The sequence below is a fragment of the Athene noctua genome, chromosome 1, assembly GCF_965140245.1.
Source record: "Athene noctua chromosome 1, bAthNoc1.hap1.1, whole genome shotgun sequence".
NCBI lineage: Eukaryota > Metazoa > Chordata > Aves > Strigiformes > Strigidae > Athene > Athene noctua.
Window position 1 is genome coordinate 122,421,898 of NC_134037.1, and position 60,948 is coordinate 122,482,845.

The 60,948-nt window shown below is 43.3% G+C and overlaps 1 protein-coding gene and 1 pseudogene across 1 annotated transcript; both read left to right on the forward strand.

Moving 5' to 3' along the window:
- The first annotated feature begins 5,106 nt into the window (after positions 1-5,106).
- Positions 5,107-21,580, forward strand: LOC141970434 (D-beta-hydroxybutyrate dehydrogenase, mitochondrial-like; annotated as a pseudogene).
- An 11,803-nt stretch (positions 21,581-33,383) lies between these two features.
- ANKEF1 (ankyrin repeat and EF-hand domain containing 1) lies at positions 33,384-45,593 on the forward strand. The gene is made up of 9 exons (XM_074927055.1): positions 33,384-33,729; positions 34,197-34,396; positions 35,821-35,970; positions 36,710-36,833; positions 37,751-38,573; positions 41,402-41,628; positions 42,865-43,046; positions 44,234-44,383; positions 45,412-45,593. Exons 1-9 carry the CDS (start codon positions 33,384-33,386, stop codon positions 45,535-45,537), a joined length of 2,328 nt encoding a protein of 775 aa, XP_074783156.1. The 3' UTR covers positions 45,538-45,593.
- Positions 45,594-60,948: the final 15,355 nt, after the last annotated feature.

Consider the following 60,948-nt stretch of genomic DNA (forward strand, 5'->3'; position numbering starts at 1 on the left):
CAGTGACAAATGATTGAAAATATTTCACTGGTAGAGATATTCCTGCCTTGCCCTTTAAAAGGAAGCCATCTCCCTTTTATGACACACTGAGAGATACACGTGGCATCCTAAATCTGTTTTGTCAACTGAGTTCAGGGTTTTTAAAAATATGCAATAAGATTTCAATACAGCTCATCACATTATACAGAACGAAACATCCTGCTTAGTCTTCAAAGACTTGATATTCCCCATGCACAGCCCACATGCAACTGCTCCTGTCTAATTACATGCAACGACAGCCTTCAGTTGGCTCCTTTCCTCTGATACCACAGCAGAGCTTTCAGTGGCTGAGTCCTGAACTAGGACGCACAGCTTGCCAGCTCTAAAAACTGCAAGCATTTCTGTTCAAAATGTCTCTGGCTGTCTAACTGCACCAAAAATACACCGTTTTAATTTTCTTCCTGGAAAGCCAGTTTTTCCAGTCGTGAAATGCTTGCGTGCAAGAAGCAGATCCCATTTCAGCTTTTTTGGGTAGTTGCAGTAAGTGGTGTCTAATGTTCTAATGCATGTTAGCATCAGAAGGCAGGAATGTATTTTGCTAAACTTCGATCCAGATGGGCTGGTCAAGGTGAGTTTCAGGTTTCTTTCTGTTAGATAAGCATAATTTTCACTGTACCAGTATCAAAAAGTCCTAGCTATGGTCAGCAGCATGCTATGGCATTCACTGTACAATAGCAAGAGGCAAGCTGAATGGTCTGGTGTCTGAGCCGACAAGACACAACGGGTGGCAAAGAGAAAAGTCATGTTCATGGTTCCTGTGGGTCAGAAATCCTGATCCTGCACCCTGGAAGACATGAAACTGGCTTCAAAAACGTAAGAACATTAAATAAAATAGGGCTCCGTGTTTATAATTTCCTAGGTTTGCTTGGTTATTAGGAGCTTTTATGAGGCACTCTGTCACATTCTCACCATTTTTCTGAAGCTTTGGCAAAGAGACACCTCACACCAAAAGTGACTCCTGGAAAACCAAGGATGGCTCTGCAGTTACCTGAAAAGACATCCGTTTCATCTTTCCTTCAGAAAATAAAAATAATAATGATTTCCACGTGATGCTGGAGACTTGCAGCTGTAAGACATCAAATATCATTACTCTTCCTACCCACTACTGAGAGTGGGTACCACTGAGCATGACAGATGGTAAATTTTGAGACAGTTCCAGTTTGCGATAAGACTGCTAAGAGGAGTAGAGGGGTGTGGGGCTGAGAGAACAGGAGCAAGAGAATGGGTAAAATAAACAGAGGTGAGTAGCATAAGAAGAGGCAAAAAGGAGATAGAGGGCAGAGAAAAGTTACATTGCCTCCTCCCCTCCCTTGTATCTTGATTTCTACCAGAGTTATGCTGGACGAAGATCTGTGATTAAATGTCCTGTAGCAAGCTCTGCTCCTCACAGCCACTGACCCTCTCCTCAGGAACCAGGTAAAAAGCAGATATTTCTCCCCTGAAGTCAAACTGGAAATCCTGAGTGCACCAGAGGAGGACAGCCCATCCCAGTTCTCCTTTATCATGGTCCTTTCTGGCCACTGCCTGAGAACAAACTGACAGTCCTTTAGAAATGCACTCTGTTTTGAGGGTAGGGACAATGTGGCAACACTTCCCTGCTCATCAAAAAGGTTACAGCATCATTTTTTCCATTTTGCTTTGAAGCAATAACTAATAGAGTTAGTAAGATCTGAGCAGTACTTTTTTCTAAGAGGAGCCTAATCTTAAATACCTTAAATTCATAGTTTGGCACTTCTGGAAATGACCTGATTTTCCAAGGTGTGGAAGAACTGCAGCCACTGTGGTCCTCAGGAATGCAGCATACCTGCTTATCTAATCACCTAAGAAGAGATTGTGATGCCTCTGAAAATCCTGTTCTTCAGTTTTGAACTGTAGCAACTTGTTTTTCACACTGAGAAACTTATTGGGTGACCTAGAGGAAAACCTTAAGCATAAGCTTCACAGGTTGCCATTCCCAGAAAGGCTCTCAGAAGGAGTGTAAGATTCCTAAGAATGTTCTAGGTGCAGACTTGTCCAGAACCTCATGGGTACCAACCTCTAAGCATCTTCCATTTCCTCATCTACTTCCTCAAAATCCAGACCTTCGCTTAAACTTGCTACAGGTAAACCACAACTGACTTGAATTACAGAAGAGGTAGAACACATTAAGACAGAGATAAAAATGTAGTGAGTTTTTAATCAAAATTAGTTCTAAAGATGAAAAGGGGATTTCAGAAACTACAAAAAACAGAGACATAAATTCAGTATAAATATTAACACATATACAAGTGCATGGGTGTGTGTATAGACACATGTATATTTTTGAGTTAGGAACAGAATAATATAAATCAGAAGAATGTCATTCCAACAAATAGAGAAATTCTACTGGAAATACTCTGTGCTGTAGACCTAAGTGGCCTCATTTACTGGACTAGGTGGTCATGAAGTTGTTTCTAACTGTGAGGGATACAGTTCTAATCCATAACTTTCAGACTAAATTATTCTGTTGCTCTGACAACATACTGCTCCTGTTCTCAGACGGGAGCATGTCACATTTGTGTGACACATTTTTAATATCTTCTGAAGTTTATTTGGAATAGAGACAGCATAAGATTCAGGGGTTAGTTGGGTCACCTTTTATTCTATGGGAGAATGGTTTTGTCACTGCCTATGATCTCTGTGCTGTTAATGGGACACGAAAGCTGAGAGAGTAGAGACTGGCAGACGTGGAGGAGAGGTGGGTAGGAGGCATGGAGGAGGTGAATCTGGAAACCCTCCCTATCTTTTTATGCCAGAGGGAACCAGACAGGGAAGCTGGCTGGAGGACAGGCTGTTATCAACTCTTACAATTTTGAGGGTTGCATAATATTTTTTAAATGCAAAGACAAAGCTTTGTGACTCATGTAGTTGCAGAAGATAGAGTGATCTTTTGAAGGCTAAAAAAGTGCAGCATCTCCCAGTGTGATGGAGCGTGCTCAAACAAATCTTACTGAGGACGAGAGTCTGGATATCCTCTTTTGGGTTTAACCATTCCACTTCCTACTGTGTCTCCCAGCAGCAAAGCATAACCTCCTTTTCCAAGACACCCGATACTTTAAATCCTATTATTCTATGACTACAGGAGACCTGAGTAGTGCAGAAGAGAGAACACTGACCAATTGAAAGCTAAAACAAATCTAGACAGATGGGCAGACGACAAAAGACATGGGTACCTGGGCCCATGGAAAAGAGATTTAAACAATAACTAATCCCTTTCTCCTTAGAATGTCATTCAGAACACTCTGCGGGTTCAAAGGGATCCCCATGCAAACACGAAACACAGCTGACTGCAGGGACCAGGGCCATTTCTGGAGATGCATGGACATCAGGGAGCCACCAGTTCTGAAGCCCCTCTGCCACAACCAGGTACAGGGCCTGTTTAAGACAAACTACTACATGTGAACAAGGCTGACCATGGAGCTACAGTGACGCAAATTTGGCAAATATTTAGGACAGTGCGTGTTAAGTCCTGCTGCTTCCTCTGTTGCTGTGTATATGTCAGTGAATGACTCCGGCCCCTTTGTATTTTTCACAAGCCAATTTTAAATCACAATTAATAAAGGCATCTGGTTCTTTCAACCATTTCATTTTACTCACAGGAGGCAGACATGACATACTATCCCTTCCAGCAGCTGCTTGGAGAGTTTCTCAGACGAAAGAAAGGGCAGAGAATACACTGCCTAATCAAATTTCTCCCGTAATCTTAGCTTGCAGGGATCTTTGTTCAGCAGTGTAAAACTGTCCTTTTAGCTTACAAGAAACAGACCTTTTTCTCCACCAAGGAGTGTTTATAGGCACCCTTGATATAACATAGCAGACACAGACTGGGGCCATAAGGAACCCACATCAATTTAATGCTGTAACATTACATACAACAACTATAATACAATAACACGGCTGTATTAGAAAGCACAGTTTCATGGATCTAGAAACAGTCATGATGCTTTCATTTCATACCCTGTGGGCAGTCTGTAGTGATGGGGGTGTGTGAAACCCAGGTGAGTGGAGAGTTTAAACTCTCCATGGTACCTTCAGCACTGGGTTTTGGCACAACCCAGCTCCCTTTTGACCGCCCAGCTCCAGCTGCTGGGCCACCGAATGATGCTTTACAGCCTGCGCTATCCTTTTCCAAACAAGCCACAAGAAGCACGGGGTGAAAGAGGACCCCCTCCCTGGTGGAGAGAGACCCGTACCAAGCCCCGGGCTTCACCAGGATGCTGGCACTCCTCCCCGCCGCTGCTCGGAGGGGCCGGGGACCAGCCAGAGCTAGGCCCCAGACCTCCACCAGCCTGCGGTGTTATCTGAAAGGCAGATGCATGCCTGGAGTGCAATAAACGAATTTTAACATGCTCAGGAGAGGTATTTATGCAGGCCTGGGTGCTCAGTGGACTTCTCCACAAATCAAGCACACCAATAGCAGGTTTTCACCCTCCTTTTATAGACAAAAATCAGACATTAGTGCTTTTCCAAACATGCCTGTCAGTTACTGATCAGTCAGTGATTAACATACAATTACAATACCTCTTACATAATGCTTCTACTACTACACATGCTCAGGGGAAGGGGCTTAACCTGGGCAGGGGTCTTTTTGACCTGGGGGGGGGATGCTTTCTAGTATTATAATGAAGGCAGTTCACTTTCAGGGCACTCAACAGTTAGTTTCATTGCCAAGATAAGGAATCCAACAGTCACTTTGCCAGGTTGTCAGATAACTCATCCTCAACACAATCCCTGATATTCAGTCCAGGGCGTTCTCCTTATTTCTAGGGCTTGGAGAGCAAAGCTTGTTTTTGATGAACTTCTTTTGCTCACCGTCTTGCTCGACCAAGCCTCAACTCCCCGTAACTGACCCCATAATTATCGCCATAGGTAGCTAGAGCTACTAGCACAATTTCTAGCCATGGCTACTAGCCCATGTGAGCTATACCCTACCCACGGGGCCAGGGCGGTGCCTGCGGCTGCCGCTGCCGGGGGCGGGGATGGCGGCTGGGCGCTGCCTGCCAGCCTGCCTGCCTGCGGCCCACGCGGCGCGGCGGCGGCGCGGGCAGCATGTGGGCCGCGGTCCCTCTCCTCCTCCTCCTGCTGCTGAGGCCGTGGCGGCGCGGGGCGGTGCTGCTGGAACCGGCCGGCCGGGCCATGCTCACCACCGGCTGCGACAGCGGCTTCGGGCAGCTGCTGGCGCTCCGCCTCCACCGCCTCGGCTTCACCGTGTTCGCCGGCTGCCTCTGCCCCGGCGGTGAGGGGGCGCGGCGGCTGCAGCGGGAGGCTGCGGCCGGCCCCGGCCCCGGCCCCGGCCCGGGCCCAGGCCCAGGCTCAGGCCCACGCCCAGGCTCAGGCCCAGGCCCAGGCCCAGGCCCCGGCCGCCTGCGCATCCTGCGGCTCGATGTCACCCGCGCCCGCGACGTGCTCGCCGCCAAGGAGCTGTGCTCAGTCACCTGCCCGACCGAGGTGAGCTGAGCTGAGGCGAGGTGAGGCGAGCGCGGCGTGGCGCGGCGGGGCGGCCCGTGGGACCGGCGGCAGCCGCGGGGGTGCGAGCCCGGCCAGAGCACCGGAGGCACCCGCTTGCCTCTCCCCGGCACCGACGGGCCTGGGCCGGCAGGATCGGCGGACACGGAGCCCCGAAAACGGTCCCGCGGTTCGGCGGGGAGCTGCACTTCGCATTTGCTAGTAGCCATGGCTAGTAGTTGTAGCTCTAGGTACGGCACCTATGGGGACAATTATGGGGTCAGTTACGGGGAGTTGAGGCTTGGTCGAGCAAGACGGTGAGCAAAAGAAGTTCATCAAAACCAAGCTTTGCTCTCCAAGCCCTAGAAATAAGGAGAACGCCCTGGACTGTAAAGGGAATATCAGGGATTGTGTTGAGGATGAGTTATCTGACAACCTGGCAAAGTGACTGTTGGATTCCTTATCTTGGCAATGAAACTAACTGTTGAGTGCCCTGAAAGTGAACTGCCTTCATTATAATACTAGAAAGCATCCCCCCTCAGGTCAAAAAGACCCCTGCCCAGGTTAAGCCCCTTCCCCTGAGTATGTGTAGTAGTCGAAGCATTATGTAAGAGGTATTGTAATTGTATGTTAATCACTGACTGATCAGTAACTGACAGGCATGTTTGGAAAAGCACTAATGTCTGATTTTTGTCTATAAAAGGAGGGTGAAAACCTGCTGTTGGTGTGCTTGATTTGTGGAGAAGTCCACTGAGCATCCAGGCCTGAATAAATACAATCTCTCTCCTGAGCGTGTTACAATAGGTTTATTGCACGCAGGGCATGAATCTGCTTTTTGGGTAACAACAGCTTGTGGCTAGGGAGCACTGTCTCTTATGGTGCCAGCTGCAATTTCTGCTGTCAGTGATAACAGTATTTTCTATTAAGAAGTGCATTGGCGCTTGGCTAAGCAGTACACAAACTGGGGCCTACCCAGAGATGTCAACGGGGGCAAGTGGGTGCTCCCGTCAGTGCTCCACTGGTAAGCGTCACCCTTCTGCCGGGAGAGGGGATCCCGCAGTGCAGGGGTCCCCAGGATCCCTCCTCAAGGTATCCAACAGGAGGACGCCGCAAGGAAGGTGGAGGAGAACAAGCATGCACACGTCGGAGGCGGTGGGAAGGTGATGAATTTCTGGGCATGATTTGTGAAAGGGAGAATAAAGAAAGGAAATGCAACAAGGGCAGCTGCTGCGCCGTACCAAACCAGCCGCTTCTTGGTACAACTGGAGATTTGTCAAGCTAGTCCCTGGAAGGGTTACTTAAAAGGAAACCTGTCAATTATCCATTCCCTTGGGTGTATAGATTTTTAGCTTGCAGACAACCTAAATCCTGGGTTATCCCCTCAGAACACTTGACATAGCGCAGGTAATGGGGCCACAGTTACCTCCTTTCCCACTTGGGCTGCATGGTGAGAGTCACCCAGTGCAACACTGGGGAATACACTTGACTCAGAGCAGGCTTACCTGGGCTCAGAAGTAAGATTCTGTCAGAATTACAGACAAACCATTCCTGCTCACTGAGGGAAAACAAGCGGAGAATAAAGCATGCAGAATGATAATGAAATGCAAGGCCTCCGCCTGCCTACATCATTAGCATGTTGGGAAGGGGATGAAAAGAGAATTGAAGTAAGAAAAAGCATAGATGCTGCTCATTAAGTACGTGTATTTATGGTTGATCTTGACCTTATCTGATTAAGAGGCAGAGCCTTCCCCTCTCAGCCTCTTTCCCAAGCTGCAGAGACAACGCAGATGACTCACAAAAGCCCTTATGGGCTAGCTAGGGACCAGGTCCCCTAAAACTCTGGGTTACAGATAATAGATGCTGTAATTCTGGCATCTTATGCAATGGTTGTGTTCATGCTGTCGTGTAGACTCTGGAGTCCACAGTTCAGCACTAACTTCCTGTCTGTCCTTGCTGCTCATCAGCGTGTGGACCCACGACTTCAGATCAAGGCAAATCATGCTTGAGACATCGGGGCTTGCTGGAGGGGCCAAGGAAAGCCACTCGAGCACAGCTGGTGTTGAAATGCAGCGCACACACAACGTCTGCGCAGTGGTTTTCCTGGGATGTCAGTTGGGCCTTTACACCTGTAACGTGGGGCTGGGCACACGCACAGGCAGAGCACACGTTTTATGAAAGCCTTTATCTATTATTGGTCAGCTCTTCTGCTGCAGCGTTTTGAGGGTACTCAGCAAAGACAGAGAAGAAAAAGGAATTTTATAGATCCAAGTAACACATACACCATTTGGGGAAACTCCCAGTTATTAAGTAATCTTCCTCCTAAGTTTATTAAATAAAAAGGAACAAAGGAGTTATTTTAATGTCTGATGTTAGTGAAGTAAGTGCCACAAGTCTTCTTCATAATTTATGAAATACAGGGGAGTAAGTATTTTTATCTCAAATGTAAAGAAACTGTGAGGATACTCTACTTATGTAGAGTCTTTAAGCAAAAGACTTCAGTAGGAGTATTCCTTCTTGGCACCTCTGAAAACAGATGTGTTGTTTTCTTTGGTATTTTAACTTATAAAAACGGTTTCAATTTAATTGAATTCAACTGAAGGTTAGCTCTCATATTAATAAGGAGAACAAAGAGCAGGTGGTGAGACCAGAAGGCTGTTTTTAAATAAGCATTGGACAGATAAAAACATCAGCTTTTGGTTTTTGCACAAACAATTCAAACTGATGTAGTAATCCAGTGGATTGTGCTGAAAGGTCATAGTAGAACATAGATTATTTTACTTCAAAGCTGTGAAAACATCCACCTTTAAAATAGTTACTGGCAGTGTTCAGTATGTAATTTTTAGTTTCTAAGTGCTGTTGGACAGCTCTGTCTCTGTCTCTTCCTCCCTCAGAACTGGGTGATTCTACTCAGCAACTCCCTCTAGAAACTGAGAAGAGGCATCTACCTCTGGGGATCTTTAGGCGTTTGTTGGCGTTTGTTCCCACTCTGGGCTTTATGCCATTTTTACTACCATCACTTTCACTCAGGTACCAAAGATTTTAAATATGTCACAGCAGCATGCTGGACATAGAAATTCAGCTCACTAAACTGCTCCTGTATAATTCCAAAAACGGTCAAAAAGAAATCACTTCAGCAATCTCCAGGTTTAATGGTAGGTATCCAAAGGCTATGCATTCCAAACTAAAACCTCAGAAGATGTACCAAAACAATGAGAGAGCAGCTAAACAACGATTGCTTTTTGCATGCTGTGTTTAAATAGTTCAGAATAAATCCTGGTAAATATTAAATATTTATTCTTTATGATTATAGTATCATCCTTTCCATGGACTGTACATCTTGGACAAATACGACTTTTTTGAATGTCAGACATTGGCAGGTATGTTGTCTTCCAGGTCATCTTAATCTGACTGATAAACCAAAATTTTGTCTTTATCTTAAATCTTTCATTGTATTAGATGAAAATACATGTTTTCTTATGTTTATTATGTCTATATACACTATTTTCATCCTCTCAAACTTGCAGAATGCTTGTTTCTGCTTGTATTTCCATAAAACCTATTGATCCCAGCCAGGATCACATACTTTTGTTCTAGATTTGATATACAGACAAAGTAAGAGAGTCTCTCTCCTGAAGAGTGCACCATCTACAACAGAGGACTCTCCAGACAAGAAGCTGGCAATGAACAGTGGCTCAGGGAGTTCAAGTGCCTCCTGAATCTTGTTCTTCGGCAGATTTAAGTTGCTTCAGACCTGGGCTCAAGTTGAAGAGGCTGCAGTTCTACACTGTAAAGCCTGTATATTTTGCCTGGAGTCCCAAAGAAAAACCTAACCACCTAGTTGTGGGCTCCACTGGACTCAAGAGTCACACTCTGCTGCTGACTCAGTTCACTGCATGGGAAGGCCTGAGAAGTTCCTGGTTCTGGAGAGAATGAGTCCAAGAAGCCTCACTCAGCAGTTGCTGGTGGCAAGAGAAGTCATGGAGGAATACTGTACTCTGGCATTTTCCTGGGCCCGGGATAGCAGACTTATAAAAGACTAAAAGATAACAGACTTTCTGCTTTAAGTAGACTATTCAGTACAGAATGTACAAAAAATATATGAAAACTCAGGAATAAACCACAGTACTCCCTACACCTTCTAATTATGCTGTAACCATGAGATAACTAACCCAAGCTCCACCTTCTCTCTCTGTTATGCAAGAGTAGAAATCCAAACTACTGGTAACAGACCTAGCTGGACATTCTGCCACTTCATAGTTTGTTTCCTTGTAAACATTTGTTCTATTCTAGACTGAAATTATGTCAGTCTGAAAAGGATGGCAAATCAATTTCCGTGGTACCTAGCTCATTCTCCAGAGTTAACTAACTGTCCCTCCATATAAATCTGCTGGCTCTGATGCCTTCCTTTTTCTTTATCTGTTTTTATGGCTTGTGCACCTATTAAGATGTCTTTCTGAAATATTTAGAGTCCTTTCTTGCTTAGAAAGAAGATACTTATTACACTTGCACATTAAAGCCAATATGAAGTAGACCAGGACTTTGACTTGCTACTCTCTTAGGCTCTACAGCAAACCTCTGTATTTTTCTGTTTTTCTTCTGTTTAAACCAGGAATTTCTCTTCCTTTCCTTGCCTGTTGTGCGTGGGTGACATGTAGCTAGCTGGGAAGGAGGGATATTAATTTTAGTCTTACCGCCTAATCCAAGGTTATCAAGTACTCTCCTCCACATAATTAAGGTTTTCTCTTCATGGAATCCACCCAGTAGGCCCATGATACCATATTTTAGCCCAGACTTCCTATATAGATAGACTCATCCTTGCAATGAAGACAACCACAGTGTAATATTTCAAGCAAAAGATGTTGACTCATGAATGTACATGTGTAAAACTCAGGAGTCTCAGCTGCTCTGCTACCACAGACACTCTGCATTGCCACAGACGCATTGGTTTGGTCCCCCTCTTCACTTTTTGGTAGGAATATGGCAAATCACACTCTCCTTCCTTTGGCTAGTTTCCTTTAGTATTGGATTGGAATCTTTCACGAAAGAGCCTGTCAGGTTTAGATGAGAAACTCCAAAGATCAATGATACCAAGAATACATGTTTGAGTTTAGAAAATCTGGCCAAATTCAGGTATCTGTGTGTAGGCACCTACATAGAAATGGCCCGATTTTCAAAAGGTTTTGACGCACACAGCTTGATTGACTTGAATAGGAAGAGGACTTTTAAGAGTTTCTGGAAAAACGTCAGGCATCTTTTGGACTTAAGTAATGACTTTGGATATGTGCCTTTTGGTCAACATGTCTTGAAGTAGAAATTATCTGGGAGGTTATGTGAGTGTTCTTCTCCTGAAAGCCTCACTAATCTTAAGTTAGGTTTCCTAAAGTGATTCTTTAGATCCCTCGCTGTATCTTTTAATTTTTGTCCTCAGCATCCATTTTCCCAGTACAGAGATCAGCAAAAATCTCTTTGATGGCCAGTTATGCTTTCCAGATTATTTATTTCCTGCCTGCTATAGCATAGTCTAACACCTTTCTTCCTAAACTGTGCTGGGACCAAGTTCCGTTTTGGCAGTCTGAGTAATTTTTCCCTCCCAGATCGTACACCAGCTGCTTTTTCCTAATGTGTCTGTGCATTGGACACTGAGGAAATGCAATGTCTTTCTCCTTCAGCTGTTCAATTCTTACTTGTGCCTTGTCCTTCTTAAGAGTAAATTTCTTAGGTTACCTGAGCTGCATTTGTGTAAGTAAATACACAGTGTATTTTGTGTGCACATATATAGCATTAATTTTTACCACAAAGGTATCAGGAAAGGAAAACCAAAGCCGATTCAGATACCCTGAAGTAGGTAGCTGGGCAGGTTGTTTCTCAGGAGGTAGGAAATTTTCTGAAAAAATGGCATAAGGAAATGTCACAATAACAAATAATGAAGTGTTTGTTATTTGGGTAGAATTTTGCTAATTGATTCAACTAAGCAAAGCGGCAGGAAAAATTGTGGAAAGTATCAGAACATTTCCTGTTCAGAAATACCAAAATGTTCTAAGAAACAGTATGTTTCACTTGAGGGCAAACAAAATCTTTTGACCTGACACTAAGCAAAATCTTTTTTTACGTTTTACTTAATCTTCTCTTCAGAAAAGTCCATTTCAGTTTAACTCAAGCCAATTTTTCTTCTCTTGACTTTGGATTTGGCCACTGCACAGAAAGAAGGAGCCATTATTCTGTGAACTCTGCCTGTTTATACACATAGGCTGTCCTCACCACTAATCACCTGGAGTCTTCGAGGCCCATGAGGCAAATGGCTGGAGAGAAAACTTAAGCCTTGCAAGCTAAATTCTGTGTTTCACAGTTTAGAGGAAGAAAATTAATTGTCTGAAGTTTAATGGCTGTATTGCTGAAGCCCTAATGAATTCAGGTGTGTGTGAAGCAAGTGTTCTTGCTGTGCTGTGCAGCATGCAGTGGCAGAAGCAAAATGATGTTGTGTTTTTTTTAATTAGAAAAGGTAAAGCTGTGAAGTTCAGGGAACTGCTTTTATAATGATGCCAGGCTTTAGTCTGTGTTGTGTTAGAGCTAGGTTATGTAAAAACAAATCTGAGTACAGAGACCTCCAGCCTTAAGCAGAAACAGATGGGGTATGCAGCTACTCAGTCCATCTGTAGGTCAGATCATGTACAAGTACAAAAATATTGGTAATTAGCTTTTACAGAGGACTCCAGACCATTGATCCGGAAGCATTTTATAAGGAGGTCAGTCCCACAGGGTTAGTTCCATTTTAAAAAGGAAAAATAAAGCCACAAAATTATGGAAAGGCCCTGAACCAACAGGGCAGAAGGAAGAAAGAAGTCTAGGATGACTGATTCCAGCGGCCAATTTTTTGGTCCATTTCCGCTCCTCTTGTCCACTAACATTTGGGGCAGTGGAAAAAAGGTGAGTACACAGGAAACTGCTGCATTACTAGGACAGCAGTCAGTCTGCATCTAAAGTTAGAAGAGAGGTCCAGTGTCAAAGATTGCTGTGTGATAGACTGCTGAATAAGGATTTATTCTCTTTGGAGCACAGATTTAAGTTCTGTGTGGTAAATTCCTGGATTTGAGTGTTTTGTTCTGCAGATGAGACATTCACTGAAAGAACTTTGTTTCTGTTTAAACACCAATTTAATTAGTAATGCAAGTAGTGTGTATATGTTAGGAAAGCTTACAGAGTTCTGCTTTGCAAATGAATTTTAAAAATTGTCTGTTTCGGCTTTAACTATTGTGAATGAAATCCTGTATTAATAGTTCTTGGCAAGGCTCTGGAAGGACCAAGACACCATGAAATCATCGCAGTAGCTTTGTCAGAGAAGATCAGAAAGAAGAGAGTTTAGCCCAAGGGTTTCTACAGCACCTTCACCAGGGTAACCAAAGGCTCCCCAAGAGTTTCTTTGCCACCATGGGTACAGCAGGCTACAGCTGGGTTGGCATCACACACACATGCCCCAGACCCTGTGTCCAGAAGAAGGAAAAGAGTCATTGTTACCCACTCTGCCTCACCAGAAACCCAGGCCTGGAGATCCTGCAGAGGGCATGACAAAACAATCGTTTGCCTCAGACATGTACAAGAACTCTTAAAAAAAGTGCATAATAAAAGTTCAGGCTACTCTATGTACTTCTTAGTTACACCACTGGTCACCCTAGAAATACCCTCAGTCAGGATTTGAGGACAGAAATGAGAATGTTTTCAAACACACCATATCACTCACTGCTTTTCCGTACATCTACAGATACGTGCTCTGAATGCAAGAACAAGTGAGCATGGCTTAATTAGCGTTCAGTCAGCATGTCAGCTCCAAACTGCAAGCGCTCTACTCTTCAGTGGAAAGGCATTTCCAACAACTGAGGTTACTAGCGCTGCACAGTGCTCACACCAAGTGTTCTGTGGCTTTGGGCTAAAGGGCTTCCACTTTCTGGCAGAGGGTTGTGTCAGAACAAGCTTTGCTGTTGATAAATTTGTGCTTGTAAACACTGGAATATTCCTGCATTTCAGGGGGCTGGGCTTTTTAGCAGCCAAACCTGTTGTTATTTGGGGAATAGAGTTGTTCAAGAGTACAAAATCTAAAAAAATACTGTAGCCAGGGATCTTACTTGGCTACTTTACCCAATGCTACACCCCATGTACCTGATTCTGGCTGATTTCAGGAGGAATTGAAGCTCAAAATCCTGTCAAAGGAGTCAAGACTTAGGTTCCTAAATTAGTCAGGAACTTTGAAAATATTAGCCTTTAGACTGCTTAATATAATTTTCACAGAGCTGCTCATAGCACACAGTGGGATTAAAGGAGTAAAATGGTACACCACACTGGCAGTAAGATGTAGTCTCCCAGATCATGTTATTCATAAATAACTTAAGACGACTATAAAGTGAGTGATTAAATAGCACTGAAACTTAGATAGCCCAGATAATAGCCACAATTCCATTTCTTCATTAAACAAAACATGCCTGCACTTACAAGTAGAAAGGACAAAAAGATAACACAATTGAAAAGTTGTTTCCAAGGGTTCAAATCAATGGTGGTGTTTTGTTGCCTAATGGTGGTGGTTTTGCAGTGAAAAATGCTTGTTGAGACATTTCTCTTCCACAGGTTTCTGGGGGCTTGTCAACAATGCAGGAATATCAACATTTGGCGAGACTGGGTGGCTGTCTATGGAGAAACATGAAAAAAATGCAGATGTGAATCTCCTTGGGAGCATCAGGACAACACTGGCATTTCTTCCACTTCTAAGGAAATACAAGGGTAATGCTAATCCACCATTATTTAGAGTTGTAGAATAATTAGCTTACCATAAACAGTGTAAAGCAGCATCTATAAAAGAAGCTTTAATTGTCTCTCATTGAACTGAAATGACAGCCACCTCCTGTGTGGCCTGAAAGAGCAACTTGATCCTGAAAAGAGGGTGAAGTTGTAAGGGGAAAAAATACTCTTAAAGATTCTGTCTTTACAATACATAGAAAAGGTCTTTACAAATAATGAATTATTGCATTGTTTGACTCAAAAAAAAGAGAGAAAAAATGCTTACAATAGATCATTAAGCCCAGGCAAGACTTTGTGAGCACTGACAATCAGAAAACACAAAGATCCAATAAACTCTTGCTTAACTTTATTATTTAGGCTTTACTGTTTTACTGTTTGGCAATTAGGAGAGGAAGGATGACCCTACAGAGGTGAACTGGAGACATCCACCTTCCAGTTCCAGGCGTAGCAAGATCCTCTCTATGACCTTGGGCAGGAAACTTCCAAGTATGTGAAACAGTCTGCATGGACCTCCGTATGCGTGGGCTTTATCCTTTCTCCTGAGAAGAAATGGTTCAAGTAGCCCTCTGCAGCATTGCAGCATGTCTCAGTGGCTTTGCAGTTTGCTCCCTTTTTGTATCTCAGAAACAAAGATACCCTTTTCCTTTCTCTTCCTTTTGCTTAGCTTGTCTATTGAAGTTGTAAGCTCTTTAAGGTGAGGATTTGTTCTGTGTGTATACAGTGTCAAGCACAGTAAGGGCTAGGTTTCATCTGGAAGCCCCAGATGTCACTGTTACACAAAATGTTGGTAAGATAAAAGCATCTGCTTTTTGGATACCCTGCTTCCTTCTGCCTAGTTGCTTTTGGTTTATGATATTCTGATGCAAGAAAAAAGAAACCTTTAAATACTGCAAGCTGGATGTGTTTTTGTAAAAGAATGTGCTATTGCATATACCCAGTGGGTGTGTTATGTGGCCATTACAAAGGGAGACATTCTTTTTTTCCTGTGATGTTCTACTTACTGCTAAAACTCTGATACTGATCCACCAGAAGCATTTGTTTGACTTCCTGAATTGCACAGCGTTATTTTGAAGCGAAACAGACTAATTGTGTGTATGATATTAAGCACATGGATAAACTTTTAGAAGGTTTGGGTCTGGATGCGTGCACATACATAGTACCTTCACTCAAAGGAATGCTCTGCATCTCACTCCTGGCTGTCAGTGCTGCCTTTATTAAATGCCTGAATTCCTATTTTCAAGTTCCATCTATGTAGGAGAGGAAGCCACAGCACTTCTGAGAAGAATCCTAGGTTTCCTGTCTCCTTCCTTGCAGGAACGGCCAGGATAGCTAGAGCTCATGTTTTGGGGGGCAGCAAGTGACCTCTCCAAATGAAAAGCTTGAATTATGGATGTTAGCGCATTCTCCTGAGAAAGCTGGGCTTCAGTTATGTTAGGCAAAGAGAGAAGTTAAATGATGTGTCCCAAATCCTGGGGGTGTGCCCCATATCACCCACTGGCTAAAGGAGGCAGAGCTCATCTTACCATCACTTACCCAGTAGCTGTGTTCTGAAGGAAGGGGCTTACTGCCATTTTAGGATGAACAGCTGTTCCAAGAAAAACTTGAAGATTATTAATACTTAGAAAGGGAGGTATTTCCCTCCAGCCTCGAATTTAAGCATCCTACTCTGAGAGGAACAACATTTCCCCATAACTTTTCTAGGTGGCTAGGCCAGCCGATGTAGCATCTTGATCAGCAAGCTGGTAGTTGTTCTCCTGTTATTGTATATAAGATTTATTCCAGACACTGTGTAGGAAGGCAGGGGGGCCTAATTCAGAATGACAGATTTCACTGTATTTCCATGATACCCTTTTGATATCCTACAAGTCTATACCACTTGGTCCGATCTGGGCCCCAGACGTTACCTGCGTCTGTGGCAGCAATAGGGGTACAACTATGTTCTCTGTATTGGTAGCAACGAGACCGTCTTCTCTTTTGCCTCTGGTATTTATATATCCACATGCACACATTTCTTACTATGTGATAGAAATTTACAAGTAAACAATGGAAATGAACCACAGCCCAGTGCCTCAAATCAGAAATCTCTGCTATTTAAGGCATGCCTGCACTTGGCAAGAGTTACAAAGGGGAAAAAAGCAGCAAAGATCACGGAAATTACAAGCAAGGTGGTGTAAGGCTGCACACATTTTGTCAAGTCACCTTTCTCTGGTGAAGCTTGTCACAGAACAGTCTGATTTTGACTTTACCTGCACAGCTGTAAGCCAGGTCTTAGTGCAGAGACATCATTAGTGCAGTAAAAATGGTATTAGTAGTCATACAGCCAGTGCAGGGAAAATAATCTGCTCTTGTCTTCTGTAGTCCTTCTGCTATTACTAGCATTGTCTTCTATTACTGTTTTTCAGTCTAAAGTTTTTAGGGGACTACTTTCGTTTCCATCTCTTTCATCCTGCCTCAGACTCAAAAGGAATAAGCAGCACGTTGGGAACGTGTTACGCTTTGTCTAGTCCAGCATCTGTTGCCAGATGAAAGAAAGATTTTTGTGTGAAGTTCTCTGCTTAACAGAGCCGAGTGCACTTCTGTGCCTGGACTGCACTTACACAGCCCAGCTTTGGCATACTGTGTATTAAAACAGCATCATGCTAAATACCACGTTATTAGTAGTTCATAAGATTCAGGTCAATCAATTCTATGTTAAAGACTGAGATTGAAGTTACATTATTTGCACTCTTTTCTCTGCAGGATGTATTGTTTTCATGTGCAGCATTATTGCCTATTTTTCTCGGGAAATGACATTTATTCTATGACAAAGGCAGCTATTGAAAAATTTTGTGATGCTCTAAGACTGGAAATGAAGAAGTTTGGTGTCTGGGTAAGTGATGTAACAAGTAGCTGTTGTGTGAAACTCCCTGCTATTTCTAACATTGATTTCTTTATGAGAAAGAGAGATGTTTCACTCCAGAAACTTCCTACAGAGCTGAAATGCATCTTTGAGTGGGGAAAGAAGCAAGCAACTTGCACAAAGAATACCAGACAACAGTGTGGGGGCGGAAATTTTGGCTAAGGGAACAAGAACAAGAGCATGCAAAATAGTATCTAATCTTGTGCAAAGTCAGCTCTACGCATCCAAATGACAAAGGTGAAGATCAGAGCTGAATCCATGGGTGCGACTTCCCATTGGAAAGAGGTGGTTTCTTTGTGGCTGATCAGTCATCTGGAAATCACCCAGAACAGCTGACCTGGGTGATATTTGCATTTCTGAGAAGCTGTGGGATAGCATGTCTTCTCTTTGTGCCAACACTGCAACTTCCACCCTTTCTCCACATCCTCTGCAGTGGAGAAACTTTCTGAGACAGGCCTGCCTGACCAGTGCCACACTCTGTGAAGAGCTCGTAACGGTACCAAGTAACCAAAACTTTCTCTGGGGTGGCTGTGGGAGAAAAGAGCCCAGATGTTGAGTTTGTGCAGCGAGAAGGAAGGCTTGTCACCTACCTGAGGGGTTCTTTCTTCTCTCACAATATCAGCTCTTAAAAGCTCCTTCCTTTTTTTTGGGAACAGCTACACTGCAAGAGACAGTATCATGCAGAGTAATCATGTTTTTATTCCCTTAACCTAAGAGGCTTTAAGAATGCTTTTAGTGCCCTGTCTAAGCAACACTGATAGTCAAACCTGAAGCTTACATTTTTAAGGAGCTTCGCTAGGCTTTTTCCTTGGAGTCACTCCACTGCTTAAACACTCTTCTCAAACACTGAAAGTCTTCCTTAGAGGATTTACATTGGTGTACTCTTTACATACACAGATTTACAGCATTGTTCATAAGTTTTGTGTTGGAAGAAATTACAGCTGCATATCTATTAACTACCCCTCTCAGATAAATATAAAATGCTATAAAATGCAAGTGATTTTACACATCCTGATCCCACACAGCATGATGAGGATTTCAGCCAATTAGCTGAGGATAATCTCAAATGCATGGAGGAGCTTAGTTTAACAGGTTAGCTACTTTGGTCGGTTTGGGATTTTTAAAGATCCCCTACCCCAAGAATAGCCCCAGCACACAGTACGGTAAGCCAGGCTGACAAACATTTCTGGAATATCTACGAGAGGTATTTTTCTGTTTCTCACTGTATGCAAGACACTGGCTGGCATGTGCCTGAGAACCTACCCTGCAGAGAGCCTGAAGAATACACAGTCCCTCTTCTCTGTGCTCCCCTCCCCTGCTCTGTCATTCCCTCGGTCCTTTCAGGAGAAAGTTGCCCAGAGATGGCAAGGAACAGATGGAGCTATGGCTCTGTCCCACTGAACTCTGGCCAGGCAAGCTGGCTGCATACAGGAAACAAAGTATGTGTCTTCCATTAGAAAGACTATGGAAAATCAAGGAAGGGAGGAAAAAAAAAATGCTCTCTCCTACCCAAGTCCAAAAAACTGCAAAACATGAAGTTTTCAAAGCCCCTTTGTTTAAAAGAAATGTGGGAAGCTTACTATTGGCATTAGTTTGGCTAATAGTGAACACTTTTGAAAACAGTGCTGTTTTACTGATCAAGGATGCCAATTAAACTCAGATACCAGAGTGAAAAGAGTAATCTCACTGTTATTAATTAAAGGATATAACCAAGTAATACAGAAGATAAGCAATAATAAAAATACAGAGTAGTACACTTAATTATTACTACATACCATTAATTATAGAAAATAAGAACAAGCAAGGCAATGCACCTAATCATTACTACACGATGGGGAGAATAAGTGATTAACAAAGATCCATCACAACTTCCATATGCTACCAACACCCAGACCCACAGTCGCTGGGAGCCCTGGTTGCAGTGAGGATCTGGAGAGCCTTTCCCAACAAGTGATAAGTCCTACGTGACGCGTAGGTGAGTCATCCAAAGTCACTGTGAGCGGGTCCAGCCTTATGTACCAAAAATCAGCAAGTCAAAATGACTTGCACATTTTTTTTGAGTGGAAACAGCAGGTTTCATCCTCCTGTTGGATTCCACCCAAAGCCTGGCCAGGACTTGTGGGGAAAACCAAGGTAGTTTCTAACAAGGCCAAACACTTGGGTTCTCGGCCTTGAACGAGGCTAAATGGAACCAAGGGAATCTCTTTGTCTACTTGCTTCTGTTCCCACAAAGTTTCCAGCAAGACCAGACACCTGGTTTCTCAGCCTTGAACAAGGCCATACAAGGAAAGTTGGATACATTCTCAGGACATTTCATCTTCACTACTGACTATGTTTTGTCTAAGCTACATCTTTCAGTAATGAGCATACATATTTTGTTAATGATCAGGTACGAATAATAAACGCTAATGGTAATACATATTTTACTAATTAGCAGATACTAATAATGGATGTTTGGTTGTGAGGTTCATCTGAGGTCAGCTTTATTTCAGGGCCTATTATTCAGGCCCTAGCACTACAAGCACCCAAGGGGAGGGCTCCTGAAGATGCCCAGTGACAAACCTACCTGAGGCAGCATAAGATGCCTGCAGTGATGCATGCTGCCTCTCTGCTGGAGCTCACCCACATCCCTTCCAGCTCCCTACATACAGCACCTGCATCTCAACCCCTCTGATGTGCAGTGCGCCAATGGCTGCCAGCCGAGCGCAGGCACGTGCCTGCACCGGCACACAGGTGGAAGCCACTGGTAGATGGGATGGGTGGCAGATTGGAGACATTAAAGCTTTATATTACCACAGATTTTCCAGAGAACGCCTGCCAGATCCCCAAGTCTCTTACAGAACTCAGCACTGTTTTGCCTCCCTTGTGTTCTAGTCTTTAGAATTCAGGTCAGTTAAATGCCACGGAGTTTTTAATGTTGCATATCTACAAATAGTTTTAACAAGGCTGCTGATAACTGAGGAGAAGCGTGCATACTGTGAGTACTGAGCCTGCTCTGAAATCCCCCAGAAGCCTCAGAACAGCAACACATGCAAAGAAAACAGGCAGAGCAGCAAAGGATTTCTGTGCTTTCAGTTTAAATCTGCATGCCTCGAAATCTATGGAAATTTGCTAATGACTCAGTGAGAGCTAGGCCAGGACTTTTGGTCCCCCTCTGTACTTGGCTAACAATACTTGTTTTCCTTTTAATTAAACCTACTTGGGGAAAACAGCATTTCTTTCCCAAGGACCTTATAATTTTCTTTGACGTCCTCCTTTTCTCCCAAATTGGGGCAAAAAATTACCAATTGTAAGATTTGCCACTGAGTGAAAAATCCAAAGTATTCCACTTTGGAGACATCAAAGTCATACTGAAGCACTTTGTCTCAGTACTGTCAAAACATTTATATCATTAAGCATTCTATAAAAATCAAAGATGCACTATTGCATTCTGTGAAGATATGCTGAGTAGTCAAAATGAATATTATCATCAGAGCGAAATGAGGAAGTCAGAATAAAGCACCTCTGCAATCTTAAACATTTCATGGGAATGTATTTTATTTCAGTCAAGTTTTCAAGGTTAAAATTTCAACAAAGCAGTATTTTCTGGAAGAAATCTGTTTGCAGAAAGCTTTTGATCTGTTTTACTGACTATAGTATTTAATTGAATTCAGAATGACTGATTGTATTTTGATAAGTTTTACGTCTTGCTTTTAGGTCTGTATTATTCAGCCAGGAAATTATGCACGCTCTACAAAAATTCAGCCACCAGTCAGTGCGGAAGAGATTTGGAATGAACTCAGAGACGAGGATAAAGGCAGATTACAATCAGGAGTATGTTGAAGAGCAGGCAAACTTTTTCAACAGCATACTCGGCGAAGGAAGCACTAATGGCAGTGAGGTTGTAGATGCTATGGTAGATGCCTTAATGTATCCTGCACCCAAGGCACATTACATGGTAGCGAAGCTGTTTGTGTGTGCTTTATTCCCAACTGTTGTGATGGATTCTGTTTTGTTTTATGCTCTGAGCAAAGTAAAACTTGTGCAGCAAAGTTGGTACTGTTTAGTGACTCAAGCCAGGTGTTTTTTTAAGCTGTGAAAGCCAGGGCTCAATCTAATGCCCCCAGAAATACCAAATTACCGTGTTAGAGACATGATGGAGACAAAACAGCATATCCCACAGGGCAACTGCACACCTGAAATAATTACAGCAGAGATGAAAATACCTTATTTGTAGGAACCTGAGTAGTAATTTATTAGGGATGATGGGAAGAGGCTAATGGAAAAGTTAGGAATGAGCAATAGACCTTGAAATACTTTGAATGGAGTTAAGTGGCTATAGAAAGTTAGGAAGAGTTGAATAACAAAATTTTAATATGGAAGCAGTGTCTTGTCTGACTACAGTTCAGCACTTTTTCAGGTGTTGATAAATTGTAACAACACCAGTATGTCCTGGACTTTGGAAAGTAAGTAGCAAATGAGTATTCAATCCTAAATAAACTCTATCTTTTATCTAATGTCTGGATTAATCGATGTGTTAACCTATAGTTGAAGCTCTAAACACCAAGGTGACAGATACCAGTGTGCAGTAGCAACCTGTAGCTTAGAACATATGCAGCCTGGAGCTCTGTTTTTGTTACTATTACCGGGAACAAGGTCCAATGAAAAAAGTATCTATTAACATCAACAGGAAAACTTCAGTAACATATAGTAACACCTTCTAGTGGAAGGTGTCCCTACTCCTGGCAAGGGGCTTGAAACTAGATGATCTTTAAGATCCCTTCCAACCCAAACCATACTGTGATTCTACAAGATTAATTGAACACAGTGTCTTCATTAGCAGTCTCCTACTAACCGTTGTGGAAAGGATTGCTGGTTTACATATACACAGTTTTAAATTTGGCTGGTTGTGGCATGGCACAAAATCCAAGAACTCTGGGACCAAAAGATCCCAGAATACCTGGGATCAACTGTGGTGACACTGGTAGATACAGGACAGCAGCATGGAGCATCAGCCTCCCCCATGCCAGGTCTCCCATATCAAACCGAAGACTGGTATAAATTGACCTAGTTAACTTCTTGGTCTTGAACCAGAAATTGCATCGTATACCTGGGAAGTCTTTCCTAATGCATTTAATCAGAAAGGATTACTTTCTCTTTTGGTGTGTAATTGGGCAGCCTGAATCAGAAACATATGTGAGATGAGCAAACAGACTGACTATTCCAGGTCCTCTCCCAATACACTCAGCAAGGGAACAGCCATCTTAATGCACCTTTTTTAGATTGTGGAACATCTTCTCTTCCCAAAAGCTGGACCTGTCCCTGGAGCTGGCACTGGTAAGAGGACAAGCCAGGGCTCCCATCTGTTCCCCTGCCCATCAACAGCAAGATTATCGGATTATTATCATCCACTCTCCTGATTTAACCATAACTGAGGAAGGCCAAGCAAGGGAATAGGAACAAGGCTTATTCCAACTGAACAAATTGATTTCTTGTATAGGAATTTCACCTGCTTGACCTCAGGGATTTCAGCAGCCTTACATTGCTTTGGAAGAATTGCATTCATATTCTTAGCCATTCTTTGCGCAGATTACACTTCCTTACAGTAAGTAGGGACTGAGCAGCTTTGAAACCCAGATGTTTCTCCATCAGGCCCAGGATATACACTTTTCTCTCTGCCTCAGAGACAATGCTGCTTTCCATTGCATGGTCTCCCTTCTGTTTGCATTTCTAAAAGCTACAGCAGTTAAGTTGTTGCCGAGAGCCAGGACCACCAGAAGAGCTGCCTCCCAGATACTGACAACATGAAATACTTTCAACTGAAAATTCCTCCTTTACTGGCTGTGTGTGTGGTGAAGCATGTGATCAATATTTCAGTTGCCTCATGTAACATCAGATGAGCAATGCTCCAGAACATTTATTCCTTGTCCTTGAAAACTAAGAACTTGCAGTGTGTAGTATCTCATATGGGATGCAGCGGCAGGCCGGATGAGAACAGATGGGACAGATGAAGGCAGTTTGTATTTTCAATTGCTGTCTAACATGTCAGCATGGAAGCTAACTGAAAAATAGCTACAAAATTATTATGTTTCATCTTCCTCCTCAGCTTTTTAATATTGTGATCTGCATATAAAGAATTAATCAAGAGAGTGTCAGAGCTTCAGTTATTAACAGGCCCGATGCACTCCCACTGAAAGTCATCTGGAATCCTCCCACTGAGTTATATGGGCTCCAAGGCACAGCATTTGACAAGTAAACCTTAAAAAAAATAATAGCAGGAATGATTTCAAAGTCCCTGGGTTTAATAGGAAAGAGGCCTTCATAAGAAATGATGATGAAGGAGGTGCAGTGCTCCCTCCTCCATAGGTTTTATAGGGTACAGAAGTTGTGGGATTGGTAAGAGAACCTTTTAGTGAACAAACATTGCTAACCAAGTCAGTGACGAACTCCAGGGACCCCCAGAGCTGTTGGCTCTTCAGCCAAACTCCTGCCCACCTATGTGTCACTAGACAGCTCCCCCAACTCTAGGGATCCCAGCCCTCATCCTGGCTCACGTGGTACTGGGGGAGCAGATCCTGGGAAGTGCGCAGCTGCTGGGCTGCCCCACCATCCCTTTTGTTACTTTGCCACATCGTTGTGTGAGAAGTGCCTCCCTCTTACCCAGCAACCCTGAAATCACCTCTACCTCCAGCCAAATTAAAGTGCAGAAACAGAGAAGCAGCCTGTACTTACAACATTTAGAATAAGCAACAGTTACAGTGTCTTAGGCGACAAATACATAAAAGAGAAAAAAACCCAAAACTCTATTGACACTACTCTTAAATCTAAAATACTCCTCTCCCAATACCTGGCTAACCTGCTGCAGACACGTTCCTGGGATTGCTTGACAGCATTCACCTCAGATTGCATTTGGCAGAGAACTTCTTGGCAGAAGTCATTAGCTTTTGTTACTACTCGTCAATTATAAGCCCTGCTGACAGTTTAGGAAAAATTTCATTTTCCCTTGAAAACAGCCACCACAAAAGAGACGCCTCCCAAGTCTATTCTCCAGGGACACAGTGTCAGGGATCTAATAAAGTACGTAAGCAGACATGATACCACCGTGGGTTATGGAGCACTCTACTAGCTGTGTAAACACATGGATTTTTCAGAGGTTTGGCCAGGAGGTAAATTCCAGCCATTGGGCTTTCTTACTAAGCACTTATATCAGTTATTTCATGGATTTTCTCTTCTGTGCAAGGGCTTATTCCTAAGAGTGCATGTTAATTGGCAGAATGAGTGAGCATTGGCTTTTTTGACGTAAGCAATTACAGAAAGAGTATAAAAAGAACAAAAAAGTTAAGCGAAATCAATTTAGTAAGTTGTGCATTGATCTGAGTGATATTAACAGCTTCATACAGTGTCATCAAAAAAGAAAGCAGAGCCCAGGAAATACACGTGTAACACAAGGACTAGCAGGGTATCACCTACCAACACAGTTTTGAGGTGGTTGCGCTGCCGTGGGAAACAGATCATCTCCAGAAGTTCATTGTTCCTTACAGGAGACTACTCCCCTAACTTGAGAGGGCACAGCTTGAGAAATGGCCCCATGACAGCTCCCCAGACCGGGTCACAGGCTGTTTTGGCAGGTAAAAGAGCTGTACCTCTGCACTCACAGTCAGTGACGCTGTGAGCATCGCCACCAGTTACACACATCCCCCACTTAACTCCCACTGCAGCGTTACGGATGGGCTGAGCAGAGGGTTTTAGAAACTTAGCAGTATTACCACCCTGATCTCATGCTTCTGCAGTGTAACTCACAGCTAGCTGCAACAATCCGGACAACCCGCAGAATAAGCCAAATATTTAATTTTGTGTCATCCTCCCAAACTGGCAAATCTGAACAGGGAGATTTTGGGTGTAATGCACTGTGCAGCAGATTTTTAGCATCAGAATCTGGAGAGATAAGTAACAGCAGTAATTACTTGGGCAGTGAAAGGCTTAAGTGAAAAACCATGCAATCCCCAAGCACACCTTCCACCTGATGTCAGCACAAGAGTCCTTACAGTGCACAGCCTCCTTCCAGAGGTTGGCTGTGGGATGTTTGTAGCATCCTCGTGCTTTTACAATGACAGATAAAACCCAGCACAATACAAAGACGGCAAGTGATAGTGAGTATGACAGCTATTGTTCCATACAGGGACTGCAGTGCTGTCAGTCTGGCACCTTCTGCTAACACCAAGCAAAACTTCACAGCCTGTATATTTCAAACACTTTGAAGCAGCTCTTTGGAGGTGAAATATTTTCAAGTGTAATTAGACCATTTTGGAACTATAAAGTGAGCATATTGGTAATGGGGGCTTTACCCATCATGACGAAGCACATATGTTGTAGGAGCAATTAAGGTTAATGTTTAAGAGTCTGTAAAACAAGGGGGAAACATATATGCACCTCAGTAATATATGTTCTTCAGAATAATTCTGGTTAGGAAATAATTTACTAGTGACTACCTCATTATCAGATGCTGACACAGTAGGCAAAACCTATATGCTGTGGGCTCCACAAACCTCTGGATAGCATTGCCCTCAGATGAAGACTCAGGTGGTGCACAGACACCAAGGTCTGTACCAAACCATGCGAGAAACAGTGTCTCTGTGCTGTGACGTGTTTCCCAGGTTCAGCTCTGGAAGCTCTAATCTCCAGCTACAAGGCTCCACAGTATGTTCAAAGCTCTGGGCAGTTTACACCTTTCTTTCCTTAATGCAGTCAGTTACATTTTTAACACCCCCATCCCACTTGTATTCCTGCATTCGCTTGGCACTGCTCCAGAACTGAGCTGTCAGCCAAAAAGAGCCCAACAGCTTGAGGCTGCAGACGAGCTGCTTCTCTGGCAAGCTTTATTTGTCTCTAAAGGCAGGGAATACTGTGAGTTTCTTTAATGGGATTTTGATCCTGTTTATTTTGGAGATGTTACAGTACCCTAATACCAGAGCAGCAGTCAAGCAAGGCAGAGATGCTCTGCATTTGAAGCCACGTCACTCTGAACTATCCAGTATCATGTTCAGCTGCTGAAAAAATGATGTTTTGCTTCTTGAATCATGAGTCCTCGTTATCACTCTCAAAGAGCTCACGGAAAGATGATCACAGTGAGAAAATAAATCAAGCATAAAAAGGTAAATATCCCCCCCAAACACACATGCACTTATGCACACATTCACACATGGGGTGAAATACCAAGTACCCACACTTGTCATGTTCCAGAGTTTCCAGAATTTCCATAGTCAAGTCACACAGATGTTTCAGACTGGAACTTCAGTTATGTTTGTGCTGGACTAAATTTCAAGATACATGTGCTTTCTTTTCTAACGTGCATTTAGCGTGTGCTACACTACAAAATGTAAAAGGGAGAATTTACCTGGGCCTTAGATCAAGACACATGTATTTCCTTGTATGTGTCAACAGCAAAAGCAAAAAATCTTAAATATTACACAAAACAGGCAGGGAAATGTCTTCTGCTGTGCCATGTCTGCAGCATCTATTTAGTGGGACCAGGGAGAAGGAGAAGGGAACGCACAATATATTTTCTAAAGAGGAAAGCAATCAACCAAAGCAGAACAGTGCAAAACTAATAATCCAGCCAAGTCACATTTCAAAGTGCTAGCATGAAATAGCTACTGTACAAATGACACTCCTTGCAGGGAAAATAATGAAACGCTCTATGCTAAAATGGTGCTACCTGTTGCCGTGTCTCACCACACAGCCCTGTGCCTTGCATCACCTGCCTTTCCATGCTGTTGGATGTGAATCCAGCTGCGCATCACCACTTCCCCGGCAAAACATATTTCATGTTGAAAAATGATTTTGCCCTTGAGCTTCCTAATGCAAGAGGTGCTTTGCAAATAATTCAACAGCCAGCCTTGGCTAGGTACAAGGGAAACAGTCTCACTGCAGCAGCCAACCATCATCCCATACCCGATTACCAAGCCCAACAGGAGAACTGGTGGCCACTTGGTTTGTGGCACTCGGAGGCTGAAATTAGACTCTAAGCATTCGGAAAAGCAGCATGGAGAGCTTGGGAAGTCACTGTCTAAGTGGTGTTTGCCTTCTAGAATGACATGCTTCAACTCAAGTTTTGAATGTTTTCCCCCATCTGTTGGCACTGATGTGGGTTGTGGGTTTTTGGTGTTTTTTTTTCTGTTGATAAATAGATTCCTCCTTCCAGTCAGGTCTATGAGCAGTTGTGTTTCAAGTCTAAGGTGCCTTATTTATATTATAGTGCCACACAAACCCTCTGGGGATGGCTATGAAGTTGGGTTATACACAGATCTTGCAATTCCATTTTTGTGGCCAGTTTTTCTAGTAAAATAGAGGCGAAACGACCATACTGCGCTGCTTTCCGTGGGGAGGAAAGGAGGGCTGTCAAGAAAGTAAGTCAGCAGCAAGGAAAAGTCCAACTCCTTCCCCGCGGCACCACAGAAGGACGCGGAGCCCCTCTTCCCCGACCCGCGGGGCGCTGAGGGCAGCCGCCGCCCCACGGTTCCCGCCCCCGCCGCCGTTGCCAAGGGAGCGGCCGGGCGGCCATGGCGGGCGCGGCGCGGGCCGGCGGGGCGATGCGGCGCTGAGGAGGGGCCCGGGGCTCCTCAGGTGAGTGCCCGGTGAGGCGGCGGGCTGGCCGGGGAGCGGGGGGAGCCGGCGGGGCTGGATCCGGCCTCTCGGCAGACCGGGGCGGGGAAGGAGGGGGTGCAGGGCACCGCGTGGGGCGCAGGCCCGCCTCAGGGCGGGGGGTGCTGCTGCGCTGCAGGTCTTTAAAGGCTCCTCTGCCAGAGGAGGGCGGACTGGGAGGTACCTCAGCCTAGGTCCGTGTGGGTCAACGCCAGCTCTTCAACATATTCCCCTTCCCAGCAGTTTCTCTCCCGGTAAAGCCAGTCTCATTCTGGCCACCCATTCCTCTGAGTCACCACCCATGAAAAATCAACTCACGCCGGATTTATCCCTTACCCAGCTTCTCCAGGGCCCCTCAGCACTCGAGGCTCCGCAGGGACGGTTGCTCCCCCAGTTCCTTGCTCCTGGGCGCAGCGGCACCTTGCCACCACCTCCCCAGCTGCCCAGGGTTTTTGGGGAGACCCAGCTCTGCTCCTGGCCGGGGAGCACCCTCCCCTCAGCCGCTGCCAGCCATCAGCTGGCCCTCAGAGCTGCCCGCTGCTGCTGGTGGCTGCTCGCGCTCCGTTACCTTCCAGCTGGGATGAACACTGAAGGGGCTGGAAGTTACAAGGCAAAAGGAAGACAAAAGAGCACATGTCTTTTGATTGAAGCTGGCCATAACCTCAGGACCAGCTTTGCAGCGCTCAGGATTGGGCCCAGGTTCCCGGAGGGTTGAGGTCTCAACTCAGAATCACAGAATCATCTAGGTTGGAAAGGACCTTGAAGCTCATCTATTTCAACCATTAACCTCACACTGACCGTTCTCAACTCACCAGATCCCTCAGCGCTGGGTCAACCCGACTCTTAAACCCCTCCAGGGATGGGGACTCCACCCCTGCCCTGGGCAGCCCATTCCAACGCCCAACAACCCCTTCTGGGAAGAAATGATCCTAATATCCAGTCTAACCCTGCCCTAGTGCAGCTTGAGGCCATTCCCTCTTGTCCTGTCACTTATTACTTGGTTCAAGAGACATCCCCAGCTCTCTGCACCCTCCTTTCAGGTAGCTGTAGAGGGCGATGAGGTCTCCCCTCAGCCTCCTCTTCTCCAGACTAAACCCCCCCAGTTTCCTCAGCTGCTCCACATACGACATGTGATTGAAACCTGCTCAGTCAGGTTCAAAAAGCACCAGGGAAGCGACCATCACTCAGCACTAAACTGTGCCTCCGCTCAAGGCAAAGCATTTCTTCAGAGTTAACACCAAGAAGGGCTCGAAGAGACGACCTAGCTTTATAGGCTATTCATTGTGCTGGAATTCAGTTTTAGGAGGATATTGCTGTACCACTCCTATTAAACATTAGTCACAGCCAAAATCCAGCGCAATTATTTGTATAAAGCGGTAAATATAGTGTGGCACTGTCACTATATTGGTTTCTTTTATACCAGCATATAGGGCTTATGCTTATCTCTATGGCCAGCATGCAAATGGATTAAATTTAGAAAGTGCTAAGCTATTTTCTCGCACTAAAGATAAAACACATGAAAATTTTGTTTACTGGTTTGTGAATAGTGATAATGAAAGGAATGTTTTCAGCTTGAAATGTTGAAAACTTTAAAAAAGGAGTCACAAGTGCTTCCAGCAGCAGGCAGGCACCAGGCTTCAACTGAGAGTCAGTGAGTGAAGGAAGGCACTGGCCACCATTCCTTCCCCCTCTATCAGTGTACCTCAATCAGACCTTGGAAAGCTTTGTGAGAAAACAAGAATCTGATTAAAACTATTTTCTTAATACCAGGTGTACTGGGAAAAGGATTAATTTGAATTTGAAATGGGTTCATGCCCTCAACCAAAACAACAATACAAGCTGGCAGAATGAAGGTAGCGATTCTGTTGATGTTTGTCAACAGATAAAATTGTTGCTAAGCAGATCTTACAAGCTTGGAATTCATGATTATAGCTTCATGAAGTCCTCCCTAGAGCACGGCTAAAGCCACACTACCAATCCCTCACTTTCCATTAAAAAATCTGTTACAAGTTAAGTGATAAAAGCTCTGTAAAATACATGTGATTGGTAGTATTTACTTAATGAAAATTTACAGGATGCTGTAGTTATATTTCCATTACAGAAGCCTGTTTCACTTGCTTATAACCTGACGTGACTCTGGGTAGAGTTTTCTATCCCACCTGTCTTACTTTGGTTCTGTTACTGTAGAAACTTCTAATAAAACTTGATCCAGCCACTTTCAGGAAATACTGCAAAGAAAATTATCACATTTAAAATGTTGTTTTAACGTAAATTGTTGGTTCTTAATGCTTTGAAGCAAAGACTTTAAGCTTGGTAGGATCTCACTGGTGGTTGAATTGTGATAACAACATACTCCACCACTGTGATTAAAATAATTTCACATATGTTTTGTTACAATGTGTGAAGCATTAAAAGAATACCATGATAAGCACCGCAAAAGCACCAGGAAAAACTGGTCAGGATGAACTGGGGCTAAAATTGGAATGGAGTGTAATAAATTACCCTGTGAGCAAAAAGGAAAGTGTGCAATAAAATGTAAGGTGTGTTGTCAATCTCACGTCCTGAATGGGGCAAAGCTTCTGGGAAGCGAGGAATACCTAATCATGTATTTACTTCTCTTTAGTTTCGGACTTGTTTTGCGAGTGTGTCATCTTACCCACTGGAAAACACAACAGTCTGGGACATGCTTATTCTGGATGCTTGTACTTCAGAGAGAGTGTTTGCTACCTGCTAAAGATCCCATCACTTTGGCAAGTTTTTCTCCTCTGAAGTTTAATATCACAGCTTCAGTATTCCTAGGATTGTGGACTTCTATATGAACTTTAAGAGGTAGCACTAGCACTGTTCTGAATCTCAAAGATAATCCACAAAATAAATGAAAATCCATATGCATTGAATATTATACCCATTTGTGCCTTCATCAAGTGTTACTACCAGATTTTTTACCAACTGCAATGCTGCTGTGGAGAGTGTCGTTTCTCCAGTATTTGCAGCTTCAGGGGGGGAAAGAAGGGAAGAAAAGGCAAGTTTTGATCCTAAATGAGTTCCTGAAAAAATGCCGTGCAAGATCCAGGTGCAAATAATGAATAACTGTGAAGAAAGGATCCAGTTTTTGGAAGTAAACTCACGTTCCTTCCTGCTGCAGAATGGTGGGAAACAGAACAAGAGTATGAGAGAACATTTTGCTTGTCAGCTCCATCTAAGTATCTTTAAAAACATTTCTTTTGTGGTATTTCTGTGGTGTAAGTACTGTAAGAGCCTTCCCTGCTGTACTTTCTTGCTGCTCCTCGCCACAGCCCCCACAGAGTTTACATCACTTCTTTCCCTGCACTCAGAAGCCTGGCAAAACTTGTGTTGAGGATTTGCTCAGAAATTACTTCCTAAAGTTTCAGGCTCTAAAAGCTAGACTCCACAGGGGGCTTTAGTTTTCACTTCTATCAGGGCATTATCCAGAAGTAGCCTTAATTCTCAACTCTAAACTTTAGGACTAGAGTGCTGCTATAGTTGTAACCCCTGTTAGTAGAAGAAAAATCTCTGCCTTTATTCCCTTTCACGGGACAATATGTCACAAGAAACACAACACTGTAGGCATAAGAATAAAGAAGTCACAGGTGACAGGTTTAAGTTATTGCTACTTAATGATTTAATCATGCAATGTAGGAATATACTTTGTATATGATCAGAATGAGGGTTGTGTAAGACCTACACAGAAAAGAATTTAGCATTTAAGCAATGCCATATATAAATGGAGAAAGCCCCCAAACTGGGAGCAGCTGACCTATTCTGACCAGATTTCATTCCAAAGAGAAAGTCTTTGCATTTTAGTGCCCACTTAAATGCTTCTGCAAGTGAACAGCTTCTAATAATAATGCTGTTCAAATAAAACACAGAGTAGACCTGGTCAAAACTGTTAAAATGACAGTTTTCCTAGCAAACTATGAACATCTTACAATATTTTTGTGACACTCCACAGACTAGAAAGGGCAACTTTTAAGTGGCTCCAGGTGTTGTATGGCCCTTCCCTACCTTTTCCTTGCTCCTCTCCTGAAGCACCTCTGCTATTTTAATTCTTATTACAGGGGAGGAGCAGTCAGCTGCAGTCAGATGGTGTAATGAGGTGGTTTTACACACAGTGCCTGACTCGGGGCTGCAGGTATCTTTAGGCAGCATGGCCAGATGCAGAGGGAGAGAGTGCCAAGTAGCTTGTTTAGTGGAGGAAACCAGTTCTCAGAAATCTGTCACAGTAAGCTTGACCCCCTCTCTATTGTTCCAAAAAGAAGCTGGCCACAGAACTTCAAAAGAAATGAAAGATGGTAGTTACAGAAACGACAATTAGCATGTTGTGCTTGTGGTACAAAAATTACTACTCTCTCTCCATTCCCAACATGATTAGCCTTAATTCATTTTTTTACTGCTTTTCCTGCAGTAGTCTCTCGAGCTTCCTTTCCAGAATGGGAGGTGTTGCCTCAAAAAGTCTGTTGAGATTGTGCATTCTTCTGTATCTCTCTTAAAACTCACCTTTTCTTGGACATCCACAAAGCACCCAGCAGTAGTCAGGCAGATTGCTGAGTGGTCCCCTTTACAGGCTATGTTGCTAATTAAAAAAACCCCAAACAAACAAACAACTGCAAAACCCAAGTATTCCCTAAGAGGACGCTGTTCCTCCACATTCTTATTTTGTTGCATATCCTGTAAGCATACTATAGTTTTTGGAGGGCAGGCTACCCAAGGCTTGCCGAAGCTGACAGGAAGCTTCTCATCCACTTAAGCAAGCTTCAGAAATGGTCGTTATAATGTCTGACCCTTGCTTGGACCTCCATCCATAAGTGCTGAGACTAGCTAAAAGAGGGTTACAAAGCCTAACCAAAAAAAAAAAATTCAGAACTGCACCAAATGCAAAACTGGTTTTCTGCATGGCACTTTTCTCGGGAAGCACATGTTGCATCACCTGGAGGAACCTTTTTCAGGCCAGTGCCCTGCTGTCTGCATCTTTTTGCCCTCAAGGGTTTTGCTGCAGAGAAATGCAGTTTACTGTTTTACATGCCTAGGCCAGCAGGAAGTTCATGCATCAACTACCAAAAAAAAGAAGGTGCTCATGTACTGATGAGGTGATGCTAGTATCAATTTTATGTTTCAGCAAGTGCAGAGGACACTGTGACTTGTGATTTTTTTTTTCCCCTTTGAAGTACTAAAATGACAGATGACCAGCCTCCCCTTAGGCTTCCAAGTAATTGTAGATTATAACAGTTCCTTGAATGGAAGGCAGTTACCTTGCAGTTTCTTAATTTTCACCTTGAATGAGACTTCTTCGGAACAGTTTGAAGACTAGAAAGAACAATTTTGAAAGGTGCTCCGTGTTTATGGAGTCCCTATATATGCTGTATATACCAAATGAGATAAATTCATTCAAAGCTTAGTGCTCTGTCAAGTTAAAGTGGATATTTTCATGCCTTGAACATAGTTTGATTCCTGTTCTTACTATTATGTAATTATAATCTCATCTCTGAACGTACACGTTTTCTTCTCTCCCCATGCAGAAACTACTTCCTTGAAAGAAACCATTTTTTTTTATGCCAGGATGTTACCGGTAGATAACAGACTTCTAAACTTACAGATCTACAAACTTCTTCAGTGCGTTCACCAGAAAGACAAGAAACAAATAGAAAAGCTGGTCCAGAAAGGATTCCCAAATCTCATTAATTTCACAGAGCCTGTGGAAGGATATAGTGCCCTTCATCTGGCCTGTCTTAAAAATGACACGGACATGTGCAGCTTCTTGCTGGAGCAAGGAGCTCATCCAGATGTCAAGGACAAAATGGGACGCACTCCAGCCATGAAGGCAGCTGAACTAGGCCATGAGTTGGTTCTGGATTTATTAGCAAAAGCTAAAGCCGACATGACTGCTGTGGATAAGGAAGGGAAAAGTAAGTAGAAGGGAACCTTATCAGACCAGAAATACCATAAAATGGCCCCTTACCGTGTTACACACTTGCTACATACGTTGTGTCCAATCTATAGAGAGGAACTGTGTTTGAGGGTAATCCTTACAGCTCAACAGAAGCTACTGGCCGTAAGAGCTTTGAGGAAAATGAAAATAATTCTCCCTGAACAGTCTAGGCCTTTAAATCACAGGTCTCTCCAGTACATAGCTGAAAGATAATTGTCAACTGAGAACCATGTTCCTCCCATGACCTGTCACATGTTAAATGCTAGTGTACTCCCTAAATTCAAAGGCCCTAAACTACAAGTCTTTTTTGCACATATATACCCTAAGAGAAGTGAGTGGGTTTCTACTGAAGGAGTTCATCCTTTCAGCTGTGAAGTTTACAGCCTAAGTCACCTTTCTAATAATTCAGTATTGCACCATAATCCCTGCTGTTTTTCTTTACAGGTGTTTTGTTTTACTGCATTTTACCTACAAGACGGCACTACAACTGTATGCAAATTGCCTTGGATTATGGTGCAGATGTTAACAACTGTACTACTGATGAGAAGCCGGTATTTCTACAAGCCTGTGAGCAAGCTCATGATATTAAAGAAATATGCATGAGTTTCTTGGAAAGAGGCGCAAATCCCAATGCAAGAAACCCAGTATGAATATTTCTGTAACTAAGAACATATATACAGGAGTATAGAATAGTTACCAGATGACTAGAATATATGACCTTAAATCCTGACATTAACATAATAAATCAATGACAAGTGACTCTGTGGCCATGCCTGTTCCCTTCTTCTATACCGCCCTTTTTTTCAGGAGCAGGGATTTAAGTCTTCTGCTTGAACCACATGTCCTGATGTTGATTTTTACAGATTAGAGTACAAACATTTTACAAAACCAAAATGTAACTGGGCCAGCTCTTAGGTGTTGCAGTTCACTGTACTTCAGTGAAGCAATGCTGATTTGTACTTTGCTTGGATGTGCCCTAAGGTTTTCAGGGTTGAAATAATGTACACTAAAACATTAGTCCAGCATAAAAAAATCTGATGGGGAATCAAGGCAGGGATGAAACATAAGAAACTCTTTTCTCTCTTTTGTATGTCTTAGTCATTTATTTGTTTACTTCCTTAATTTAACAAAGACCTGAAGGACTGAAATTCTCAGTTGTTGATCAAGTTGAGGAACTCAAGCTTTAACTTAAAGCTACCCATGGCTCTTTTTTGTTCCTAGTTTTGCAGTATCCTTCCTAGCTTGTAGCTATAGCAGAATTGATGTTTGGACATCCTTATCCTATCCTCTCACGCGCTCAGCGCACCTACAATATGAGAAACCTGCAATTTTTTTGGTAATATGATGGGCACATAATGGGGATGCTTTGCTAGGCCCAGAGAAAGCCAGATGTCAGGGAAGAAAATAAGATTCAGTGGGGCAACATTCACAGCTGTTTCCTTTGCCCCTCTGTAGAGTGGCAAGTCAGACAGTCTAAGTGTTTCTGTGGGGCAATATCTTAATAGCAGGCAATCCCTGATGCAAGATGAGCTCTATTTTGGGAAGGTCACCAGATCTACCAAAGACAGCTGTTATAAATAAGTACTGCTAATCACAAAAATATATTATTAACTAGAAAAAGACACAGCACTAATGTTTGGAATGTGAACTTTTCTTCTCAGACAGAACAGCAGTGAAATTCCCCAGCTATCCCGCCTTCCCGGTAGCACTTCTCCAGCTATAGTTCCTTATGCTCTTTCAATTTTGTAAACGTGCATGAGAGCATGCACACAGAATAAAGAATTCCTTAAATAAGGGATTGATTTTCATGGGGACGATTCAAGGGACTCAAGTTACTAATTCACATGCATCGCTGGGATTTGACTACACATATTTTAGCAGTAATATGACTAGATTCTTGAAGTTTACCTACAAGTATCTTTGAAACTATTAGCCTTATCTCCTTTTTTTGGTAATACCTAAAAGGAGGCCTTCAGCTTGATGCCACCTTGCACCAATCAGATCATATTGTTCCACCATGAATCATCATACGAAACAAATTCTGAATTGTTTTCTTGCTACCTCGCAGGCTACGGGTCGCACAGCCTTAATGGAAGCTGCAAGAGAAGGTGTTCTCGAGCTGGTGCGTTGTCTACTTGAGAGCGGAGTTGATGTAAACCTATTTGACCTTGAAAGACACAGTGCTGCACATTTTGCAGCCAAAGGAGGCTTTTTTGAGGTATTACCATCTGTAGCATTAAAGCGTTGCTGCAAAGCCAAACCTGGGGTGTTTTTTTGGTTGGGTTTTTTTGAGGTTGGGTGTTTTTGTTTGGGGTTTGGAGTTTTGCTGAGTCCAGAATCTCAGCTGATCAAAGCATAACAATCAGCAATCAAAAGCAGCTTCTTTTTAAATATCAAAGGGAGTTCAGCAGTGATGGAATCTCATAATTGCAGAGTTTTTTGCCAAGGTACCTCTGAGTGCATGTGCTAGTGTAGTGTAGCTGTCTGGTGTGAACAGCTCCATTGGAGAGCTTGTTTCTCTCAACATATAGCATGTCACATAGCTCTGTAACGTGGATAAAACATTACCCTTACAAGAAGGGCAGATGCAAACAGCTGCAGGTAGGCACTTTTTTCTTTATCCCCCATATCACTTTCAAAGTATGTTAAATTATGCAGTTTTGATTGTGCATGCAATGTCAGAGTTACTTTAAGGCAGTGGCCTGCAGTAAGCTGGCAGCAGCTAAGACTGTCCTTGATGTCTACAACTGAACAAGGTTTCTATTTCCTCAGTTAAATGAGCACAGTACTATGGAAAACTTGAACGTTACATGCACATTGATCAGCTGGGCGTGGGAGAGGAGTTCATTGTATAAACTGGGAACATATGATAATGCATTTATTTGTAAATCAATCTCACACTTCCCCATCTTAAGAAACAAACATGATTTTTGATGGTGCTGTCTTTGTTTTCCTAGATTCTGAGGATTATTTCAGCTTATAATGGAGACTTGGGCCTGATTGCTATGAACGGTAACACACCACTTCATTACGCTGCAGAGGGAGGATTTGCAAATTGCTGCAAGTTTATAGGACAAAGAGGTACATTAAAAATAAGTTACTTTGCAATTATCATTTATATTCTATTTCTGTGCTAAAGTAAAGGTTTCATTTGGTCATCGATGAAGGATTTGAAAGTAAAGATTTCATTTGGGCATCTATGAAGGATTTGTCTCCCAGGTATCATGTGGCAAATGTAGTTCTCATTAAGAAGTGCCTAACAGGCTTATTTCTACTCTCATAACTGGGAAAAAAACATTTCTCAAAGAAAGCAGCAGAAACATCATCGATTTGTATAACTTAGAATCAGCCTGTATGAAGTGCTTCCAGTTTTAGTTGGTTTTAGATCTATTGCATTGAAACTTCCAATAGAAAAATAATTTTTGGTTTGCTGATCATTTAAAAAAAATATCTCTCTATAGTCATGGGGAAAGCTTCGTGCCCATGGGTATCAAAACATACTCCAAAGCAGCTGTGATCATTTTCTAACTTAATCAGATGATCACAGCACTTGGATCCAAGAGAACCATACAAAATCCTGTATTCTGTTTTTGAGAATCAAACATTTTAGTGATCCATCGCCAAATTGCAACATTAGGGGACAGAACAGTGAGTAATATTTTAATCTTAGTTTGTTTCTTCCTAACTTCACTCACCCATTTAAGCAGAAATGTAACGTTTGCACTGAACATCTGCCTTTCTATACGTATTCACGAATGGACAGATAAATAGAGCATAGGTTGCCCAACGAATCTCCCTTTGGGAAATAAATACAGACATGTGGATAACCTTCCAGTCTGGGATCAATGATGTGGTTCTATCTACTACCACTATTTATAGTTAAGACAGAATAAAATTGTAGATCTGTGGCAATTAGTTGCATGCATATTACAAGTCTCTTATATTATGTAATTAGGAATTCCACTGAATTATCAGTGAAATGATGTCTGTGTTTTCAGGCTGTGATCCTACATGGAGAAACTTGTTAACGAAGACCCCAAGAGCTGTTGCCAAGGAACGTGGTTTTAGAGCAGCTGTAGCAGAGCTGCGTAAAATTGAAAATACCTTTATAAAACAATCCAGGCCTGGGGTGAAGGAGGACAACCCCCGCTGGGCACTGAGGCTGTACGACTGGTCCTTGGAGCACCAGGCTGCCCTCCGCAAGGCGTTTGAGGCTGTTGACCAAGGAGATGGGACGGTAGTTAAAGAAGATTTTGTATCAGTTATTCAGAAGCAGTGTGCCTTTGTGGATGTTGAACAAATACAGACTATTGCTGAAATTCATGAAGGATCTCACACTGGGGGAATCAACATGGAAGAATTTTTTGAAGGCTCTAAATACTTGCAGAAAAGCTGCCTTATAACATCCTTTGGACCCAAAGGGAAGAAGAGGAAGAAAGCGAAAAAACAAAGAGGCAAAAGAGGCATCGCCATCCCAGTGCCGATTTGTATTATTCCGAAGGATGCATGTCCGCGCAGGGAGGACGGCTTCCCTCTCTACATGATTGAGGCTGTTCAGAACATTGCTGGGAGCTGCCATTTTGACCGAGAGCACCCATCTGCCCATCCTGTGCACGACGACCGTGCCTGGTATCTAGATGAGCCAAGGAAAACGTACATGAATATTAACTACCTTGTCAGAGCAGCAGACATTCTGTCTCTACAGAAAGCATTTGAGGAGGGTGTGCCAGTAGACATAAAAGATAAATATTACAAAACACCTTTGATGAGTGCATGTGCGAGTGGGAACATAGATGTTGTGCAGTATCTTCTGGAAAAGGGGTAAGATAATTTCAGAGATTTAATTTTTTTTTTTTTTTAATTGATATTTTGGAAGGGCTTTCAAAAGCATAAATTTCCAGTAAACATTTGGGTGCAACAGACTATGCTTTGGTTTTTATTTACACAATGTTTAGTATTAAAGTTCCATAAGATCCTGAGTTACAGAGGGTTAGTTTATTATTTTTCACATTTTAGTAAGGGAGAAACAGGAACACCCAAGAAGCAAGCTCCTCAGGTCTGAAATTTTTGGTGTCTGGGCTGTTGACAGTGGGGTCAGTTGCAGAGTACCTACAAACCCAATCTGTTGGAACTGCAGTTAGTTCACACCCATGTCTCAAACAGTGCATCTTCAAAATCAATTCTCAAAACCAGATAAATGATTTTGGGGAAATCCGGCTCAAGTGTCTTGCCTGAAATCATCAAGATAATCCTGGACTTCCCTGTTCCACATGCCAAGGCATTTGCATGCAAATGTTTTAAGGGGATAAGCGTTATAATCACTTTCCTCTGCAGCCTCAGCAGGCTGAGGCAGCAGGATTTACACCAGAAGTGCATGCTGCTCTTTACTCTGTTCCTTACTTTAGAAGTGCTTCAGCAATTTTGTACCCTACAGACACACTTGTGAAAAAATCTCAATGACAGTTAAAAAATGAAAGCAATTTAAGAAGGATTCAGTCCTACTTGTGTAACAGCATAATCGCTTCTTTTTTGTTGTCAGACTGCTGTAGTCCTACAGTCATTCACATAAACGCTTAAATGAACATTTTTCAAAGATACACATTAGCTTTGTTCTCTACATATAGTTAGAACTCACTTTAACATTAATTTTTAAGGATAAGTGGCTGTAGTCGTTGCTCCAGTTCCTGCAAAGACTTAACAGCACATGGGTCTTTACACATGCTGGTAATTACACTGACATTCCTGGAGCATATAGAAAATTGTGTAAATGTGTATATTCAGATCTTCCAAAGAAAAGGATGCAAGAGGTAGCAAATTAATCTCCACTGCTTTTGTCAAGCCTCACTGGACAGCACTGGAGTCACATCTCATCATGTTTAACACTTAGGCATAGAAATGGAATAACTTAGTTTACAAAAATAGTACAAATTTTTAAATTTTAAAATTGACAAAAATCAGAAAACTGAGAGGAATGTTATTGGTACAGTGTTTAGCTTTGTATCTTGCAGCAGCATGAACTTTCAGATACTTTCAGTTTGACACAGGAGTTCAAATACTTTTTGCTATATAACCTTTTCAGAACAGTATCACAAATCCATATCAAATAGAAAACAAAACATTTATCCAGAGCTATAGAAAATGCTGAGGTTTAAACATAAATTGGTGGTATCTACTTTCTGTCTTGTTCCAGAAAGACTCCGAAGTAAATTAAATTTGGGCTAAAGGCAAATTCAATTCAGGAGAAAAGGCTGAAGAATTTTTCAGTCAGTGCTGTGTTGTCCCTGTTCCCTTTGACCAGTCTGTTTCTGATAGAATGAAGTTAGCAAAAAGGATTCAGGGGCAGACAGAGTATCAGTACAGGCATGGAGGTTGGGTTGAAAGAAAGTGGAATAACTGCAGATGCTTATTTTAACAAGAAACATAAAGGAAATGAAAACTGCATACAAGTAGACCAAAACACCTAAACAACTGAAAGATAACAAAGGTAAAACTGGTAGGTCGGGGAATTTACTGTCATAAGATCTCACTAAAGGTAGAATCCTGAAAAAGATTAAAAATTTAAACAAGAAAGGAAGAACAGATGGATCTGTTCTTTTGATCTAGAATTAAATATTAATCATCTGACCTGAAGAGCAAAAAGCTATCCCTGGAAGCAGCTTCCTTCGTAATTTTTCTTCGTTCTCCCTCCCTCCATGTCTGCTGGGAAGACATCAGCTCTTTGTCCCTAGAATAAATGGGACAGTAGTTCAGTTCAGGACTTCTAGGCTTTCTTAAATATCATGCAAAGTAATTCACTCTGCTTGAATACTGGGGAATCCCCTCATGAAGTTTTGACCCCTTCTGAACCTGCACGCGGCACACCTGGGAGATGGCAGATCTGGTCATGGACTGCTCTTGCTTCAGAGGTATGAGGGAATCATATTTCTTCCCTTTTAACACAATGAAGTGGTTCTCATGGCTCTTGTTCCCCAAGCCTTGCTTTTGCGTGACCCCAGCCCAAAAGCTCCCAAGGCAGCCATTTGCTAAAGGGCTGATAATGCTTTTCCCCTCAGCTTCATCCGAAGGCAACATATTGCAAATATCTCCCCAAACGAGCCCTCACATCCTCCAGAACATGCCAGTTTTAACCTAGGAGCAGAAACAGATCTAGTCCATCAACAGAGCGGCTGAAAAAGTTTTAAATCCTCAGATTTTCTGAGAGAGACCTTCTCTAATTCATCTGTAAATTGAACAGCATGCAATTTTGCCCCATGTTTTAGAGCACCTGTTCTTGGTCCAGATGTGTTCTTTTTTCAATTGCTTAATCTGCTTTTTGCCATTCTCAGTGTAGCTGGAACACAACTGCTAGCAGCATTTTACAGGACTAAGCTGTTTGAATGCCTCTTTTTCTCTGTACCTGTGAAAGCCTCCACATAGCAGACACTGTGTTGGCTTGGAGGGGAATATAATCACCAGCCAGACACGCTCTTACAATTACTATTCCATGACAAGCAATAGATCAGATACTAAAATGGTTTCAGAGTAGCAGTAGCAATATGAAATTATTTATTTACATTGAATACGCCATGGCAGCGGGCAGTTAACAGTGATTGTACTTGGAGCTGTGGATGTTACTGTCATCTGCTGCAACTTCCCTTATTCTTTCGCAGGGCTGATGTAAACGCAACAGACAATTTCATGTGGACTCCTCTCCATCATGCTTGCTATAATGGACACCTAGACATCGCTGAACTGATAGTGAAGGCTGGAGCAGCTGTGGATGCACCTGCAATAGGCAACTCAACCCCGCTGATGAGAGCCATCGAGATCTGCAGATTGGATATAGTCTATTTTTTAATCAGTGCGGGTGCTGACATCCAAAGGACAAACAGCAATGGTAAATACCATTGTCCCCCCAGAAGGCCTGTTTTTCTTATTTGTATACATATTTTATTGAAAAACCCAAGTTCTTGGAACACTTTGAAAAGTGTTCTGAATTTATGATTGCTGTCAGGATCAGGATGAAGGTAACAGGTTCAATTAGTTTTCTACAGTGTGAAATCAGTATTGCAAGTAGGTAGCTTTCCTGGGTTTTAAGCATCTAGAAAATAAAGTAACATGATTAATTACGTGATTAAGGAGACTGTTGCTCCTCACAAGATATATACAGTTATAAGTTGCTTTAATGGAAAAATTCTATCTAGTTGTTAATAATATTTGACAGAAAATTAGATTTTAGTTGTGGCCAGTGTGTATCCTGCCACCCATTTAAATCACTTATTTTTTTATGCACAGACAGCACTGGTGAAAAAGATCTCTCACTGCTCAACATGTAAATATTACTCAGGAAAAAAAAATAGTGAAAATACTGAAGTGTCACCTCCTCACAGCAGATCCCTCATTCAGTATTATTTCCTCTATTTTTGGAGTAACTTAAACAGTTAACATCACATTTTCAGCCCTTGCTCTCATGTAGGAAGCAACACTGCTACAAAATGAGACTTTCCTTGCCAAAATGCCTAGTAGGTGAAACTGCTTGTAGAAGGGATGTGTATTCTCCCTTTCTGTTACCATGTGAAGTTCCAATTCACACAGCAGTTTAGTCTCACAACTGCTTTACAGCCACAGGGTCTCATCTCATAAGAATCAGGAGAGTTTTTTCTTTATTAAGCACTGAAGGTGTTCAGCCCATTTAAAGCACAGGCCTTTCCCTTCACTCCTTCCAACCACAGAGCAAGTACTGGAAGAGGTAGAGACCTACAATACCTTGGTTCTACATTCCTAACCTTGTCCTGTTCTAGCTATCTCCTAGGGCTAAATGCTCCCAGCTCTCAAAAATCAAAATTACAACCTACAGGACCAGTATATTAAGCTGCAAATGTCAGGACATTAAGAGCAAAGCAATCCCTCCCAAGAAGTCCTGCAATATTTGGTTTCAAGGTCATTTCTGCAAGCAGTGGTGATGACTGCCAGTCCTCACACCAATGTCAGACATGCTGCTGGCACACCAAATGGTTAATAAAAGAGACCTAATTAAGTTCAGTCCACTGTAGTGTCATTATCCTGTTGCAGTAACAAGTGCCAAGGTTCATTTTTAATGGCTTATATAGGTGTTTATTTATTTTAAATACAGGAAAGAATGCTCTTGATATTGCTAAGGTATTTGCAGATTCTAGAATAATTGATCTGCTCCAAAGTAAACTGAAAAATTTGCCAGAAGTACCAGAAAAAAAAGAAGCAAAGAAAGAAAAAGTGGTGAAGCCAAAGTCACCTTCTTCACAGAAGCCTGTTGAGGTACAAGCTGTGAAAAAAGAGGTATGAGAGATGGTAACAGGGTTTTATTTGCTAATAGTTTAGTAGAGTGCTTCTTTCTTACATTTATTTGCAATCCATGTCTCTCTAAAGCTATAAATCAGGCAGTTTTGTGAAAGTTAGTATTTTCAGAAGGCAGTACTAGTACTTACTCATTGATTGAAATTTTGACTTGGTAATTATATGAACTTTGTATCTTCCCCAATCCCACTTAAGAATTATGTCGTAGATCACTGACAGGGCACAGAAAAATATTTCCTCTTCTTCTCCCCCTCCTCCTGAAGTTTATGATCATCCAGCTCTGATGTGGTAAATACTGAACATTAGTAACCATAATTTCTTTTAAGAGAGCACCTGTTTCTTCACAGGAGGAGACCAAGGCCCTTCAGATTAGTAGAAAGGTCTTTTTATTCTGCTAATAGAACTCGTTGAAGCAATACCAGGCTTGCTGACTTCTCATTTCCCAGCTTGTTGCATATCTTCCTTCTTCTACTGTTGACCTGAGTCCTATTTCTCAAATCTCACGCTGAAGTTTGGCTGTTGTACTTCTGAATGCCTTTCCTGCACCCCTGGGAGCCTTGAGTACCTTCGAGCCTTGAGTAGCCTGAGTTCTCAAGCTGACACCAGCCTCCGTGACCACATCACGTTTGTCTCATTGTGGATGAGATCTTCCTGATTTACCAGTGGTACTTGTTGGTCAGACCTGGGATGCTATTTAGAGATAAAATGCATTGCTGGAAATGTCCTTAGGCAGCCCTGCCCTCGATGTTGCAATAAATATGTCCTAGTAGTCAAGTGTTGGTTTCCCCTTTTCAAAAACGTTTTGAATTTGTCAGGGATAGCATAAGACTTTCACAGGCAGGAGGATGACAACCTTAGGTGCTTCTTTATTCATCACCTGACACAGCATGTGATCACCAGTAGTACTAGGTAATTATCTTGGGAGTCTTAAAGACCAGGTAATGTTTTAATGTCTAAGAAGGAGAGTCATCCCCTACCTTTTAAAGGGTTTCCCTCACAATTTTTGGTTATTAAAAAAATACGAGCTTTAAGAAAAACAGATTCTGAAAAGATTAAGAAAAATACACCCACAGTAAATAGACAGCAAAAGAAGTACCAAAAGATGCAGGATGTGTGCCTTGCTTCCAAACATTATGTATTTGTGTAACTGATAACTTCTTCTCTTTCAGCCTTCACAGGTATCTCTGCCAGCTGTAGAAAAATCCATTCTTGAAAACACAACGCATTCCCTTAAGGACAGTGTTACTCATCTGAACTCTTTGATAACCAGCGGTGCTACCAAGGAAGAGGACATCTCATTCAAACCCAGAAAAAAAAGAGTACGTACTGTAGCAAAACATGAGCACGGTTTTACATTAATTTAAAGGTAGACCTTGCTGGGGATCAAAACCCAGAACAAGCTCATGAAATGACTTCAACTAGCTTATAGATGACATGACACAGGATAGAGATATTGCCACAAACCAACAGTAAACTAGAGTTTATATATCACGTGCGTATATGTATTATATACATGTACGTATATTTATATAAAGATATTATCATGGAAATCAAGCTCTTACCAGGTTTTAAAATAGCATTAAAGTGGACCTGCAGTAAAATGTAAATGCAACTACATTCATGGTACAGATTTTTACACTGCTACACTTAAAGGATAGGAGTCCTCGTACATGGGACCAGCACCAACTTCTGACTTGCCTTCTCAATTAGTTATCATGATTCATGATTACTTATGTCAGTGACAGTTACCGAACTAAATAGATCACAGTACACTAAATATTTACTTCCTAGAGTTTGAATACTGGAAATATAATTTTTGTATCAGGGATTTGTTAATACTCATTCGCAAATAACCAAGAAACAGAAAGCAATCACAGAAATATTTTTTTTTTTTTGCCTTAAAATGGAAGAGAATGCCAATGCTGACTGAGAAGTTTTCTTAGAGCTTGTTTACCATTTCCCTAACCCCAATATGTGCTAGTTTCTGCAATAGTCTCAGTGGAACAAGGCTACAGACTAGTGACTCTACAGCTAATTACTATTTTCTGCTCTGAGGATCTTGGGCCTGAGTCAGCCATTCTAAACAATTAGCTTTGGATCTTCTTTCCCATGTTATCCCTGATCTGAGCCCACATCACATTATAGACTGGAAATGACAAGAAGAGAGTGTTCAGCTTATATATACACAAATTGTTGTGGCGTCTTCTACTCAGAGGCTGCGCTATTTTTCTTCTGTGTCTCAGGATGGAAAAGAGTGCTAGAACATGGCTCTGGCTAACAACATCTTCTTAATGCTTCAGTCGCACAAGTCATGTCCAAATTAACTAGAAATTCCTTTATTTTGTAGATTTGGGCCCCTGAAGCTGCAATAGAGAAGCTAGTAAGAAAGCAAGAATTGCTTCGTGAACACTTTGCTCTTGGTGGCCACTCAGAAAGCTTCACAACGCCCTTTAATAGAAAATTTATGGAATAAGCATACCAGCTAGAAGAAGCTACTTCAGCACATGTTTTGAGGGAACAAAGATCTAAAAGGCTGCTTCTCTGTAAGGAAGGCATCATGCAGTGCTCAGTAAATGTATCTCAGTTATGATAAAATAAATGTAGCAAGTTTTTCCTCTGTAGATTATGTTGCTTACACACAATCTTTTGTTAAGGGCTTAGTCCGGAAAAAGGCTTATCCTCATGTGATTCTAAGTCTTGAAGCTGGCTCAGCATGCTTCATGAAATGGCCACTGTTGTGACACACACGCCCTTTTGTCTTTGTAAAGGTATGGCTTTATGAGGCTATTTTTCACCCCAACATAAAACAACTTCCTGGAAGATACGTTACCCTTTATACTAAAAGGGTATTAAATAGAGAGATGTGAAGATAGCATTCAGAAATTATTTAAGACAACAATGTTCTTTGTTATCTGCAGAGGCAACAGAAAGTACAGAATTTACAATCAGGACTACTACTGTCCAGTGCACATCTTTCATGTTCTCCCATATGCTTGCAAGAGTGTGCAAACCTTTCTCCTCACTCACTGACATGTATTCCCCAGCTGCAGTGTTGCAAAGCTGTTATCAAGACCTTTAGATATTTTTGGCAAATTTGAAACACATTCAGAGATTTTGTGAATGCAGGTTCTTGTATTAACAGCTACATCCACAGCTCATCCAAATCGGTGCTTGTCCCCACAACAGTGAAGCCAACAGATACTGCCCCCACCTTTTTAATGAGTTCTTTGGTTGGGAAGGAATTGGTGTCTTAGAAGTGAACTGACCAGGCTGTGCTAATTTCTTATGAAGAATAGGTACTGAAAGTTCACTTTAGGAAGTGTATAATGTCAAGATTCACATGACAGGATCAGGCCAAAATAGCATGGGTTCTGCTGAGGGACTCGGTGCCTCTTGAATTCTGGTCAGTATGTCTACAAAATAGTTGGCAGCACAAAGGCGAGCCCAATTTGGAGCTTCAGAAAGGCAGTAACGTGATAAGTTTTGGGCAAGCAGAGGCTGGAAATACAGGGAATGTTCAGCTGAAAGAGGAAAGAAGTGGGATGGAATGCCATAAAAAGACATCTAACGAAGCAAAAAGTGTGGGGAAGTGAGCTGAAACCTCCTATATATTCTTTCATGAGATACAAGAACATTCAGACTACAAAAAAAAAAAAAAAAAAAAGAGAAAGCTGTACACATATTAAATACTCTACAACATGCAAATAGCCTGTGGAACCCTCTAGCCCAATTATCCTTGGAAACTTAAAAAATAATATTTACATAGATTGTGAGAAGAGTCTAGTTAGCTAATGCATAAGGGATAAAATCCCTTGTGTTTAAGGACCTCATCTAATTACCATTGGCAGATGATAAAGTTTTCTAGCAACGCAGTTCACTCCCTGATTGTCCTGCGTGGTGATGTGTGTGTCCCTTAGGAGAGAAGATGACACTGCCCTAGACAGATGCTGTAAATTAAATCAGCTTCTGGCTTGATAGTAACCCATTCTTTAACCTTTTTTTTTTTTTTTTTGTAATGTATGAGACTTCAAGAGCTGTCTGGCTCAAGAGTACAACTACTTTTGAAAATTTGTTTTCAAACATACACTTCCGGTTTTAACTGCAAATCTTGAACCCTGGAATCTGAGCTTCAAACTGGGTTCTTCTGGTTCATTTCTTGTAATAAGAACCAAGTTTTACCCTTGCTGATGTGTGTGATAGAGCATTTCCATGCCTGGATTTGCCTAGGTATGAAGAGAGCAGAGTGGAAGATTGTTGGGGAGGGCCTATGCAGTCACAATCTCAAAGGCACCACCACCTGCATGATGCTGCAATCCCTTTTGATGTAGATGTGATGATATTTAGTAGATAACCAAGACAAGTGCAAGTAGATCTATCTAGTGACATACTATTTTCAAATACCACCACCAAACGTATTATTTGCATGAATGTGGTTGTGCACGAGTAGTTTATGACAATTTGCTTACATTGAGAAAATATCCTGATATGTTTAGCATTTTAGTGGTTCAGTGTAAAGACTCTACGGACATGTGAGATGCCATTTCAAATATCAGCTGTCTTGGAATTCTTAATATCAGCATTATCACCTTTGCCTGTCAACTTAGAACTTGTGCTGGCTGCAGATGTTCGCAAGTAACAAAAATAATAGTGTTAAAGTTAGTCATAGAAAGCAGTGCAGGCAAGGAGTAGGATGCCCATGATCAGTTGTAAGTGAAACTGCATCTCTAGAAGGGGAGGCATGGGGTCAATTTGCTAAAGAGTAGCCATCAAAATAAAAATCCAAACAGTAGTCAGAAACTCCCAGCTCATCCTGTAAGGTAAAACTGTGTCTCTGGCAGAGTTACATCTCTGCCACGTTAAGGTATGGACTGTTTTCGCCTGGCTGTGTTCATTAGGGTAACTGTAAGCAAATTGACAGCAACTTGAACTCAAAGGGAAGGAGCTCACCTGGCCAGCAGAAGGGGCTGTCTCCTACATTAGTTGGGAGCACATTGTAGAATTCAGCTTGTTGGTGAGTAACCTCGGATAAGGTTTTTCAGAAAACAGGGCGCTGAGAGGGAAACCTCATCACCCTCTACAACTCCCTGAAAGGAGGGTGCAGAGAGCTGGGGATGAGTCTCTTGAACCAAGGAACAAGCGACAGGACAAGGGGGAATGGCCTCAAACTGCACCAGGGCAGGGTTAGACTGGCTCTTAGAGAGCATTTATTTGCAGAAGAGGTTGTTGGTCGTTGGAATGGGCTGCCCAGGGAAGGGGTGGAGTCCCCATCCCTGGAGCGGTTTAAGAGTTGGGTTGACCCAGCGCTGAGGGATCTGGTGGAGCTGAGAATGGTAAATGTGAGGTTAATGGTTGGACTGGATGATCTTCAAGGTCTTTTCCAACCTGGATGAATCTGTGATTCTGAGGGGGCCATTTTCTGTTTGCATAGAAAATTCATGTGAGCATCATCCATATGCTTTTTCATCCCAGCCAGAACGGGCTGCAGACTCTCAGAGTCTTCATGTGTTGCCCCACAAAAAGCGATGGGCAAGAGTTGTGCCTCAGCTGTACACAACACGATGGCTGACTAAAAAGAACTAGAGAACCGAGTATAAGAAGCACCTAACACTGACTTTAACAGTGTTTTGATAGCTAACAACCAGTCAAAAAATTCCAATGCTCAGAAAACATTTTTGCATTAATTGTCAACTCCTCCAGGTCCCTGTAGCACAGAGGCAGGCATCAGAGCAAACTGAGGGGCTTGGCTGGAGGCAAGAAGCACCTTTCAGAACTGTCCTCCTCAAGTGTGGTGATAAATGTGTTTAGAGACCCCCTCCTTGTACACCAGAAGTGGAACAGGAGTGTGTTGCGTGAAGCAGCAACAGCAATGCAGGAAGCTCCCAGGGATGTGAAAGCAGATGTCCCAAGGAGAGGCAAGGGATAAAGCTCCAGAGTTTAAAATTGACAGCAGAAGGAAGAGCATTGAGTGAAGAGCTGGTAGCAAGCTGTGAGGGAGGGAAGAAGACTGTGCTAATGGACTGGTCATGGAAAAGCTGAGTGACGATTTGGTGGATGGCATTAGTCAGAGAGAAGGACCTCGGTAATAGAGAGCAAAGCACCACTCTCCCAAGCAAGAGAGCTTTCTGGAAAACTGAATCAGTTGTGTGTCAGAAAATGTACTGAGAACAAGGAAATTTGCAGGTGGGAGTCCAAATAGATGATGACTGTGACTCAAACTCAAGACAGGTAGCACAAGTGAAAAATAAATTAAAGGGAGAAACAAATGCAGAAAAATTAAGCAGACAAAAGGCAGCAACACTGAAAAGATGAACTCTTCACACAACCTACGACTAGATGAGCTGTATACTAGCTGTGGTTCACAATCGGGCTGTAATCTAACCTCAATCACCCTTTGTGCCTTTAAAGTTCAAGACGCTTGTGAAGTCTTCGAGTATTGTTTCAAACTAACGTGAGTACGTCAGGCGAGTTGCTGTTGACACCCAGAAGTGCCTCAGGTACCACTCCACTGCAGAATGCAGGCGATGATAATTCTCATCCCCTGATGGCCAGCACATGCTATTTTATGTTCACTGGAAAACCACATTTAAATTAGTTAAGGCTGGGTATTCCTGTTGTAGATACCATTGAGGTACGTTTATGTGCTCAAAACTCAGTTTTTAACTCCAGAGTGTTTTTCAAAGGCTCCTCATTATGTAGGAAGCCCCAGTGCTGAATAACAACAGACTCTGAATTAATCAGATACTCCAGGACGTAATAGTAACTGTGCACCAAGAGAAAGCTGATGGACAAGACCTCAACAAATAATCAACTGATTCAGGCTTATCTTGAAGGGATTCTTATTTTCTTTTTTTAAAAACCCAAAAACCCCAAACAAAAACACCACCTCACCACTGACCCCCTTTCTTTCCTCATATGGGGACAGCTGGATTTACACACACCTAATTCCCCATTTCATCGATGTCCCCCACCCCAGCAACCCACATATTTCTACCCAAAATGCAAACATGCACGATGTGTCCCTCTGTGCAGTTCCCCCGAGACTTCTTTAAGCCACTATGTAGTTTCACCAGTTTGCCACTGTCAATATAAGAGCAAGACATGACCAGAGTTACCTTATGCTAAGCAAAGAGTAAAACAAATCATCACTTTGATATGATGACAGCTTCAGTAAATGCCACAAAATAAGATAAATTTGACAAGAAGTCCTCTCACCTCTGTCCTCAGATTATCTTACAGGCTTCCTACATCCAGTACATGTATTTTTTCCCAATTTACCATGCTTCATGAAATACATATTTATGACTGAAATACAAGAACATGCTTTTTCTCCCCATTTTTAATGCATTTACCATTCACAATTGTTTCTTTTGGAAGGCAAATTGCAATGCAAATATTGTTCTGGTCACATCAATCTGTGCTCTTGTGCTGATGCAAAACAGATGCGACAAAATGGAATTCTTGAGCTGCAGTGGAGGTAATAAATACGGTTACAGCTTAGGACCTTTAGATGGCTTTTGAATAGCCCAGCTTATCAATTGTTTAAGATTGAACCCCAGGAAATTGTGTTTAGCCTGTGAAAAATCCCTTGCCATAGCTCCAAGGAACACCTCATGTGTAATAACAAATCAGGGAAGAGTTCCAGAAAGAGGAATTGAATTGGCTTTAAATAGCTAGAGGCAGGAGGATTTCCTCATCCCCAGGTAAGGGCTCCACTTCCTTCCCTCCCAAATGAACTTGACTGGGACAAGGCTCAGTCACAGCTCATTACAAGCCTTGGAGACCTTCTGGAAGGAAAAGAAAAAAAGAAATAGTAAAATAAACCAACAGAGTATTGCTGAGTGTGATCTTACAGAAAGGGTGGGGTGAGTAAACGCTCCCCTACCATCAGCAGTTGTTGCACAACCCAACAACTCCTGCAGCGGTTTGCAGGGAAATCAAACACTATGGATCTGCCACATCTAAACAATTACTACAGCCTTAGACATGCTGCTTACAGGAGAAACAGAGTCCAGGCACCCCAAAAAGAAAAGATGGGAAAATTGTAAAAAGACAAAGAGCGGGCTATGAAATGAGAACCTGCTAACTTTGTGCAATCCGACTCCTACATGGTGGCTAAAGAAGACAAAAGAAGTCTACCCACCTCACCACAGGGAACTGCTGTCAAGCTGTACCACTGCTACAGAGGGACAACCAGAAAAACTCACATGAGCCAAAAGTAGCCTTAAATTGCCTATTAATTCTGAATGCCTGTCAACAGTTACTATCTGATGGGCCAGAGTGACCCAGCACCTACTAAAGAGAAAAATGAAGTATAACTATTACTTTAAAGAAAATAGCTTTAAAAAATCATTTAATCTTGACTTTCATCCTCTTGTGCTTTCTAGTTCCCCTTCTACAATACCTTATTCCTCCTGGTAACACTCCCCTCTCCACTTACTAAAGCTGCTTGCACCTTCAATTCCCTCCTATCCCAGCTGAAGGGATGCATTTATAAAGGTCCAGGGCCCTCCCTCTCCCACCTGACTCAAATTGGCTGCTAATTGCCAATAGCTGGGGTTTCCCCTTACCAGCCTGATAGTTCAATGGTTTCTTGTAGTCACTGTGTGACTCTTAAAGCCCACGTGAGTGACCAGATTTTAATTTCTCAGAAATCAAGGAATATCCACCTTCTGACAGCGAACCTCTTCCTGTGTCCTGAAAGGCACCAACCGCATTTGAAACACTGATTTGCATCTTTTTACAAATGAATTTGCTGAGGCCGGGCTCCTAACCTTGTGCAGTGTGCTTTCGGTGATCAACTGTGGGAGGGAACTTTTCCAGAATATAAAAAATATTCAGCGAAAATGAATTTCAGAGATGCATGTTGCTTTGCTTTACAGAAGCCAATTTTAAAATGAGCCTTGAGCATTCACAGCAAGATCTGCTGGAGGAACATTGAAAAATGCTGAAATATTTTCCTCTATAAATAAAATTTTGATGAAGCCTGTAAGCAAAACTTCAAACTGACCATTTTCCTTCAGGCTCCAGATAGGGTTGTAAATAAAAAAAAAAAAAAAGGAAACTCCATCGTTAATGTCTCTGTTCTAACAGACTTTTCAGAATTGCCATTAATAGTTTTCACTAAAATAAATAACAAAAAGTCTGCGGGCTTTGGACAGTTCTCTTTATTTGACTCTATTTGCATGCTTATCCTGTCAGGGAAGATAAACAATTGTTTATGACATGTCTGACCCATCACCATCAAACGCCTCAGTTGCAAAGCTGAATGTTAACTACTGACTGTTTACAGGGAATGTTTGCAGCAGTCCTGGGCGCTTTGGAGAGGTCAGATCACTCCAAGTGATGACTGAGCCCTCGGCAGAAGAGTGGGTTTGTGTGTAAAGCCACGCTGATGAGTTCTGTTGGGTTTGGTCCTGATGCTAGCAGGGCAGCCTTGGTGTACAATTACAGCACTCACGTGTGCTAGAAGAGGTGTAAAGCAAGGTCCTTGCTAGACTCCTAGATTTAAAAACCTGCCCCAAATCTTCAAAAATTTTTCTAAGATGTCAGTAAGCACCATTCAACCCCACGTGCTCCCTGAATCGCAGAATGGGTCACATCTCACACTCTGCCCAGCTTGTCACCAAGTACAGAACATGACTAGAAACTCCCACAGAATCATCTCAGTTGGAAAAGACCTTGAAGATCATCCAGTCCAACCGTTAACCTTACACTGACCATTCTCAGCTCCACCAGATCCCTCAGCGCTGGGTCAACCCTACTCTTAAAACCCTCCAGGGATGGGGACTCCCCCCTGCCCTGGGCAGCCCATTCCAAAGCCCAACAACCCCTTCTGGAAAGAAATTATTCCTAATAGCCAGTCTAACGCTGCCCTGGTGCAGGGTTTGATTGAGGCCATTCCCTCTTGTCCCATCTCTTGTCCTTGGTTCAAGAGACTCACTCCCAGCACCCCTGTCTTCAGTATATCTCCAGCTGCTGACATTTGCAGTCTAAAACTCAGCTGCAGCAAGAAAGCGTGGTAAAGATGGTACTGAGCCCATTTCTCATTTAGAAGTCCACATCCAGGGACTGCTGGTGAATCTTGCATTAAAGAGGTACTAAGGCAAAAAAAAAAAAAAAAAAAATCATGCAGGTAAGGATTTAGACTTTGCCAGCATACATTAGTGCCACATCTAATCACTCAACTTCCCTTTGATGGGCTGCCCGTTCCCTCCCCACATAAACTATATTCTTGTCTAGTCAGGACCAATGCAAAGGCCTCCTGGTGAGTGTGGGAGGTGGAGGAGGAAGGGTGCCACCCTCCTATACACCATCACAGCACAGGGAGTCAAGAAACAGCCTGCTCCTTCCTTTTGTGGTAAAAAACGCCTTATAATTTTAAAAGGCTGATACTACAGCAGCTGAGACATCAGTACTTTTTCACTGTATTTTCTGCCTGGGGTACTGACAACAGTCAGAAATTTTCCTGGAAGCAATAAACTAAGCAAAAATAATAAAGCAGAAGTGAGAGGCACAATTGAAAGTCACATTTGAACAGTCAAGACACCGTGCCAAAGCAGTCAACAGCCTGGTGGATATTTTAGACTGTTTAATCCTTCAAATATATGCCAAATATATACCTGCAAGTCCTCTGCAGACAGCTTTGCTTCAGTGAGAGGTTCACTCCAAAGAAAAGCAAATGTTGCTGCCTTCCTTCCACTGGAGCTTCTAATCATAAGAAGTTATAATTATTGAAGTTAATAGAAATAATTGAAATACAACACAAATAATTGGCTCCCTAATATTCCTGTTTTGGGGAACCAGAGTCCATAGTTTCTGGTAAAATCAGGCTGTTTTGCTGGGTGATGCCCCTGAAAAGCACCGCACAGTGTCCACCTCTCCACAGCAGCCTGAGAAATGAGATGACGGTGATGTGCTTTGGCACTCAGCGTTGCTACGTGCTTAACCCTGCTGTGAAAATTTGGCCCTCGATTGCAAATTTGCCCAAGATCAATCTAAGGAGGCAATGTAAAGCTTCCTGGCACCATCTCGCTGCTGATGTTGATCCCTGGGTGAGCAGGAGAGCACAGGGCCAAGGTCTGGCAGGAACCTGGCGCACGAGCAGGCTCACACTGTCCCTTTGTTGGTTTTATAACCTGCAGGCTTTAATCGTGGAGGGGAAGGCATGAAGAGAGGGAGGGGTGCAGAGAGAAAGCCGCTGGTAATGTCAGAGGCAGAAAGACAAGCCTGCTGGCATAAGGGAAGCAAAGGTCTGCTCCTGGGAGCTGGGGGCACGGCTGCAGCAGGAGGGGACGGGTCAGCCTGCTGACATGCCGTGAATAAAAGTTGCTGTCAGGGGAAAGGTCCCTCCACGAGCTTTTTTTGCCTCGCCTGGGTGAGAGGGACTGAGCATTTTGCATGCTCTATTTTCTTTGCAGCCCAGAGCAAGACCCAGGGCTCAGACGTTATTCTGAACAGCTTCTCGCCTTCCTTAACAAATATTTAACCACTGTATTTTCCTTCTGCCAGCCAGCTGACAGGAGCGAGGTGCTAGTGCAACGCATAGGCCAGAAGGACAGAAATATGTTTGCATTCCTTCAAAGTGCATCAGTGGCACAGGGGTGAGCCCTCGTCCGTGCTTCTCGGCTGGTGAGGGACTGGGGGGACACGCACTCACCTCTGCCCCCACCTCGCACACTCAGGTTGCTCACGCGAATAGGAAGAATATTTTTCTCTCCCTTTCTGGCCACTACCGCAGGATTTTCACAGCAATGCTTTCTTCCAATCTCTGCTGCCCTCTGCTGATACAAAGCCAAGCCACTTAGAAAAGCCCTTAACGATGAGCCGAAGCCCCATTTTTTTTGCTGCAAAAGCTCACCCTCATCCTCATTAAAACACCAGTATACTTACAGCCTAGGGTTTCCTCTTCTTTGTCCCCAGCACAAAGTCTGAAGCCGTAATGCATGTCACTCAGGGAAAGATTTCTTGTTTAATCATAACACAGTGATTTAGGAGTTAATATGTCCTCATCACCTCACATCCAGTAAATACTGGTTTAATCAATTTACAGGCCTCAATATTAAAAAAAAAAAGAAAAAAAAAAGAAAAAAAAAAGGTAAGGTGAGGATTAAAGGCTCTGGGTTGAAACTGGGTCCCTGCATTTAAGATTTTCCACGTGAATTTCTCCCTGCGCCAGAAGACATTCTGGGATACGTAGCCCTGACCCATCCATCCACTGCTGCTTACAACCCCACATTTCAATCAGGCATCTGTTTCCCATCAGTAACCCAGAGAAGAGACTGCCTCTTGCAGGGGCTCGGCCAGACCCTGTGCAGGGCTCTGGGGGAATAGCAAAGCAGGGGGGGATATTCTCTAATCCCTGCCTGATGTGCTTTTTAAATAAATTAAGATAAAAGCTGCTTTTTTTTACTGAGATAAACGCTGTGACAAGCAAGCAGGGATGGGATCAGACTGCTGCATGTGTATAACAGGCATCATTTTCTCCCCACGCTCCACTGTTCCCATCACCTGCTGCAAAACAGATCTTCAAACAACTCATAGACTGCTCTGCTTCTCCTGCATGAGCAGAAACTAGTTTAGAGGAGACAAAACGCATTAGGCAGGCTCCCGGCTGAAGAGGCAGACCGCGAGCCTTGTGTCAAACCTGCTTCTCTGGTGCCGCTCAGCATCATCCTGGCCGGCCTCCACGGCCCAGCGCTGCTCATCAGGGCCCGGAGGGAAATGCTTCCCTAAAGCACCTGCCAGAGCGCTGAAATTGCCGGCAGGCTATTCCCATGCCGATTCGCTTGGTCACGGGAGGGAGGCAATGTAACCCTGTAGATAGCACACCGACCCAGAAATCCAGGCCCTTTTTTCTCTCCTGCATCTCTAGGAACAGATCACTTCATTCCTCGATGCTTGTATTTTCCACCTCCACAAAGCGAGGGCATCACTTCCACCTTAAAGCAGCTTGAGAGTTGTTGGTAATAAGATTTATGGTTACTGAGGAGTTATTTAGTGCAGCTTTTAGATCCTGCTCCATTGATTTTGCTTCTCAGACTCTGTGGCTCCTGCAGCTATTACCGGTTAACTAACACCGGCTCTTCAGTAACTTCTGGCCTTTGTGTTTCTGGAGGAGGACCCCAACGCTCAGAGCTGCACCCAGAGAACAACGGCCATGATCACTAGAGGATTTACACTCTAAATTAGATCTTGAATATAAGCTTATTTCTTTCTTTTTATACCACCCCCTTGGACCGGTGCTTGCAACAGGTGAAAAACGCAACTGTCAATGCCATATTTAACTCCTGTGATACTTAAGAGGATGAAATATCCTTCTCCGATGAGCTCTGTGAGAAGCAATAGGTGACAGCAGCCCCTAAAGCAGATCATTCCTCGTCAGTCCTGTGGCTTGTAAAACTTGCAACCAGTTCAACACCCCTTGCTGAGCTCTGCTGCCCTGTGCTGCTCCACAGTCCCCAGTGAAGGGTTTCTCCCAGCTGATGCAAGTTTGGATCTTGAAGGAATCACTTTAATTATCTGGGCTGTGGGGCAAATAGAGGCATTTTGTTCAGGTTATGGTGCTTGGGTTTAGGTGAGGAGGTAGGTAAATAGCTAGTAAATACACCTTATTAGATTGTATTACCCGGATAGCAACAAGCAATTTTTCCCTTCAGTAAAATTTATACCATTTGGCTTACTGGGATTAATAACAGATAACAAAAAAAAAAAAAAAAAAGAAAGCCAATTTGCTACAAGCAGATTGTCTGAACATCCTTTGTGTGCACGTGTTTCTGAGCATGTGAAGGACAAGAGCCTGAATCACTGAAGAGAAAGGTCTCAGAAAGCCCAGATAAAACATCAAACCACTCAGCAGCTTTTCTGCTGTGTTTATGCAGTTGTCATTTGGCCACAGTCACAAAACCAAGTCTCCCTTCAAGTAGCTGAGCCACCAGTTCATGGTCTGGTATGAAACAGTACAAGTTCAGGGCCAGCACTGCCTGTGCTTCGTCTCCCCGGTCCCCCCTATCTGAATTAAGCTGTTTAGTCTGGGAGGCAACACTGCAGGATTCTCTCTTTCCTAATCCCAGCAGAGCCAACAAGCCACCCCTAAACACATCACCCTACCCTACGGTTGCTTTTAAAACCAAATCAAATCCCAAACAGAAGCTCGGTGCGCCACTGCCAGACCCAAAAGCTGGGTTTCCATTCAAGCACATTTGTTTTGCTCTGAATACCATTCACAAAGGGACACTGGACAGACAGTGTCTGCAGACAGGAGACATTGTGGCAGGAGCCACGAAAACACCCTTGCTGTGATGGGAGTTTGCATATACTGGAACATCTCAGCAGCAGCAGTGCTGGGTCCTTCGCTCTTCAGGACGCAAGAAATCATCGTTGAGCTGCACTGGCGGATTTTGATTTTCATGTACTAGGAGAGTATGGTCAATTCTTAATAAGGTAATTAAAGTTCTTCTTCAATAAGCCAGCACAAAACATTTTATGGCTCCCGGCTATAGTGCCCAGTGTAACTGAAGTTCAGATAAACACATTGACAAAGAAACATCCATTTAATCTAATGTCTATTGACCAGATTTAAAAAGCAGTAGGCTGTTGCAGGAATTCTCCAGGGAGATTGCTGCTGATCTGCTGGGGGATATCTCCACATTTTGGCTCACTTCACTTTGCCAGCATGCAGAGAGCACCTTTCCAGCCCCCTGTCTCTCCACCGACAGATCAGAGCTGCTCTGGTTTTCCACCATCCACTTCTACCCCTCACTGTGACAGTGGCCAAAAGCTGAGTACTAGGTAACCTGCCTTTAAACAAATAGAAAGGCTCAGCTTATCACCGCTGAAACACAATTCTCTGTGTTCCTTGTTAGGGTGCTGCATTAATTAATATATCAGGAGGGGCTATTGGGAGCATGTGCTGATTTACTGTGAGCCCAGCAGAGAGGGGCTGGGTGGAAGTGTGATGCTGGAGCTGGTTTCTTTATTTAACTCCAGATTTCTTTGCCTCCCTACAGCAGCAGCTTTCTGCCTGTACTTCTCTAAGTCTCTCTCTGTCACAGCCCCAGGCATCACAACAACTTTGATTTCTTAAAGACAGACACAACTATATTTGTACTGAATTATTTTTACCCATAAATATCACAGATGTGAAGACAGTACAAGAAATGAGAGTGTCTTAACAAAACCAACACCCCACGCTCAGCCCCAGCATTTCAAGATGCTTGTGAAAAATCTGGAGATTTCAGGTCAACCAAAAGGCTGTTATATTACATCCATGAGGATCTCTTGCTGAATTTCCTAGCGTAGCTGGATGGCAAAAGCACAGTGGCCTACTCCTGCTGTAATTTTTTGCCGGAGAACCGACTTTTTCAGTTTCTGCTACCTGCTGTTACCCTTCCTTTGGCATTGCTTTATCCCTCATGCCCTCCTGCCTCATCGCAACAGCTGAAACCCCTTGGGTCTGCCTTGTTTCACCTCTCTGCTGCATCCATCCCTCTCTTCCTCCTCCTCCTCCTCCTCGGCTGCAACTTGTGCTGGCTTCCCATTCCCTTCCCAGGACAGGCACTGTTCTGGTTTTCTCCTCCGCTCTCAGCAGTGTTTCCGCTACATCACTTCCAGCACCGTATGCTTCTCCCTCTTGCATCTGCCCCTTCCTCCCCACGGTTGTCTTCTTTTTTTGGCCTTCCTTTCACCGAAACAGGCAGCCAGTTGGTATTCCCACACTGGAAGAAGAACGCTCATTGCAGTTCTTGGGTACGGTTTTCAATTCCCATTGCTAACAGCCAGTCTTCTTCGGTTACCCAAAAGGGAGCTCAGACGACAAGTTTTCAGCTGCCAGCTAGCAAGCATCCTCAGGAGTATTCTCTATTTCTGTCGATAGCTCCTCCATTGCTACCACCACATACCGAGATCATATATCCTAGTATTTTTCCATAGGAAAATACAAATCAGCCAGAATCTTGGGACTTTCAAAAAGCGATCATTGATTACTTTGCAGTGGCAACGAGGAATGTCTCGAGGAAACTTATACTTTTGAATGCACCAGGGCACATGCAATTATTTGTCTCCTTGGCAGGATTACAACCTGCATTTGTGCTGCCAAAATGCAAATGCCACTGTGGGCCAGCTGAAAACATACCAGTAACTTCAATCCAGATGTGAGAATGATTGGTGTTGCCCGTTTCGTATATTGTAACAGGAGTCTGTTGGGTTCACATCTTCATATCAGGCCAGCAGGATGTACCTGTAGCTTGTGTCAACACCAGCCAACCCAAAACAACTGAATTCCCTGAAACCCCATGGCTGGTTTCAGGGAGCACTGCCTGGGTTGGCCAACACTCTGCTGGGGAGGTGAGGGCGGGTATGGGGGGAAACAGGCAGCATAAGAGACCCTGCAGACACATCCCTCCCAAAGCCGTCACCCTCTTCTCACCATCCTACCCATCCCTGCCTGCAGACACCCCCATACTCTGTCCACACATCCTGCCCCAAGGTTGAAGGTCAGCCCTGGCCGCTCGCCTCCAGCTTTGCAGAGACCTGCCCACGGTGCTCCTGTTGCGGCATTCAGCTGCTCTCCAGTGCTCGCTTTCTGCTTCACCATCTGCTTCTAAATATATTCTGTTAACATGTTATTTTGCAGGGGCTGTTGGTGCATGAAAGGAAGCAGGCTTAACAATTGCCACCACGCTGTATTTCTGAAAAGTCATATACTACATACCGCCTTTACTCTGATGAGTTTAAGTGCTCTGACCTTTACAACTCCACAAAGTATTGGGAGGAAGGGAAGTGAAAGCATGAAGACCAACAGGCCCACCCATCACTGCTTGCGCTGATGCAACATCCACTTCACCCAGGGCAGCTCCTCTCTCCTACTCTGGGTTTGACCATGATCTTCAGACATGTTGGATACACCATGCTCCAAGGCCAAACACTGGGGCTGTATCCCCAGGGGTAGTGAAGAAATCAGTGCAGAAGGAGTGAGATTACAGAATCATCTCGGTTGGAAAAGACCTTGAAGATCATCCAGTCCAACCATTAACCTCACCCTGACAGATCCCAACTCCACCAGATCCCTCAGCGCTGAGTCAACCCGACTCTTAAACCCCTCCAGGGATGGGGACTCCACTCTGGGCAGCCCATTCCAACGCCCAACAACCCCTTCTGGAAAGAAATGATTCCTAAGAGCCAGTCTAACCCTGCCCTGGCACAGTTTGAGGCCATTCCCTCTTGTCCTATCACTTGTTACTTGGTTCAAGAGACTCATCTCCCCTCTCTGCACCCTCCTTTCAGGTAGCTGTAGAGGGCGATGAGGTCTCCCCTCAGCCTCCTCTTCTCCAGACTAAACCCCCCCAGTTCCCTCAGCCGCTCCCCATCAGACCTGTGCTCCAGACCCTGCACCAGCTCCGTTGCCCTTCTCTGGACACGCTCGAGTCATTCAATGTCCTTTTTGTAGTGAGGGGCCCAAAACTGAACACAGGAATCGAGGTGTGGCCTCACCAGTGCCGAGTACAGGGGTCAGATCCCTTCCCTGTCCCTGCTGGCCACGCTATTGCTGATACAAGCCAGGATGCCATTGGCCTTCTTGGCCACCTGGGCACACTGCTGGCTCCTGTTCAGCCGGCTGTCAATCAACCCCCCCAGGTCCCTCTCTGACTGGCAGCTCTCCAGCCACTCCTCCCCAAGCCTGTAGCACTGCTGGGGGTGGTTGTGGCCAATGATCAGGGTCTCCTACTTCCACAGAAGCTCAATACTCCCCTCAGTGGGGGTGGTGGCTCCTCAAGGTCCATGGTCCCCAGGCCAGCCCCATTTTAAAGCTCAAAGCTGGCCAGCTTTGGCCCCTCCTGCTCACACCAGGAGGCATTGCCAAGACCTGTCTCCACTCTCTCCCCACCAG

Bases quoted from the DNA above. Each gene is read 5' to 3' on its own strand.
- ANKEF1 (XM_074927055.1), top strand. From the start codon at position 33,384: ATGTTACCGGTAGATAACAGACTTCTAAACTTACAGATCTACAAACTT. The intron at 33,730-34,196 runs GTAAGTAGAAGG...TTTTCTTTACAG, and splicing joins TGTGGATAAGGAAGGGAAAA to GTGTTTTGTTTTACTGCATT. The intron at 41,629-42,864 runs GTAAATACCATT...TTTTAAATACAG, and splicing joins CCAAAGGACAAACAGCAATG to GAAAGAATGCTCTTGATATT.